The sequence below is a fragment of the Rhodamnia argentea genome, chromosome 4 (genome assembly GCF_020921035.1).
Source record: "Rhodamnia argentea isolate NSW1041297 chromosome 4, ASM2092103v1, whole genome shotgun sequence".
Lineage (NCBI taxonomy): Eukaryota > Viridiplantae > Streptophyta > Magnoliopsida > Myrtales > Myrtaceae > Rhodamnia > Rhodamnia argentea.
Window position 1 is genome coordinate 19,745,748 of NC_063153.1, and position 60,948 is coordinate 19,806,695.

Sequence of the window (60,948 nt, forward strand, 5' to 3'; positions counted from 1 at the left end):
GGAATTTCCTCAACCAATTCGACACCAACCGCAGTTAAGGGTGCGAATTCTAAACCCGCATCCAAGGAAGGGCAAAGTAGTGCTGGAATTAACAGGGGAGGAGCTACAGCCAAGCGATGTTTCAAGTGCCGGAGACTCGGGCATTTTCTTGGCGATTGTCCGAACCGACGCATTGTAACGCTGGTTGATAATCCAACCGTTGATGAAGATCCAGTTTATGACGAAGCCGATGAAGGACAAGAGGATGCGGATCTAGATCGGGATGACATTATCTATGCTGATTCCGGTGAGTCACTAGTTGTTAGACGAATTTTGAATGTTGCTGTGGCGGAAGATGAATTGTGGCTTAGGCATAATATCTTTCATACCAAGTGCACTAGTGGGGGAAAAGTATGTAGCATGATAATAGACGGAGGGAGTTGCGAGAATGTGGTGTCCACTACCATGGTGGAGAAGTTGGGGCTGAAAACAGAAGATCACCCTCAACCATACAAGCCGTCGTGGCTTAGGAAAGGGAACGAGGTAAAGGTGAGCAAGAGGTGTCTTGTGCAATTTTCGATTGGGAAAAGGTATTCTGATGAGATGTGGTGTGATGTAGTCCCGATGGACGCTTGTCATATTCTGTTGGGAAGACCGTGGCGGTTCGACAGGAAGACACAGCATGACGGCTTCGGGAATACCTACACCTTCAAGAAGGATGGTCGGATTATTACCCTAGGTCCTTCAGATTTGAGAAAGGAGGTGAAGAATAATTTGCTGTTCAGGTCAGAGTTCCAAGAAGAGGCGGTGAACGCGCCTGAACTTTTTGCCATTGTGGTGATGGAGCAGAATTTTGATAGTCCTGAAATTCCCACTCAATTTCTGCCTTTGCTTGAGGAGTTTGCTGATATCGTGCCGGGAGAGATGCCACCCGGGTTACCGCCCATGAGAGACATTCAGCATTGTATTGATTTTATTCCGGGAGTTGTTATTCCTAATAAAGCAACTTACGGGATGAGTCCTAAGGAACATGAGGAGCTGCAGAGGCAAGTGCAAGAGCTATTAGAGAAAGGAGCGACCCGAGAGAGCATAAGTCCTTGTGCAGTGCCGGCTTTATTGGTTCCTAAGAAAGATGGATCGTGGAGAATGTGCATAGATAGCAGAGCTGTTAACAAAATCACAATCAAGTATCGATTTCCTATCCCGCGGTTTGATGATTTGATTGATCGGTTGCATGGGGTGACTATCTTTTCGAAAATAGACTTGAGAAGTGGATATCATCAGATTAGGATGCGACTTGGGGATGAGTGGAAAACGGCGTTTAAGACTAGAGATGGTCCGTATGAGTGGATGGTGATGCCTTTCGGATTGTCTAACGCGCCGAGCACTTTCATGAGGCCGATGAATCGGGTTTTTCGTCCTTTTATTGGCCAATTCGTTGTCATTTATTTTGATGATATTTTGGTTTGTAGTGCTTCGATTGAGCAACACTTGCAGCACTTGAGAAAAGTATTTGAGGTCTTGAGAGAGCAGAAATTGTATGCCAACACCAAGAAGTGTCACTTTTTAGCCGATGAAGTGACTTTTTTGGGTTATATTATATCGAAGGAAGGCATTCAGATGGATCCAGTTAAGATCGAGGCCATTACGACTTAGGAGACTTCGAAAAATATCCATGAGGTGCGCAGCTTTCACGGGTTAGCGTCCTTTTATCGTAGGTTTATTCGGGATTTCAGCACCATTATTACCCCTCTTACGGATTGTCTGAAGGGAAGCAGATTTGTGTGGACCAAAGAGGCAGATGCTGCATTTCGCTTATTAAAGAAAAGGGTGACTCAAGCTCCAGTTTTAGTGCTTCCAGATTTTATCGAGGTTTTTGAGGTGCATTGTGATGCCTTAGGCGTTGGTGTTGGGGGTGTCCCGAGCCGGAAGAATAAACCCGTGGCGTTCTTCAGTGAGAAGTTGAACGATGCGAAGAGGAGGTATTCAACTTATGACAAAGAATTTTACGCCATAGTGAGGAGCTTGGAGCATTGGAGGCACTACCTTATTTCGAAGGAATTCATTCTATATTCGGATCATGAGGCCTTGAAGTACATCAATGGGCAGCATAAACTGAATGTTAGGCATGCAAAGTGGGTGGAGTTTCTTCGAGTTTTCAGTTTTGCCATTAAACATAAAGCGGGAGCGCTAAATAAGGTAGCAGATGCATTGAGCAGAAGGCATTCTTTGCTGTCTACAATGCAGGAGGTTGTTAAGTTACATGGAATTCCCAAATCCATAACTTCTGATCGTGACGTGAAGTTTGTGAGTCATTTTTGGCGCACTCTTTGGAGGCACATGGGAACCAAATTGCAATTTAGTTCCTCTCACCATCCCCGCATCGATGGACAGACCGAAGTTGTAAATCGAAGCTTAGGGAACCTTCTGCGCAGTTTGGTTGGGGATAGTCCGCGGCAATGGGACTTGGTGTTACCTCGGGCGGAGTTTGCTTACAACAGATCACGTAATCGCACTACAAATAAGAGTCCTTTCGAGATAGTCTATGGACGGAATCCAATTACTCCTCTGGATCTCACGCCATTGCCGGTTCACAAGAAATTCGGTTCGACGCGAGATGAACATGCAAAACAGATCAAAGAGCTGCATTCGCAGATTCATAACCGGATCAACAAGCAAAACATGAAGTATAAGCAGCGGGTGGATCGGCGCAGGAAGAGAGTCGTCTTCAAAACGGGTGATCTAGTATGGATTCATATCAGAAAAGAGCGTTTTCCAGCAAATAGGTTTGGCAAATTGCAACCTAGAGCCGATGGACCATTCAGAGTTCTTGAGCAAATTAATGACAATGCTTATAAGATTGAATTGCCGGGTGGGTACAATGTATCCGGAACTTTTAATGTAGCAGATTTGTCACCTTACCATGTAGACGAGGAGGAACCTAAGGAGACCGATATTGATGAAGACGAAGCTGATTCGAGGGCGAATCTTTTCCTAGCGAGGGAGGATGATGCAATTAGGACTTGCGAACTCGGAATGGGCCGTTGATCGAAACACACGGCTATGCCGTGACGAATGGTGTTTTTTTTTTTTTAGCGTTTTCAAGTCGTCTTCATGGGTTTTTGAACGTTTTTCTTAGTTTCAGTGGCGTTTTCGTAATTTTATGTTCCTTAATGTAATTAGGGTTAACACCATATAAAATGGTGTTTTAGGGTTTCGAAGACGGCAGACTTTTTGATATTATTCTATCAATTTGATAATCGCATCCGAGAGAACATATTGTTCCTCATTATCAATTCCAATTCTCCTGTTTAGCCAATTTCCGTTTGCGTTTTTGGCATCAAATCCATAGATTAATCCAGACCACCTGATCAATTTATGCTACCATAGAATTCAATCTATGCCATACGACCATATTTATGCTAACGTAGCAATAAATAAATAACGTACGATTAAAATTATACTAACGTGCAATTAATACGCACCATACAATTTAATTATATCAACGTGGGAATTTATCGGGGCCGAACAATTTAAATATTTTAACGTGCAATTAATTCACTACTATAGTACTAAACTATAATAATACCACATTTAATCAATTCCATGGCATAACAACATAATGTCATATAAAAGTAACTATAGTTAAGATATAAACTAACCATGGTTCAAAAATTAACTAGAGTTAATAACTAACCTAACCATAGTTAAATAATTGCATAAAGTAACTAGAGTTAGCAAAAGTAACCATGGTCCAACTTTGACTATGCAAATCTCCTCTTGAATTCACTATTCACTTCAAGAACATGATTTCTCTCTCTCCTCAAAACTTCATTCTCGGCCAAGGCATAAATATGGCTAAAAATAATCAATTTTTCGCCAAAATCTACCAAATCTCAAGTCCATTAGCACCCTAGGTACCTGCTATAAGGTTAGGGACCAACTAACCACTATTTTAGCAAGTTTTTCGGCGAGAAAACGGGAGAAGTTTTGACCTCAAACCGGCGGCTCCGGCAACTCCTCTTGGTCGGCCAAAACTCAAGCTACTCCGGCGATTCTAGGCTGTTCACGGTAGAGAATAGAGCTCCGGCGGTTCAAGGCAACACCGGCGGCGGCTTGAAAAATTTTCGGCAACGGAGGTGGGAGAGAGAGGGAATCTCGGCCAAGAGGGTGAGGTAGAGAGAGAGTGAGCTATAGAGAGAGGGTTTTCTTGAATTTTTTGAGAAGAATGCCAAAATTTATTAGTATAAGGTTAGGATAATAATTGGGCTAGATATTTTTGGGGTTTCCAAGGTCAAGAAGGGCAAAAATAATTTTCCTCCTCACAAAGACTAGTCAATCTCGGCCAAGGGAAGAAATGACCAAAATACCCTTCGGTCGAAGTGAAAAATTGGGTATTCTTCAAGGGCAAATGGGTCTTTTCCCATTTCCAGTCCAAATTTATTTTTTCCGAACCTCTTTGGGGCGAACCGCAAAGGAATTGTACACCGGAGGAGGAAATGTCCAAAATTTAATTATTGAAACTCCCGAAGGTCCGACGTCAAATTCTCAAGCTCGATTCGCGATCAATCTCGATCAATAGAAATTTCAGCGTATCTCAAACTAACGGGCGGCTTTTAGGAATTACGCGTATCGACCCGTGATTAATATCACGTTTAAGAATTTCTCGAGCCATGACAACTTTGGTTGTCATTCAATTGCGAGGGTCAATCATTAGTCCCGATGGACACGATCGTTAAAAAATAATTTAGGGACGTTCGGAACCCATACGAGGTCAAACGGAATCACCCGTGATCCAAGCGTAGGGTATTATCCAAATCATTCCTTAATCATTCTAGGATCGGCCTACATTGGTCCAGAATATTCCCTCGACAATTTTCATGGCCAAAGAGTCAATCTAGGATCAAGTTCTTAGGTCCACGTATTTGATTTTCCTAGCTAGCCATTCCCATTTGGTTAGTCCGCTCGAGAGGGATCAATTCCGAGTGAGATTCGACTGAAATACATCAATGAGACCTTTCATGTATTCAAAGCTTCGAAAGTGGGTCGGAATTCAGGATGTCACAACTAGTGAGCATGTATTCCGGCCATCGGAGTAAGGGTATTTTAGTAAAAAAAAATTCTAAGAATATAATTTTTTAATTTCTTTGATTTTTTTTTACTTTTCTTTTCTTTTTTTATTTTTCTTCTTCTCCTTCTTTGTCTAGCCATAGCCGGCCATCAATGGCCTCAAGCGAGGTCTCTTTTTTGAAGAACTCCTACAGTTGGTTATCATCCATCTCTTCCTACTCCTATTTAAGTGTTTCTGAAGCCACTCAATTTATTCACAACAAAAGACTTAAGACAATATTTTGGAGTAGCTGAGAACTGCAGATGTGCAGAAGGAAGAAAGAGAAGAGAATGGCCACCATAGCAACAAAGACCATGCTTCGGCTGGTCCTAGAAGGAAGCTTGTCAATGAATGATGAGGAGATTGAGCAGAGGCTGTACCATCACAATTGTGGGTGCGCACTTCACAAGTTGAAAGGCGACCAGGCAGCTGCTTGCTCCCGCCATAACAACATGTCATTCCCCAAGAGAGTTTGTTTGAGAAAATCCCTTATGATGTTTTGAAGATGACAAAATAATCAAAGTCTACTAATATGTTTTTTGGTTGAGTAGAACCAGGTGAAAGAAGCACAAATTGCTACGCAGATGGTGTATTGATAGAATGTTAGAAGGTTATGAGTTATTTATCAATGGTGAACAAGACATTGAGCATATAAGTATCTACAAGTTTGAGGTACCTAAGTAGAATGTGAACAAGCCTAGAACGGGAAGTTCAGTAAAGCTTGAAAGGACCTTGGATAGGTAAATAACGAGGTAGAGCCGCAATTGTTAATACGCTTGGAAGGGCCGAAAGATGTAGATCAAGATACAGCTTCTGAATTATGCATTCTCAAGACTGGTTTCGTTTATAAAGATTGTTCAAACACAACGAAATGTTCGGATACGGAAGATTGTTTATGCTTCTGAAGTCCATTTCTGAAGATTGTTCAGAAGCTACGAGATAAATTGATTCCAGATTTTGAAGACCCACGACTGACATATGTCCGTTGTTCTTGAGTTGTTTGTGGAAGTTTGTAATATTTGATTGACAAGATTATTCTGCAATCTATTTAGTGGAATATCTACGATTGGAAATTACCTTCCATTGGACAAGAAAACTTCCATATTTGAAGAACTCCACTTAGTTACCAAGAAGGAAGTGGAGACGAGCTCGAATCCAAAGCAGGTATGCTATCCCCAACTCAGGCTCTCCTGGCTGTTTTCAGGGGACCGCCTGTTAGCTTCTGGATTCAATCTCGAAGCTCAACCTTCATGATCCCAGAAATTTCTGATTCATAGGTTCCACAACAGATGCATCTACATGGGAGGGGATTCCGGGTGAGTTTTACGACCTCCGGTTGGTTGGTGCAAAGTGCAAGTGCGGGGGAAATGCATCAAAGTGGCAAGTGAAGAGCATGCTGAACCACACCGTGCTACCGGATTAACAAGAGGATTCTAGAGCATAGAGACTCTACTTTGGGAGAGAAGAAGGAGAGTGCTTTAGGGTTTCATGACAAACTTCTGATATTTCACAAAGGAGAGTTTCATCCCCGTTTTACATAACAAGCGGGGCCTTTTATAGACGGAAGGCCCGCAGAACAAAACAAAGTCGATCGGATTTACAAATCCGACATTTCTTACCTCATGCTACAATAGTGAACAGATCTGCTACGGTGGTGAACAATAGTGAAAAGTATTGCTACGGTGATTACACACTTAAAACGTTTTTATAGACTCTACATTCCAGCACACTTCTGAGGCCGTAGACCAATTATTCAAACATATATTTTTCACAAGATGACAACATCACAAGATGACAACACGTATGTCTATTATTTACAAATAGGTTCTTCGGTGTTGTTAGGCGAGCTATCCGAGCCGTCACGTCCGTCTTTCTGTCTTACGTAGGCACGAGCAAGTCGTTCTTCTTCTTCGGTGGTCGGGATGTCTTCTAGCGAAACCGTAGAAGTTGACGGAGCATGTGGTGTTGCAGATCGGATATCATCTGATGTGATAGGATCATCGTGGTCGGGCCGATACGGAGGCGGGAAGTAGTTTGGGGGAACATTTACAGGGGGCACGTTCTCGATGGAAATTTGCTGTGATTGTGAACTCGAACTTGGGTCTTGAGAAAGTGCATACGGGTCTTGAGAGAATGGGCCTCCATATGTGTCTTGCTATGGCAGATCCGGGTCTTTGTCCATGGATGATTGGGCTTGGTTCTGACGAAAAATCTCTAGGGCATCTTCAACTATTTCTATCGAATAAGGACTGAAACGATCCCGGGAGACAGTGCCAACTGTGCTTATGGGGCCGACTACTGGAGGAATGGAGCGGTTTTCTTGACATAGAATTCTCTGAATTTCTCTGTACGCACGAGGATTACAATTGAGATTCCCGGGTAAGGTCCGGTATACACGAGCGACTTCCATACTGGGTTGTGGCTTATACGAGCTAGTACCAACAATGTCTGGTTCGGTTCGTATGTTTCCAGAGGGGCTCACAAAGGTCCATGGCCTATGGAAGAGGATAAGTGTGTGTCTTTCCGGTTCTGGTCTTCCAACACGGTTCTGGATTTTAAAGATTTCTCGCCAGGAACTAAGAGGGCTAAACCATAGAAGCATGTCAATCATGTATTTCGGATTGGAATAATCACCTCCGAGTGCTCGGGATAAAACTTTAAACATCTTTTCAGGGGGAAATTTTATGGCAACTGTGTATTTTTTGAACATGTACCAAAACATCAATTTCAAATCTTCGGGAAAATCTTCATCGGGTGACCAAAGAGGAGGATGAATGAAGGGGTAAGTACGATGAAAACCTCTGGGCTTGAGCATTAGACCACCATAGTCTCGAAAGATTTTGGTGTGGTAACGCCAAAAGAGTGACTTAATATCAAGGGGAAATTGACCGGTTCGGATGAGTTCCGGAAGGTCCGGAGGATATTTATGAGTATTCCATTGGGCTTCTCTCATGTTTTGTACACGCCAGGTACCAAGAAGGGGTTGCCTTTGTACAAACATATTGATGGAGGAAACGGGCTGTTTTGGTCTAGACAAAAAGTCTGCAAGAACATTTTTGTTTCCTGAAATGTGTTTGGCTTCAAAAGAGTATTTTGAAAACCATTTCGCCCATCCGAGCAGTTGAGGATGAGGAATTTGCTTTTGCTTGAACTTTAGCATTTGAGGAAAGGAGGACATGTCCATTTCGATCAGAAAATGATGACCAATGAGATGAAATTCGAATTTTTTGATGCCATATTTGATCGCCAAAATTTCTTTGAAAGTGGAATGATAATGGATTTCTGCCCGGGTAAATCTACCACTTTTGTAAGCACAGATGTGACGCTTACTATCGATTTCTTCAAGGAGAATAACATCCCAATACTTATCACTTGCATCCATGCACGGTATTCATTTGCCAGTAGAAGGAATCTGCAGTGGAGGGAGATGCTAGAGAACTTCCTTGAGATAAGCAACAGCTCTTGTTTACTTTGGACCCCAAGGAGGAGCATTCTTCTTCAATATCTACTGCAATGGGTGAAGTACCCTGGAAATCTTTGGAACAAAGTCTCGGAGATAATTGACTATCCCATGAAATGTCCGGACTTGCTTGACAGTGAAATCTTTTTCTGGGAATTTCTGCAATTCTTAAGCAATATGAGAGCCAGGACAATAAGTTCCATCTTTCGGATGCATACCAAGAAACTCTATATCTTTCTGGGCAATGATCATTTTCTTTTGAGAGAGCATGATGCCATGCTTTTGAATTATTTCAACAAACTGTCTCAAGAGTTTACAATGAGATTCTTCGTCGGGACTATAAAGGAGGATATCATCAATGTAAATCCGGGCATTTGCAAGGATGGGTTGAAAGATTCAGCACATAGCTTTTCGGAAAAGGGAAGGAGCTGTTTTGAGGCCAAAAGGAACAACCGTCCACTGGAAATGCTGATTCGGGATGCGGAATCCAGTTTTTGGACGATCATCGGGATGGATCCCTAATTGCCAAAATCCCGCCTTGAGGTCAAACTTAGAATAAATCTTTGCTTGAGTAAGGCTAAGAAAAAGGGAATTCTTGTGGGGTAATGGAAATTTGTCATCCTGGAGGAATTGGTTCAATGGCCGATAATTAATTACCAACCGAAGTTTCCCTCGATTTTGCTCGGCTCGCTTGTTCACATAAAAAGCTTCGCAAGCCCATTGGGAATCAGTAGGTTCAATCGGGCCTTGAGCAAGTAATTCATCACATTCCTTTTGAGCAAGAATAAGATGTTCTGGGTTCATACTAGAATGAGTGACTTTGGTGGGGTTAACATCTTCATTCTTTTTGAAAGGAAGTTTCACAAAGAACTCTGGATTTTTCCATAAGGGATGAGGACAATTTTGAGAAAACTGTGAATGGGAGTCAGAGCAACATGACAAAAGACTTTGCAGAATTGGATCAAGGACTTACGGTTGAATTACAAAAATTCTCTATATATCCACAAACTCTCGGGACTGATTTTTGAACTGTAAACCAGTTGGAACTATTACGAGCTGAGAGAGTTGAGTGAGAATATCCCAACCAATGATGAGGTCTTTGTCGGAAGAATCACAACCAAGAAGTTTTGTTGTAATGGAGCATTGAGGGAAGATTTGGAGTGTTACTGGCTTACTACGGAACTTGGTCGCAAAAGTTTCCCAAGCAGCTGCAGTGAAATACCTTGTATAAGGTTTCCAGTATTCTTTTGGGAGGACTTTTGTATCCATAAGAGATGCAGAGGCGCCAGTATCTATGAGGGCAATAACCTGGATAGGCTTGGAGTATTTGGAAGGAAATATCTGGATGGGAACATATGGATGGAATATGGATTTTTGAATGTGGAAAGAGTCCGAGAGTGAATGGAAGTGGAAAATATCATTTTCCGGGGGAAATGGATCATCATCGGGATTAGAGGAATATGTGCGAATGGCACAAATAGTTTCGGGAGAAGGTTCATCTTCAATGGATAGAAGCGATTCAAGATCTTCATCACTCAAATAGATTCCAGTTGTTTGAGCCACTTTCTGAATCATATGGCTCCCTTGTCGTTTGGCTAAAGGGCAATCTTTAGCAAAATGTCCCTTTTTATTACAGACATAGCATCCGTCCGATTTGGTCCTCTTCTTGAAAGGGCGGTGTTGCTTTTTTCGAAGGAATTTCCACTTGCCTCTGTGCTTCTTCTTTACGAAGGAGAATTTCTTGAAGTATTTCCTCTTTTTGTGATCCGAACAAGATGGATCATTGCAATCCTTTGAGCACTTGATCTTTCAATCGGGTTTGACACAGCCTTTGTCAAGTACCCGATTTTCTCGGAGATAATTCTTGAAAAGTTCCTTTTTGAGGCACAAATCATCGAGTGCTATATGGATTGCTCGCTGAAGTTCGCCAAGGGTGGTATACGGTAAAGACATTCGTCTGGTTTGCAGAAGTCTTTCTCCGACTTGGCTGATTTCTTTAGGAATAGAGGCTAAAAGGACGGGTTTGAGGTTTGGATCTCCTCCAAGGAAATAGAAGAGCTTGGCCATTGCTTTGAAATGACGATCAAGGTCTTTCCCGGCCATCGAACAACACCTTCGTTCGAAGAATTCTTTTCTTTTGAGTTCAACAACATCAGCTGGTCGGCCAATGAAAAATAGATGAATGAGCCGAATGGCCTCATCTAAAGTCATAGTAAGAAACATGATTTAATCACGTTCAAGGGCTGCCTTCCACCGGTGTTTAAAAGATCCAATAAAACGATTGGTGAACTCAAGGAGGATTTCATAAGTCTTGGGTTCGGTGAGATGCCTAGCTGTTAGCCAGGTATGGAATTCTTGAAGACGATCGGGCCACTTATGATAAGGAATATCATCTAGAGTGAAATATGACTTAAGTGAACAAGAGACGGATGGATGAGTATGATGCTCAGGTGGATGTGTGATTTCTAGTTCGGACTCCATTTCAACATCCGGTTCGGGAGATACATTTGGCGGATCGGCCATCATAATGAAATCCGGTTTGGACTCTTCCGAGTGTACCGATCGAGATTTCTCGGTGTTTGAAGAATCGGAGAGTTCTTCTTCAGATGTCTCTAGGGAATCGGGAGATTTTATGGCAGAAATACTTGGGAGCTGGGCTTGTTTTCTGAGGAAATTTTCCAAAGGATTTGATACCATGTAGGATGAAGGAGGATCTTTGGGTGAGGATAGAAGTGGTGGTGATGATGGGACTGTTTCCTTTGCTCTAGCTATTTTGTCTCTCTCAAGTTGTTTGAGACGTTCTCGAAGAACCAAAGGACTTGTTTGTGTGGCTAGAGGTTTAGAAGAACTTAAAAGATCTGCAAATGAGGAAGAGGAAGGAGCAAGAGATGCTGGTCGCAGAACTGGAATAGCAGAAGGGAATAGAAGAGATTCAGACAAAAGGGGTTGTTGATCTTGAAGAATCTGGATTTGCCTTCCGAGCTTTTCGATCACAGGAGCTTGGTCTTCCGGATAATGACCGGTGGGAATCTGCTTGGTTTCTTGCAGATAAAGCCTTTTCTGGAAATCTTCTAACATCTTCTTGGACACAGCGGTTGTGTTATCGACTCGTTCAAGTCGAGTGTCTATCCTTCCAAGGACCACGTTCTGAGCCGCAGAATTTTCTGTTTGCCGATTCGGGACGGTTTCAGAAGGGGTCGGTCCTCTTCGTCGTCCTTGAGCATCCACATCATTGGAGGCTGTAATCTTTGGAGCATGATAATATCTTTGTGATGGATCCGAGAATTTCTCGGTGGGAGGGAATTTAACACTCTTGGATTCAAGGTTCGAAACTCGGAGAGGAGGAAAATCTTCAGGTTGAAACACACGGATAGCGGGGAGAACTGGAGGCGGTTTTGGTTTGGGAACACAAACAGATGGCTTGGGAAGATCAATGGGATAAGAATGCTTCTTTACCCATTTTTGGATTGGTTTATAAAAGGGTGAGGTAACAGATTGGCTTGAGGATGGAGGTGCGGGAGGTGAAGGTTGTTTTTCCGAACAAGAATGAAGTGGAGCAGTGATATGAGGAGATTTATGGGTGCCATAACCGACCATGAACTGCCATCTTCCATCATCTTCACCTAACGGTCCGACAGTGGAATCTCCATCAAGATATCTCCGGTAGAGGGAATCTTTTTTCTTCTTCCTCTTGGAGGAGGAAGTACTACTATCATCATCTTCTCGTTTCTGGCAAGAAGAGCGGGAACAATCAATATCCCAAAAGCGGTGGCCATCGGGATCCTTGAAGTATTGGATCGGTCGTCCTTCCGTATCAAACGAGTGAACGAACTTCTTAGGATCCGGATCTTCGCTATTGATTGGATCAGTAGTACATGGAGTGAAACACAAGATGGTAGGGAGTGAAGGGAAAATGGAAGTAGAATCTTCCTTTTCCTTTGCAAACTTAATAGTAACAGTACCATCTTTCCTTTTGGTAAACCGGGGTTCAAAAGATTGAAGCGGCCTGGTGTTTTCATGCGGTTTCTTGTAATTAGTGACCCAACCGTCGGGGAGGAGTTTGACTAGCTGGTCTCTAGGGATCCGACGAGGAACATACGTGCATGAAGTTTGGTCGTGATCAACAGAGATAAGCAAAGCATCTTCCGAGGTGGGAAGATTAAGGTCTATGGCATGGTTTTGAACTACGTAGATCATCCGGTAATGAAGAGTAGCGGCTATAGCACCGGGAGCTTGAGGTGCTCCTATAATTTGTAGCTGAACCTTAAGGGCGGAAAGTAAGTTCGGATCAGCAAGGGCCATGTTAAAATTTGGGAAAAGGGTGACAAAAACAGTGCCGGCTTTCAAGGTAGTCCGAATGGTTCCGATGCGGACATGTTGATAGTCAAGGAATCGAGTGTAAAGAAGAGCAACTCGAGCAACCACCGGTAGCCCTTTTCGACCATGAAAGGAAAGAGCAAGATGAATAGCCCCAAAATGAAGATGAGTGTATCCCTGTTGTGCCCACTGGAGAGGGAATTCGGGAGGGATCTGAAGAGTGACAAACTGTTCTTGCTGGGTAGACAGTATATGGTGCTGATCAAACTTGGAAGACCGAACATACTCCTTAACTGTACGAGGGGTATGTTTGATGAGATGTTTTATGGAACGGATGGGAGAAAAGGAGGAAGGCCTGGAAAAGGCAGAGTAAGGGTTCATGAGAGGGAGTTGAGTTTCGGAAATCTTACTGTCTTCGTTGAGGTAGGAAACTTCATAGAGGTAATCCATACGAGAAGCGGTAGATTTTCTCAATTCAAGCGAAGGAGAAAGAGACACGGGAGATTGAAGTTGAACGGGTGCAATTTCTGAAGGAGATGCCATGAGGTTTGCGGGTTTCTTCTCTCCTTCCAGCAAGCTCTAACTCGGAATCATAATCTTAATCTGGTCTTGACGGTAATGGCTACGATACCAAGAAGGAAGCGGAGACGAGCTTGAATCCAAAGCAGGTATGGGTGACCGAATCTGAATGGTTCGGATTCTGCACCAATGGTCATCAAATCTCCCTAGTTACGGTCTCGTTCAATCAAGATTGATGGCGTCCAATCGGTGATTGAATAGTGATCCTTTGAAGACCCGTCCAACGGCCAATTTGGGGGTGAATGAGTATAAAAGGAGATTCATGGTGCTTCTACGGTGTAGGATTAGAATAATAAATTTCAAGGTGCTAGAGTTATTTAGATTCATACTTATCCTCGTGAGCTTTACATGATAATCATTGAGAGGTTTTGTAAGAGTGATTGAGAAATGATAGTGTGATATATCAAAGAGAGTATCATCACTTGTTGTAAACCTCCATTGATTCATCTAGTGGAATCCAGTCAATTGGCTGTCGGCGTGGGAGAGTAGACATAGGCTCGATCTAAGCCGAACCACTATAATCGTCGTGTGCAATATTATCTATCTCTAAACTCTTATCATTGTGTTTGATTGAATATTGCGTGCTGATGTTCATTTTCTGAATCTGTATACCCGGATATCGCATACTCGTGTTCAGAATCAAAACTGCACATATTCAGATTCGGATTCGGATTATATGTACATTTTGACTTGATTCTTTTAATTTCGCATTTTCTAGTCAAAATTGTTTAAAATCACCTATTCACCCCCTCTAGATGATATTGCTAGATTCAACATAGTTAATAGTAATTGCTCCTTTTCCATGGCGGCTTCAAATTCTCTTCTCATTCTTCCCTTTTGAAGCGTTCTTCCATCAGTAGCAAGGACATCACACGACATTGAATTAGCTTCGATGAGTAGATGATAGGCATGCATTGGAGGCATTATACAGCTGGAATAGAACAGGAACGTCGGAAATAGAGGATTTGCACATTCTGGTTTTGACCCTTAAAGTGCTCCTCGTGGCAAAAAAAACCTCAGAGGATGGATAGCACCTGCTCCTTCTCCATCTCCCTCCTGTAAATTCAAGACTTTTACATGTATACGCATTCTTATAGTAGCATTTTATTTCTCAACGGCGGTGAGCAAGGGTGCTTAACACTAGTGACACTAGACAACTATTTTCTTGACTCTAGGGAACAGCCCCGTCCAAACTACCTAAGTTAAAAGCAAGCCAAATGGAAGATCTACCAGAAATGCATTAAGTCGCTTGGTTTGATATTTATTTTGCGATTCCTTAAACTAATCCTTAGGATCCCCAGTCGCGACCCAATATCCTAAGTTAAGTTTTGAAGGCCTAAGAAGCGAGATCTGAGCTTTGCTTATTATTATTTTTTTTTTTGCATTCCAATACTAGGAAAGGGAAATTGGGTTAACTAGGCGACAATTTGCTTGTTTTTAAGTACATAACAACAAGGCGAACAAATCCAATGCGAAGTTCCCGTGGAGCTTTATTTATGGTGGATGTGAATCCATCATGTAGCTATATCATCCGATTAAAAGAAAACATAAGATCTAAACTTGCAGCATCTGTTAAATTATGGCCCAATATCCTTCGCTGCAGTCATATGACGAAAGAACGCGGAACGACTGTCAGAAAGGACAAGAACGTAGCCTAGAATCCTACAAATACATACCAACATTCACCAGTTTCCCCCAAAACAAATTGCAGAGATTCGCTTAGCTAACGAACTAGCGTAGAAAGGGACATCATTGAAGAATACATCCTACGTATTATTACTCCTTGAAGTTCGCTTGAGTCAATCTCCCTCTCTCTCATGCAATTAGGAATAACAGCGTTCCTTGTTTGGACCGATCCTCTCTCGCTTCCTTTCGTTTTATTACTCTCAATAACAAAGGCGGTGTCTTTTTCCCTCTTTTTTTCTAATAATCCTTTTTTTACTCTTTGACCTTGACTGGTCAACACTCTTACATTACACAAGATGCCCTTCGGAATAGTTTCAACATTCTCTTGAAATCAACCGGGACCGGTATCACGCTCTATGGAACTCCTATGACCCATTAGCATGCACCAATTCCATATCCTACATAAATGCTTCACAAGGCTCGGGAAAGATTCACAAACTACCAGCCATTCTCAAACGAACCAACACATACAAAACCAAACAAGAAGATCTAGAACAATAGCTGAGGGAGAAGTGAATGGCCACCATAGCAGCTGCAATGATGCTTCGGTGCATCTTTCACGGAAGCTTGTTAGTAAATGATGTGGAGATTGAGCGGAGGCCATACCACCGCAATTGCGGTTGTGCGTTGCACAAGGTGAAAGGAAATCATTCGACTGCTTGCACCCATCATAACAAGATATCATTCCCCTGGAAGGAGTTTTCGACCAACTGCTCTTTGTACGCAGCAGCTCCCAAGTTCTCTTCTCAGTCTTGCTTTCTCAGAGGTTCTTCTGACAGCAGCAAGGACAACAGTTGACAATGAACTAGCATGGTCAAGCAGATGATAGGTATATAGTGGAGGGATTGGATAGGAAACAAGAAAAAAGGTAGAAACAAGGAAGCTATTCTTTTGTTCTTTTTTGTTTCTTGTGTCTATACCTGCTCCTCAAGGTACAGAATCTCCGGAGGACAAACAGCACAAGCTTCTTTGCTAGATTCCTACTGTAAATTTCTGCCGGTGTTCTTTTGCAGGCGATTTCTTCTCTTCATATAATTACATGGGATGAAGAGTTAAATCTATTTACTTGACATATAAGTTAGCCGATTTGTAAACTTCCTTACCAGTTTGGGACACTACTAAATAGCTAGTTTGATCTAATAAAGAGAAACATTTCTATGGAAGGTGACCTTAAAAATATGGCAATGCTAGAATATGTCAGTGAATTTCAACAGGAAATAGACAAATAGAGAAAACACCAGAGAAGGGCATTGAAATAACTTCCCCGTTTGTCTCACTAATATTTTAAGATTGTCCCGTTTAACTAGTAAACATTTCTCGGTAAGCCTCTTCTCCACATCATTTGGTTTCCTTATAAATTGCATTATCATGTGGTTCTCCCAAAGGAGTGACAGGCGACCATTTAATTTCTTAGTAAAGCATCAAAACAAAGAAAAAAAAAGTCATTGACAAAAAAAAAAAACCACATTACAGATGGATTTTAAAAGTTCGTAGGAAATTTGTTCCGGCATAAATACCCAAATAATTGAAGAAGCAAGTTTTTTTCACTTAACCAAGTTCATCCTGTCTGATAAAGGACACGAGAAGTAACTGGAAAAAAAAAAAATCAACACTTGAGATGTGGTTCGACAAGAGAATACTCTTGACGTTTGTAAGCATTCACTTCAATAAGAAATTGTTCAAAGAAAGAGAAATCCCTTTGGCCAAATCTTGCTTGTTGCAAATAATTCTTGGATTTTGGCGTCTACTGGTCAATGCCATACAAGCGACGCGGAGAAAACATTCAAGTTCAAAAGAGTGTCTGCTTCTTGGGGACCAGTCAGCCTCCAAAGTCAGCTAATGGCCAGCCAAGCCAAGCTACTCAAGTTTCTTAAACTTCAAAGTTAGCCATACCAAAAGTCACAGGATTATTAAGAAGCAAGGCATCATTGCAATTTCAGCTGACAAACTGGCCAAGAACACTTGAGAGAATAGTTTCTAACTCCTCAGAAATTCCACCTGCATCATTTTCTTTCTCTCGAGAACTCCTAATCCTAACGACCAAACATCAAGCTCTGCTTTATCACAATGCATCCAAAACCATGCGAATTGTTTTGAGAATTTAAAGGAAAAATGTTGAGATATCGAACATCGTTTGACAATGGTATGCTCTTTCTATACACGTGGTCTTCTTTTACCTATTAACTTAATTTTTTGGATTGAACTTTCTAACAAAACAAACCAGATATTCATCTGTGAGTAACCATCACACAGCACAACCAGACAAGGAACTAAGAAAGAGAGAAAGCAAAAGACTCAAATTTAGGACAAGTTTTTACTCTTCTCTAACTGCATTCGCCGGATACATAGTGAATAGGATACCTTCTCTGAATTTCAAGACATATAGAAGCCAATTCAGATAAATAGAATTCCATCTGAATTTTTTGTTCGTGAAACTAGAGTGTGATTACTATTACGGGGCAGTACAGTGCACACAAAAAGTACCTAGTAGTGAACTATTGCTGCTCAAAGATATCAAACACTTAGGATCCCATGTTTTGATACAGTTCATTACCAATTATTTCTTATTTACCTTTTAATAATTTGAATTAGCCCTTTCATTATGCTCTTGCAACGGACAGCAATGCCTATACTTCAGGGTTTTGAAGCAAATATCAGGTGCGCATTTGAAGTTCAAGGAATTACAACTTACTACGAGGATCACTTTTGGCATCATTTTCGTTCTTATCAAGTTCATCAAGTTCGCAGGTCAAAACATGATCGTCACACTATCCTTCAATAAGGAAACATTTTCTAGGAGTCATTTAGGAACAAATTCATAGGCCAGGCAATATTTGGGATTTGATAACGCAAGAGATCCATGACAAGGAAATGATTCAATTACTCAGAACAGTTGCTCCCAAGCAGAAACTTTCTGTCATACTTTTGCAAGAAGAATTCACACATTGCATCAGCTAGCCATTCATCACAAGCAAGTAGTACAGAGGATACCTAGGCCTAGAGAGATCACCAAGAGGGAGCACAAATCTGAGCCCATTAACATATCCAATTAAAACCACATTTACTCAAAAATTTAAGCTAATGAGTTATGGGCCGACATAGATATATTAACTACTCTACACCATTTTGATTCTCCGGTATGAGATTTCTTTAACACAACTTACCACACATGTTTCCTAACAATCTCCCCCTCATGTATGAGTTCGGTGTTAGATCCGTTCCTCCTTAATTCGGGTATCCTTCCACATCAACTTATCTCAAATCGAATCTCCACCGAAGCCAACTTCATAACAATGAAATCTACCTTTGGGCCCGCTCAGTAACCGCATGGGACACCAATCATCGGCTTTGATACCATTTGATGGGAGTGAGCAACAAAAGCCCGATACCTTCGCCTGGAGAAATTACCAAGAGGGAGCCCAAGTTTGAGCCCATTAACATATGCAGTCAAACTAACGTTCACTAAAAAGCTTAAATTAATGAGTTATGGGCCGACATTGATATATTAACTGCGCTACACCATTTCGATTACCGATATGGGATTTCTTTAACGCAACTCACTCTCACACGTGTTTTCTAACAGATAAATGAGCGAAAAATTCCATGGCAATGAAAAGTAATTGATACTAAACTAAGGGAAATAACTCAACCATCTACTCTGTGTGTGGCATAAATATTCATACCTTATTAATTCATCCCAAAACACATATGCCGACATTAATTCAGGTGAATTTGTATAGGTGGTGAAATTGGGTGAATGGGTATGGATGCGGACTAAACAAGTTCTTCATAAAATGCACCCAATTACAAAGGAAAAATACTAACCAAAACTGAATGGCTACTACAAGATGACAAAGATGCAAACTCAACATGCATACAAAAGTAGGCAATTTAAATACATACGGTAACAACATTCCTATGGAATCACTTGGCTTAGACTTCTCTGCCACTATCAGAATCAGCATATTGAAATGAACTCCAAAAGCCACGTACCAGCCAAGTGAAGTTGACATTTGAAGCCATAATAGCGGAGCTCTCTAGACTTGTTGATGTCGGGTCTTTTAGTCATCAAGAATCCTGTGAATATTAATTGAAACATAAATTTTACTTGCATTACCAAAAGATTGATAAACTATGGATAGTTTTATCAACTTCAAAATATATTAGGAGGCTTTCTCAACAATCTCCCCTTTTGATGGTGATAAAACCTTCGATGCAGATAATGAAATAATTGATTTACAATGATTTGCTTGCAAAAATTTAAGCTTACGACAGAGTATAAACAAACAATATTACAAAATATTGTATACAATTAGCTAAGCGCATGACTATGGCTATAAGAAGAACTTTAGTGAGAATTTGCAACCAAGTGGCTTCTTAGAGGCTTTAAAAGAATGGGTACTAATATATGAGAGTAAAAAACCGTTAGAAAATCATAATCTGATTATATTTAATATATCCTGTATTCAAGATTTGTATCCTTACAGCGTTCATATCTCCTCAGTTCTTCAAAGAATATATGTATATCTGCAATTTCTCCCCATTTTTGCAAGCATCACACAAAATATGAAAAGTACTAATCTAATTGACAGAAAAACTTAGCATAACCAAAGTGCAGATATTGGCTTAAGTACATTACAAGTGTCAAAACTTGTATACAACGCTCATTTTAGTACCAAAACTTTAAAAACGATCACTTAAGTGCCAAATATTTTGAAAAACAATCACTTCAGTGTCAACTTCGGCGAGTTATATCAGCTCAAATATTAATAAAAAATTGGTCATGTCGGATTTTCGGTGAGCCACGTCAGCTCAAATCGGAGTTGGCACTAAAGTGAGTGTTTAAGAAAAAATTGGCATTTTAGTGATCGTTTTGAAATTTTAGTGACACTAAAGTGGATGCCGTACACAAGTTTTGGCACTTGTAGTATACTTTAGCCTGCAAATATCCATTACAATCACAGAAACACACACTTGCTGAGACTTCTTGTGAGTGACAAGATTCATGAGCACATTCAACATGCTGAGTAAGTTCAGGTCGTTGAGTAACACTGATCGTCTGAGTGCATTCATGGTGTTGAGTATCACCAGTTGCCTGAGCTTGCTTGTGTACTTGAGTTTGACTGGTAGCTTGATTATATCCAGCTTCATATTCTTAAGTATTACCATTTTCAGCAAAATTCACATTCATTGAGCCTTCCCCAATGTGAGAGTTTTGTTGAAGATTTTAGAAGGTTTGCTTGTTGTGGATAACCAAGGAAAATTCCTTCATCTGATTTTTCATTGAATTTGCCAGGACAATCATTAGCATATTCAATAATAAAGCATTTGTATTCAAATACTCAAACATATGAGATGTTTGTGTTCAATCCATAATTTTGTCTCTCCCAAAATCTCAACAATATCACTTCATCTTCTCATTTTCGCCGGAATTTCGAGAAATAAAGCCACCTTTGTCATTACCTCCAAGAGCGCATCAGCAGCTCCAGCTCATTTTCTCCGTCTGACGGGCAAAGATCAGCTGGAGGTAGGGTTTTCCTCCTCTCTCGCGCTTATGTTCGTGAGTCTCAACCAATGTTCATGGGACAAGAAACAATTCTTAAAAGGCATGACTATAGAATGTGGAACAATTGTAAGAGGACAAAGAATTTAACCTGGAATCCTACAAAACACATTCACACATTCACCAGTTTCGCCCAAAACAAATTGCAAAGATTCGCTTAGCCAACAAACTAGCCTAGAAAGAGACATTAATTGGAGAATGCAACCTAAGCGTTATTACTCCTTGAAATTCACTTCTTAATGCCCTGTTTTGAACGATCTTCTCTCTCGTCCTTTCTTTTTATAACTCTCAATTGACAGAGGCTTCTTCTCTCTCTTTTTTAATCCTTTTTGACTCTTTGACCTTTGACTTGACAATACCCTTATATTACAAAAAACGCTCTTTGGAACACCTTCAAGATTCTCTTTGAAATCAACCAAGTCTAATATCACTCTCTAGGGAACTCCTATGACCCACTAGCATATACCAATTCCGTATCCTATATAAATGCTTCACAGGGCTCGGGAATGATTCACAAATTACCAGCTACATTCCCAAACGAACCAACACACATAAAACCAAAAAGAAAGGGTATCTAGAAGAACCGCTGAGAGAGAAGCAAATGGCCACCATGGCAGCTAATGCGATGCTTAGGTGCATCTTTGATGGAGGCTTGTTAGTAAATGATGTGAAGATTGAGCGGAGGCCATACCACCGCAATTGCAGCTGTGCGCTGCACAAGGTGAAAGGAAGTCGTTCGACTGCTTGCACCGGTCTTAAAAACATATCATTCCCCTGGAAGGAGTTATCAACCAACTGCTCTCTGTACACAGCACCTTCCAAGTTCTCTTCTTGGTCTTGCTTTGTCATTGGTTTTTCTGTCAGCAGCAAGGACAACAGTTGACAATAAACTAACATGGTCAAGTAGATTATAGGTTTATAGTAGAGGGATCGGATAGGAAAGAAGAAAAAAGGTTAGAAACAGAGAAGCTGTTCTTTTGTTCTTTCTTATTTCTTGTGTCTTTACGTGCTCTTCAAGGTACAAAGTTCTTGCTAGATCCCTCCTGTAAACTTTTGCCGATTTCTATTGCAAAACAATTCTTTTCTTTATATGATTACATGGAATAGAGAGTTAAATCTATTTACTTGACACATAAGATTTCCAATTTGTAAACTTCCTGCCAGTTTGTGGCAACAAGGTCAACAATGACAGTGGGACACCGTACAAAAGAGAAACATTTCAATGGAAGGTGACCTTAAAAATATGGTTACCCTAGAATTTGTTAGTGAATCTCAACAGGAAATAGACAAATAAAGAAGACACTAGAGAGGTCCGTTGAAATAACTTCCCTGTTTGTCTCACTAATATTTCCAGATTGTCCTGTTTAACTAATAAACATTTCTCGGTAAGTCTCTTCTCCGCATCACTTTGCTTCCTTATAAATTGCATAATCATGTGGTTCTCCTAAAGGAGAGATAGGTGACCATTTAATTTCTCAGTGAAGCATCAAATGAAACAACAAATATTCATTGAGACAAAAAAGCAACATTTCAGATGCATTTTAGAAGTTCGTAGAAATTTGTTCCTAGATAAATACTTAAATATTGGATGAAGCAAGATTTTTCACTTAACCAAGTTCAACCTGTCTGATAAAGGACAGGAGAAGTTACTGGAAAAAAATCAATATTTGAGATGTGGCTTGACGAGAAAATACTGTAGCCGCGTTCTTGCTGATATTTACAAGCTCTTAGAACAAGAGAATATTATCGGAAAGTGGTTTCCCAAGTAAGTAAAAATGCAAAAAATTATTTCGCCGGAATTTCTCCCACGACGAAATATTTTTCGTTCAAAAGTGGTTCTTTGGCTCTTAATTAAGGAGGATAGGGTCTCAGGGCCATCTTCGGACATGGAAGTATCATTGGCAGACGAACAACTTTGATTAGAACAAGAGCGTACTAACGCAAATTGTTCCGGAATTTAATCGATGATGGGATTTAGTAATACAAACTCGACAAAGTAGCCAGATGTTAACAAATTATGCCGGATTTTAATCGAAGACACAACTAGAGGATGCAGAAGTATTATGGTTGAACTTAATCAGCCCAAGATAGAGGTACATGCCAGAATTTAATTGACGATGCGAATCTGGAAGCTATAAGCTACCAAAGCTAAAATACGATAAAAGTAAAGATAATGATTTGTGCGGTGGCTTCCTAATGGATCACTGGCGGTAATTGCATTGGTCTTATAGTAACTGCCCTCTGACGGTTTCTAGTGGTTGCAATTCTTTGAGTAACTTCCATCGATTGCCTCCATGTTCCTATATTTCTGCAAGTCTCATGTCCATGTTTTCAAATGGTCGCGCTTGCCATAAGTGAACTGCTCAATGATCTGCTTTCTCGTAATAATGGTTGTCTCACTAACTTTCTTTCAAGTGGTAATTGTTCCCTCCAAAAACGTATGCCCCTGACCTCAACTATCTTGCCAAATTTAACTTTCAAAAAACGACGTTTCATTGTCTCTCAAATAAATGTTCATTACGGATGCTTATATCCGTGGCTACCAATCATCCATCGTCATATTTCGATTATTGAATATGTTGTATTGATGAATACCAATGTCAATTAACATATCTTAATCTCTATGTTGGTTGATAAGCTGGCATACGTGTGGTGAAAATCATGTGCATGGCACATGATTGTCCATTATCACGTGCCATTCTCGCATTTGTTCTCATTCATGTGCTAGACATTTGTTTATATCTACACAAGTACAAACAAAGATCAGCATAGAGTCCTAGTTGTTCATACAACTTAAAGACCATCAGTTTCGCCATAACTAACAATTTTAAGCATTCACTTCGCCAACAAATTGCAAAGATTCGCTTAGCTAACGAGCTAGCCTAGAAATAGACTCATTATTGGAGAATACGTACTACGCGTCATTACTCCTTGAAGTTCACTTCTTAGTACTCTAAGTCAGAGCCAACCTTCTCTCTCTCATGCAATTAACAATAACAGCATACGTCAGGAAGAACAAATTTAGTCAACTAACGGCCCAAAAGGCTCTTTGGCGATATTCAATTTTCCTTGTTTTGAGTGATCTTCTCTCTCTTGCTTTCTTCTATAACTCTCAATTAACGGGGGCTTTTTCTCTCTCTTTTTTATACTCTTTTTTGGCACTTTGACCTTTGACTGGTCAACACCCTTATATTACACAAAATACTCTTGGAACAGCTTCAAGATTCTCTTTGAAATCAACCAAGACCAATACTCTCTAGGGAACTCCTGACCTACTGCATATACCAATTTCATATCCTATATAAATGCTTCACAGAGCTCGGGAAAGATTCACAAATTACCAGCTACATTCCCAAACGAACCAATACACGTAAAACCAAACAAAAAGATCTAGAATAACCGCTGAGAGGGAAGCGAATGGCCACCATAGCAGCTGAAATGATGCTTCGGCGCATCTTTGATGAAAGCTTGTTAGTAAATCACGTGGAGATTGAGCGGAGGCCATACCACCGCAACTGTGGCTGTGCACTGCACAAGGTGAAAGGAAGTCATTCGATTGCTTGCACCCATCATAACAACATATGGTTCCCCCGGAAGGAGTTTTCAACCAACTGCTCTTTGTACGCAGCAGCATCCAAGTTCTCTTCTCAATCTTGCTTTGTCAGCATACTTCTGTAAGCAGCAGGGACAGAAGTTGACAGTGAATTAGCATGGTCAAGTAGATGATAGGTCTAATGTGGAGGGATTGATAGGAAAGAAGAAAACAAGGTTAGGAACAAGGAAGCTGTTCTTTTTATTCTTTCATATTTCTTGTGTCTTTAAGTGCTCCTCAAGGTACAGAATCTCCGGAGGATAAATAGCACAAGCTTCATTGCTAGATTCCTCCTGTAAATTTCTGCCAGAGTTCTTTTGCGGACGAATTCTTTCCTTCATGTAATTACATGAGATAGGGAGTTCCATCTATTTACGTGACATCCGAGTGAGCTGATTTGTAAACTTCCTTGCCAGTTTGTGGCAACAATGACAGTGGGACACTGTACTAAATAGCTAGTTTGATCTCACAAAGACAAACAATTCTATTCAAGGCGACCTTAAAAATATGGTAACACTAGAATATGCCATTGAATTTCAACAGGAAATAGACAAATAGAGAAAACACTAGAAAGGTCCATTGAAATAACTTCCCCGATTGTGTCACTTATGTTTCCAGATTGTCCCGTTTAACTAAAAAACATTTCTCGGTGACCCTCTTGTCCACATTGTTTTATTTCCTTCGCATTATCATGTGGTTCTCTGAAAGGAGTGATAGGCGACCATTAATTATTTAGTAAAGTATCAAATAAAAGAAAAAGTCATTGAGAAAAATAAAAACCACATCACGGACGAATTTTTAAAAGTTCGTAGGAAAGTTGTTCCAGCATACACCACATGAAGAAGCACGATTTTTTCTTAACCAAGTTCATCCTGTCAGAAAAAGGACGCGAGAAGCCACCGAAAAAAAAAAATCAACATTTGAGATGTTGTTCGACAAGAGAATACTCTTAACATTTGTAAGCATTCACTTCAAAAACAAATTGGTCAAAGAAGGAGACATCCCTTTGGACAAATCTTTCCTGTTGCAAATAATTCTTGGATTTTGGCTTTTGCTGGCCAATGGCATACAAGCGAAGCAGAGAAAACATTCAAGCTCAAAATTGTTTGTGTTTCTTGGGGACTAGTCTGAGCATCCAAAGTCAGCTCATGGCCAGCCAAGCCATGCTGCTCAAGTTTCATATACTTCCAAGTTAGCCCTACAAAAAGTCACAGGACGACTAGGAATCAAAACATCATTGCAATTTCAGTTAACAAACTGACCAAGAACACTTGAGAGAATAGCTTCTAACTACTCAGAAATTCCACCAGCAACATTTTCTTTTTCTCAAGAACTCCTAATCGCAGCAACCAAACATCAAGCTTAGCATGTAATCGGAGGAAATCCATTACAAAACAATGAGGCAATGGCTTAGCATGGTTGCTCCCAAGCAGAAACTTCTTGTAAAAATACTCGTCTGGCGATTTGGTCTAAATTTCACAAGCACTTTATTTTTCATGGAACAAGAAACAATTCTTAAAAGGCATAACGAAAGAACGTGGAATAATTGTCAGAAAGGACAAGAATTCAACCTGGAATTCTACAAATCCATACAAACAATCACCGGTTTCACCAAAACAAACTGGAAAGATTCGCTTCGCTAACGAACTAGCCTAGAAAGAGACATATTATTGGAGAATACATCCTAAGCGTTATTACTCTTTGAAGTTCACTTCTTAGTGCTCTAAGCCAGCCAAGCCCACCTGAGCCAACACCTCTCTCTCTCTCTCTCTCTCTCTCTCTCTCTCTCTCTCAAAAAGAACAAATTTAGTTAACCAAAGGCCTAAAAAGCTCTTTGGAAAAGCTTCAAAATTCTCTTTGAAATTAACCAAGACCCATATCACTCTCTAGGGAACTCCTATGACCCAGTAGCAGACACCATCCATATCCTACATAAATCTTTCACAGGGCTTGGGAAAGATTCACAAATTACCTGATATATTCTCAAACGAACCAACATACACAAAACCAAACAAGAAGATCTAGAAGAACCGCTGAGAGAGAAGCGAATGGCCACCATAGCAGCTGAAATGATGCTTCGGTGTGTCTTTGATGGAAGCTTGTTAGTAAATGATGCAAAGATTCAGCGGAGGCCATACCACCGCAAGTGCGGTTGTGCACTGCACAAGGAGAAAAGAAGTCATTTGACTGCTTGCACCCATCACTACAACATATCCTTCCCCCGGAAGGAGTTATCAACCAACTGCTCTTTGCATGCAGCTATCACGCCATGACTCTCGAGTACGTGGCATCTCTACCAAAACGTCTCAGGTCGTAAAAGATAACGTTCTAGGTATGCTATTGACCAACAATACCATAGCGCGGATGCGGAAACACGAACTCTCCCAACTCAACAAAACAGTAGGGATAGAAATAAGATCAACAACATCAATCATATACAAGATCAACTGTCAATACAATACCAAAAGCAGATGATTATTAATCCTACTGAGCTACGGTCAAATACAACTCCATTCTTCAGGGCGGCTCTCTAAGACCAATAAAAAGGGTATGAGGGTCAAGTAGGGTTAAGTTCTCATCTACCCCCAAAAATCCACTTCAATACCTATCAAAAGACTACGAAACCTCGAAATCATGGTGAAGGGTCGCAATCGGAAGCCAACAAACGCTCCGAAGAAGGCTCAACAATATCTTCCTCAATCGGGTCGGGGTCGGGGTCGGAGTCATGCTCGGGGTCTATGATCTCACCATTCGACGTATCGAGTTCCATCCGAACCCAAGACGGAACAGGTGGAATCGTGTCGGGCAGCCTCTCAAGTCCACAGAGTGGGCCCCAAGTTTCCACCCCATCATCCAAGAACCAGGCTTTAAAGACATGCGCCACTTAATGTGGCAAGCCTTCATCCACCCGGACCGTGGTGATGTGCAGTTCCCAAGTCCTGTTCGTGCCCGGTTCCGGACGATACACAATGTCGTAGGACTAGTCGATCGGGACCCCAAACTTGATGGGTCGTTGCATCCTTGTGGACCTGAAATGGTTAACACGGTGTGAGATAAAAATCTCCGTGAGTTAATGTCTAAGCCCGGCTAGGGTGTTGATTCGTCTAGAGGGTTCTATCGCCCAAGCACATATTAACATAAATATCTCAATCACATGGAACTCACTTACTAAAAACCACACGGTATGCAATACTTGGCTTGATATGCCAAACATAACCATCAACGTACATCACATCGATCGCATACACATGACACCACACGAGGTTCAATTATTAACGGCCATCCGGCCCAATTGCACACGACTAGTGTGACTTTACACTACGACCGACATGTCTATTGGCGGGACCAGGCTTTGTTCCTTACTTCCGGCGACGGCATCTAATACCGATCGACACGACACGGAACTACCGGGAATTCCTAAAAGGGTTTTGGTCCGTCATTAGCTGCGATCGGCATCCGCTCAATCCGATAACACGTAAAAGTGTGCATTTAACAAGTCGTGGAATCCCCGATCGACACGGCACGGCACGACGTTGTCGGGAAAAGTCCCATCGTGTGACCACTCAATCACAATCAGCAATCAACCTATTTTATCTTTGTGTTTAGCCAAATGTCATACAAGCATGCTCAAGACCGGGCCACAACCTCTTTTATGCAAACCATGCAACCCATGCCCACATATGATCACATAGATATACACGTTATCCACTAGACTCTACATCTATAGATAGGGTGGTCAACCTTCAACCAATCAATCAATTCAATCCACCATCCATTGAAGTATTTAATCAAATAATATAGATGAACCATAAATCAAGCGTAGACAAATAATCCGGCGATGAACATACAATTCAACCACACAAGATTAAGTCCAAATAACCAATCAATCATGTAACTTAGTCCTAACTAGCTATAGTCGAACTAACCTAATTAATTAGGGTCATTTAACCTAAACCATGTCTCTAACCTAACCTGGCCCTAATTAATCTATCTAAACACCTTAATAATCTAATTAAACTAACTCCGAAGGCAATTAACAATCAAGGGGTTAGAGGTCAACTCATAGTCAATCGGGTGAGGCGAATGCGGCAGCGGTCCTTGAAAACCTTCGGTGTGAACGTCGGGCTCAAACGGATTGCGAACCAAAACCCTCAAACCATGGACCCAAACTTTTGGCTTAATGGGTCCACGGGCCTAGTACAAGGCCCAACTTCACAGCCCCTAACAGATTGGGCCTCGGCCCAAAACGTAGGCCCACGAAACAGGCCTCAACAAAACCAGCCCAGCCCACAAAAACAGAGCACAGTTAGAATAGGGCAAGTGCAGGCTGGCTCTTCGAGGCTATTCTGGCTGCTACAGCTGGTGGTGAGCGGCGGGAGTGAGTTGGGAGGATTCTAGGGTAGCTGAGGATGATCAGTGGTGGCGGCTGGTGGCTCGTGGTGGCCAGAGTAGGCGCCAGCAGCAACTAACAAAAGCTGCAGCAGGCGGAACAAAGCAGGGGAGCAGAAACAAGGCAAGCTGGTTGGGGCTGCTTCGGAGCTCTAGTGGCGTCGGAGCTTCGTGGGGTTGTTGCCAAAGGTCCGAGGGGGTGTAGGGGAGTGTGTGGTGGCCAGAGGTGGTTGAAGAAGATGGCGGAATAGCGGCAGCAGCAACAATAGGCAGTGTAGGGCAAGGCAGCAAAAAACATGGCAGATAGTGCCAGAACAGGGCTGTTCGTAGCTGTTCCGGCGTGATATGGCTGCGGTTTGACATGGTGGTGGCTGGACGGCGTTGGGGGAGGTCTGTGGTGGTCGGGGGACGGCGGAGCTGGGCTGAGGATGGCTGAACAGAACGGAGAAGCAGCAGCGGCAAATCCGGCGGAAACAGAGCAGGCTGCTGAAGCTTCTTCTAGCCGACTTTCCAGCGACTCCGGTGGTGCGGTGGTGGTCCGATGGTGACGGTAGAGTTCTGTGGTGATCGTAGTATGAGATGGTGGCTCGGTAAGGGGGTGTTGTTGCCAGAAAAATGAAGAAAGAAGGACAAGAAGAGAAGAGGAAAGTCGATTTTTTGGGGGGGGGTTGTGTACGAGAGAGAGAGAGAGAGAGAATCTAGAAATTTTGACTAGGGGGCTGAAGTGATAAAGTGGGCCCACAACATCCATTGCTTTGTCTTGACCTTCATAAAACCTTTGGGGTATTTTCGTAATTTCCAATTTTGGCCTGGGTAATTTGGTAATTTTACATCTAAGGGTAATTCAGGCGTCCGAAAATCTGACGAAGGGTAATTTAATCCAAACTCGAGCCGATTTAGTCGGAATGAGACCCGGTACAAAAATTTCTAGTTCTAGAACGCGACTACTCAATTAATTGAAACCTAATCCAATCCGATCAACGATCCGGGAAATTTCCAATTTCCGATTTCTAATTCCTTAATATCCAATCTTGAGTAACAAACTGGAATACACAGTCATTCCATAGACTGGATTTTACTATTAAACAGAGGTCGAATTTTCGGGATGTCACAAAGACGCCTTCCAAGTTATCTTCTCGGTCTTGCTTTTTCGGCGTTTCTTCTTTCAGAACAAGGACAAGTAGTTGACAGTAAATTAGAATGGTCTAGTAGATTAAGGTATATATTGGAGGGACTGGATAGGGAAGAAGGGAAAAATTACACTAGAAGTGCCATAACTTGTATACGACATTCACTTGATCGCCATAATTTTCAAAACGTTCATTTAAGTGCCATAACTTTCAAAAATAATTTACTTGAGTGCTATGTCGGAGTAAAATCGTTCACTTGAGTGCTACAATAACTTTTCTAGTGTGCCACGTTAGCTTTCCGGCATTCTACAGTAACTTTCCGGTATGCCACGTCGGCTTTTTCGGCGTTCACGTCAACATAACACTCAAGTGAACGATTTTTGAAAGTTATGGCACTTAAGTGAACGTTTTGAAAATTATGGCACTTAAGTGAATGCCGTACAAAAGTTATGGCACTTATAGTGTACTTTTCTTGGAAAGAAGAAAAAGGTTTGAAACAGGGAAGCTGTTCTTTTTGTTCTTTCTTATTTCTCGTGTCTTTATGTGCTCCTCAAGGTACAGAATGTCTAGAGGATAGACAGCACAGGCTTCATTGCAAGATTCCTCCTGTAAATTCTGTCAGGCTCTATTGTAAACGAATTCTTCTTTTTATATTATTACATGGTATAGAGATTTAAATCTATTTACTTGACACATAAGTTAGCCAATTAGTGAACTTCCTTGCCAATTTGTGGCAACAATGGCAACAAAGACAGTGGGACACCATACTAAATAGCTAGCTTGATCTCATAAAGAAAAACAATTCAACAGAGAGGACCGTTTTCTTAAAATATGGTAACACTAGAATTTGTCAGTTAACTTCAACAGGAGATGGACAAATAAAGAGAACACCAGAGAGGTCCATTGAAATAACTTCCCTGTTTGTCTCACTAAAATTTCCAGATTGTCCTGTTTAACTAACAAACAGTTCCCAGTAAGCCTCTTCTCTACATTGTTTTATTTCCTTATAAGTTGCATTATCATGTGTTTCTCCAAAACGCGAGATGGGTGATCATTTAAATTATTAGTAAAGCATCAACTTAAAGATAAAAAAAAGTGACTGAGGAAAAAAAAAAGCCACATTACATAAGGATTTTAAAAATTGAAGAAGCAAGATTTTTCACTTAACCAACTTCTTCCTGTCTGATAAAGGACACAAGAAATTACTGAAGAAGATCAACATTGGTGATGTGGTTTGACAGGAGAATACTGTAGCGGCAGTTTTGCTGATATCTACAAGGCATTGTTCCTAGAACAAGAGAATAGTATCCGAAGGTGGTTTACGAAGGAAGTAAAATGCATCGAATACAGACAAAGAGTCAACATAGAGTCCTCGACACAAAAGATCATCAGTTTCACCATAACTAACATTTGTAAGCATTCACTTTGCCAACAAATTGGTAAAAAAAAAAAAAACAAAAGGAGACATCGCTTTGGACAAATCTTGCTTCTACCATATAATTCTTCGATTTTGGCATTTATTGGCTAATGGCATACAGCCAAGCGGAGAAAACATTCAAGCTTACCAGTGTTTTGGTTCATACCAAACATTGGCTAGCCAAACCAAGCTGCTCATATTTGCTAAACTCCAAAGGTTGCCCCACCAAGAGGAACAGGACAATTAGGTTTCAAGGCATCATTGCAATTTCAGCTAACAAACTGGCCAAGAACGCTAGAATAGCTTCCAAGTTCCAACTCCTCAGAAATTCCACCAGCATCATTTTCTTGCTCTTCAGAACTCCTAATCCCAACGTCCAAACATCAAGTTCTACTACTATCAAACTGCATGCAAAACCATGCAAATTTTTTTAAAATTTAAAGATATATGTTTAAATGTCCAAAATTGCTTGACAATGGAGTTATATACATGTAGTCTTCCTCCACCTATTAGCTTAATCACTTTCGTTTAGTGGATAACAAAATAGAAAACTTCCAACTTCCAAGGATAGCGTTCCAAGATCGATAGCCCTATATTTAGTTGATACCATCTTACCAGAACTAGGAACAGTTGTTTTCGAATAACCTAATTCATAGAATTTTCTTTCTCGTCAAGCGAAAACATCAAAGCCTAGATCCTCTTTTTCATACTAAAGGTTGTCCTTCAAGCATAAACAAACAGTTGTTGAGATCCCATGTTTAACTACTTAGAATATCCACTTTGGAAAAATCTATGCTAGCTATGACGTGAACTACAAATAGAAATTTCAAAACCAGAAGCCAAGCCGAGAGATCTTGCTCGCTCTCTGCAAGAAATCAAAGCATCCCTAGGAAATTCCAAACTAGTTAACTAACTTGACAAGAACACCACATAACAAGAATCTTGGCAATTTTAAAATCACAAAGCTCTCTCGAGAACATCGATTCTCTCTAAGTTATGCTCTTTCCAGCTCTATATAAATGTTCCCTGGTACAAGACTTTCAAAACGTCCAAGTTACTACAACTTTATGTCAAACACATACGCGCTACAACCTAAGACAAAAGGGAGATCGAGAAGATAATGGATACTTAGTTGCTGAGATGATGATTCAGTGTGTGCTGGAAGGAAGCTTATCACTGACTGACATGGAGATTGAGTGCTGGCCATATTGCCGCAGTTGTGGCTGTGACTGCACAGGTTGAAAGGCACTTGTCGAAGTGCTTGTGATAGACATGGCTGTTGAGAATAAAGGGGTCAAGCGAGTCAGTAAAATGGTCACAACAAAAGAAAGGAAATCGAACACTGGATTTACGGGGTTCGGTCCGAATATCAGAACCTACGTCCTCAGGGAGAGTAGCACGGGATTCCATTATAGAAACAAGCGATACAACGAGATTACAATCACTAGAGCACTCATACACACTCTCGGTGTTTTCCTACCCTCAATTACACCCAATAACTCACACAGTGTTTAGCCGTTCACAATTCCTAGTAAAATCTTACTCGAAGAATTATACAAGCTCTACTCACAAGAATTGTCACCCAGGTGTAATTACAACGAGAAATCTCCCTTTTCCGAGAGGTCCTACGTTTTGCTTCAGGAGAGTTCTGCCTTTCTCGTTTCCAAGAGCTTCATTTATACAAGTTCTGTCATCATCGCACTTCTTCTCTTTTCCGCCAAAAAGCTGTGGCATTTAATGATGAAGACCCACCAACTTTGACATTGCAAGGAGCTGCCTTCAATTTCCTTCATTGGCAGCTATATTATTTAATGAAGAGGGGCTATATTTATAATAACAATAATGTGAACACCTTGAACGAGAATGAACCTCACTATGTTCTTTCCTTATCTTTTGAGAAGCAAGCCCATCCTCACATTGTTTCTTTCGTCTATACGTGTAAGAGTCCAAAGACACAGAGAACAACTCTCTGTCCATTTCACATGAAGTGGTCTTTTTGGAAGAAATGCTTTGAGGCTTTCTCCTTTTGGCGGCTGCACGCTTTACTCGAGCTGCATTCCCCATTCTCCAGCGGCGCTTTCACAAAGTAATTAATGCCCGAACAAACAAGTCAAAGATAAAGCTTGGACGTTCGCGAGAGTACTCGCTTTAACTTAGATCGTGTTAATTTGATAAGCTCAAACTGGAGACATGATTTTAACAATGACAATATTTTATACCCCAGAAAAGAACCATGGAGGGATAATTGTCTATCAATGGTAGTTTCCAATTGCTCTTCTCAGTCTTCCCTGCTAGTAACAGCTTGTTAGTTAGTATAAAAGACCCCTGCGAAGCAGCTTCAGCAGAGCAATGAAGTGGACTTTTGGAGCAGGATATGCGGTGAATACAGCGATGAATAGGTGGTTTCAAAGAACTTGATAAGATAATGCAGAATGAAGATGTCAAGTTAGATATAAGGATGGCCAGGTAAAACAGAGTGTTGATAGAAGCAAATTTAATTTTGATTATATCAAGCAAGATAGTGCTTCTATCAGACAGTAAATGAATATGAGCAAAGTTGGGGCCTTGATCTTCTTTTATACTACTCAGCATCCAAACTTCTTGTTGGACAATCTTCAAGAGGATCAATGTCCAAACTAGCCATTGGACAATTGTTGAGAAGATTAGAGTAGACGTTGAGTTCGGTCAATTAGAATTCCCATATATTTGATCATCCATACAATCAAATCTTGGTTTTCGAAAGTGAAGTACTTCAATTATGGAACGTATCTTGCCTTCGAGATAATTACAAATCGATCAAAGGTACCACGCATAATTGAATGTCTTACCTAGATAATCTTTAAAATTGATAGTCAATCAAACTGTTCTAAGATAGGAATCCAAATCAGATCGCAACTTGTCAACGAATGAGATAAAATATCTCAAAAAATAATAATCTTCAAGTTCATGACAAGATTGTTGTGGTAGGTCGTACAAGTGCTCCGCTTATATCGATATTTCAAAGCTTCTGCTTATATTCAGGCTTCAGTACTCTGCAAATATCCAAGAAGTACACTTCTGATATTCACGCAGGACACTTCCTATATCCACGCAATTCGCTCCTGATATCCCCGCAGTACTTTGCTTTTATCCACGTAGTATGTTTGATCTACTCAAGACACTTCGAATTTAATAGTGATGTAGTTCCTGTAGACTAAACTCCATGGTATAAGCTCCATATAGGTCTTTCCTAGTCAATTGGAATATTTTCACTAAACATGTCAAAGGTCCTCAAAACGCAGATATTCCCTGAAATATAAACAACTCTTGCATTTATCAAGATTGATATAAACCATTGATAGTTTTGTCAACTTTAAAATATATTCAAAGATTTCGTCAATACATAGGAGAGGAAAGGTTAGGAATCAGGAAGAATTTCTTTCTCTTTCCATTCTGTTTTTTGTCCTTTCATAGCCGTCCATGGCTCCTCAAGGACAAATACCCATTTAGAGAATAAGTAATGTCAATTCACCCATTGTAAAACACAGTGCCTACTTTAGAAAATTTATGGAAGCATCTTCTTTGTTCCTCCTTTTTCTTCAAATTTAAGACGAACATGGAAAAATTAGATATGCTCAGTTCAATGGTCTTTTATACTCAAAATCTATGGAATGACTAAGTTCTTTGGATGCTCTAACTCATCTCTAGGTCGTTTAAACGAAGCGCATTGTTGCTGGGTTTTCTTGATGACCAGCTAAGATGAACTGAGAAGTCAAACAGTAATATTCATCTTCTTTCTCAGACCATCATAAATAATTCTTCTTCTAATAAGTCTAGGTTAACCTCATGTATGTACAGCCTTGATACTTCCTTGTTTGTCAGTAAAAACAATTATCGACTTGAGAGATTTCACCCTTCATCAGCTTAGTATTGGCATGGATCACCATCACTTAATCTAATAATCAATGTTGGCTATTTTAGATAAGAGTTAATACCACAGAAAAACCCAAATTGGTACACTTAAGACAATTTACCTCAAACTATTTTTTTAACCACAAAAGCTCCAAATTGGTACACCTGTGACAAATTTATCCGTCGTTAGTTTTCGTTAAATCTAACCGTTAAAGTGTTAAATTGTATGACATGTGGCAATTGATGGGTGTATCGGTTTGGGATTTTTATCCTCTGTTTGTCACATGTATATAGGTGTGGAATTTTCGTGAGGCTAACACAATTTAATGGAGGATAAATTTGTTACATGTATATCATTTTGGGATTTTCTGTGGTAAAAAAAATTAGTTTAGGATAAATCAATCACGGGTGTAACAGTTTAGGATTTTTTCTAGTCAAAAAAATAGTTTGGGGTAAATTTATCACAACTGTACCAATTTAGGGTTTTTCGTGATCAAAAAATAAATTAGAGTAAGTTTGTTACAAGTGTACCGGTTTGAGTTTTTTCGTGATATTAACCCACAGATAAAAAGAAGTAAATACCCGATAAAATCTGACAGGTATGCCCTCCTGGTCTTCATTGTCGATGCCTTACACTTGAGGCGGTGTTATTTATTGATGAGTTTGTCTGCAGAAGAAAACAGATATTTACCAATTCATATAACGAAAAAGGAAAAAATGATAATAAAAGGAAATCATACGATTGAAGAAACAATTTAGCGGAAACGCTAAAGAGGGATAACTCAACCATCTACTGTGTGTTCGGCATAATAATTTGCATCAAAACATATATGCTGACATGAATTCAGGTGAATGAGTATAAGCGCTGATTGAACAAGTTTTTCATAAGATACCCTTATGAGAAAGTAAAATTTAACCCACATAATTGGTTGGCTGCTAGAAATTGACAAAGATGTAATACCAATATACATACAAAACTCGGGCATTGTAATACATACCATAATAACGCTTTTATGGATTCACTTGGCTAACGAAATAATCAAAGCAGACGCTGCTCCTCGGAGAAGTCTAAGCCAATATGACATTTGAAGCCATATTACCAGAGTTCTGTCTCTGCCTCTCCTAGTTAGGAATCAAGAAAACCCTCGAAGACTCCGTTCTTAGTTAACTAACCAGACAAGAATACTTGAAGCAAAATTATTACATTTCTTGAATTCTACCAAAAACCAAGGTCTCTTTCCTAGGGAACTCCGACAATTCGTTATCGTCCATCTCTTCCTACTCTATTTAAATGTTCCATAAGGAACTCAACTGATTCACAATTAAAATTTTGGACACAAATAGTCTTGATCTCAAATTGCCTACGCATAAGAGGAAACACAGTGAAAGTTTCAAAGGGAGAAAGAGAAGAGAATGGCCACTGTAGCAGCTGAGACTGTGCTTTGGTGTGTCGTAGATGGAAGCCTGTCAATGAATGATGTGGAGATCAAGAGGAGGCCGTACCATCGCAATTGCGGGTGTGCATTTCACAAGTTAAAAGGCAACCGGCCGACTGCTTGCTCTCATCATGAAAACATGTCATTCCCCAAGAGAGAGTTATCCGGTAATTGCTCTTTGTCCATGGCAGCTTCCAAGTTCTCTTCTCATTCTTCCCTCTTGAATGGTTCTTCTATTAGTAGCAAGGACAGCACACGACAGTGAATTAGCTTCGCCGACTAGATGATAGGCATGCATTGGAGGCATTATACAGCTGGAATGGAACAGGAAAATCAGAAACAGAGGATCTGTACATTCTTGTCGTGACCCTTAAAGTGCTCCTTGTGGCAACAAAACCTCAGAGGATGGATAGCACCGGCTCCTTCTCCATCTTCCTCCTGTAAAGTCGAGATTTTTATATGTATGCGCATTCTTCTCCTTGTTTTGTTTCACATGGGACAACGGAATTCAAATTTATCAATTGAAAGAATCAAGTTAGTAGCCCTTCCTGCTTAGTTGAGTATCATTCTCATAACTAGCATCTTATTACTCAATGACCGTGAGGGTCCTTAACACAAGCCTACTGGAAGATCGACCAGAAGATGTGCATTAAACATATCGTTGATCCACTATTCTCATTTAACCGCTTGATTGACTATTCACTTTCCAATCGCCAAAACTAATCCTGACAAAAAAATTTAGGCCTAGGGACTGAAAGTTTAAGCTAAATGTTGAGTTTCTAGGAAGCAAGAGCCAGAGCTTTGCTTGTTTTGGTATCCCATAGGGGAATTGGGTTAACAAGGGGAAGCTGCATCCAATGACTAGTATTCTTTTTTTCTTTTCTCACTCTCCATACTCAAACCAAGTATTTCTTTATGTTTAGTAATTAGTGTACTATCTTGTCTTATTTCTTTTTCCTCAATTGGTATTACTTTTATTTTATTTATTTTTAGGTTCATCGATCGCCAATCTCAACTAGTTTAGGATAAAAGTGTTGTCGATGTTGATGTTGAGTGTACTATCTTGTCTTTACCGTTTTTCTGGCATTTAGTACGAAGCAGCGAATAATCATATGAGTTACCTTTGTTTCCTCGTTAACAACTACCCATTCTCCTTGAAACCTCCCGCATACAGAATACTGAAGGTCACCGAGACAGGTCTATCATGTCCTCGGGGGAAAGAGGGAAAGAAAAATCGTTGATTTCTAGAAAAGTTTTGCAGTTGGTAAGAAAAGTGACCTGGGTTCCGTCTCTTCCCCTAATCCACCGCCCAACTCTCCTGTAGTGATATCGGGGAGAGAGGGACTTTTCTCTCTCCCTCTCCCTCCTCCTCTCCCTCTCTGTCTTCGCATCTCCCTATCTCCTCATCTTCAAAACTTCTTTGTTGATTTCGCGGACAAGGCTGTCAACTTACGTCACGGAAGCGGAGTGTTTTGTCCTCTCAGCTAAAAAGTTCATAGCGCGAGCACCTTGAAAAAATCTGCTTGCTCACTCTGACTCGGTGCTTGCTGCATATAGTCGAGCGCTTCGCACATCTATGAGGCCATTCAAAGTTTCACTTATCTGAACGTGATTTTGTGATCAAATGAAATCTTTTTTGCAGATTTCTCTCTTGATCTTGAGTTAGATCTAGATTTGGGTGCTCTTATATTCCGATTACAAGTAGATCTGAGATTTATGACGTGTTTCTATGTTCATTCAACCTGTTGGTGGTGGTGCTGTCGCTACTCGGTGAGGTATTGGGAACAACAAACCCAGACGCACAGTGCTTTAGTGCTGGAGAAGAAAATCTTGGCATGTGCTCATCACTAGATTCGTGCTTGGAGCCATGACACGCCGTCTTTGTGGAATGAGCAAACTTCTACAGACTGTACCAAGTCAATTTATTTTTCAGAGTTTCTTGCTTTGTTAGATTGGCATTTTTATCTTAATATTATGTACCTCTCTTACATATGAAATGAAAATATTCTTTCTGATCCCAAAAAAATTACTTATCTGGTATTTTGTTAGTAAGGAATAAACACTTATATTCAAGTACCAACATTAATTTGATTGTTTACAATTTACCACTAGTTCCAGAGAGAGGTAATATCGTTTCACCGACCAAGTTGCCATCTATTTTGTTTTGTTTGATTGATTTCGAATGGCAATACCAACTTTTCCAGTAGTTATCGACTTTTGTATTAAATTGCAACTTTATTGGAGTTACTTACCAACTTTCTTTTTCCGATGAGTAGTTGGTATTCATCGGAAATTTATTTGATTTATTTTAATTCATCAACTTTTGTTGAAGATTGCACCCTTATGTGTCTGTGAAACTAATAAAGGACATGTGCGTGAGACTATATTGGGTAGATGTTGGTGTTGATATGAATTTTCTCAAAAAGAAGAAGAAGTAAAATGTAGAGAATTGTACCAAAATTATTAACAGCAACCAAATCTTTTGAGTTTACATGGAGTTTTTTTTTTTTTTTTTGGTGGATTTGAATCCATGGTGTAGGTGTATTATGCGATTAGAGGAAAATATGAGACATAAAGTTACAATGTCTAACAAATTTTTAAGATAAGTAGATGCCATGTTTTGAGCACTTCAACTAAAATGGTTCAATAAGAAATATGCAAGCATAAAATAAGTATGTTGAGTCCTTATCTTAATAGCTTTGTCCATTTTTCAGAATCTTTCAAGAATTGTTGGTTATTTTATGGAAATATACAAATATTCCATTTGCATTCTTAAAAGAAATTCCCAACTCTTTTTTTTTTGTTGTGGAAAACTGCATACCGAGAATTACCTTTATTTATTTTCACAATGGGGAATATTCACGCATTTCTTCCTTTTCTTGTGAAAATTTCTGGCCGACACTTAATTATTGATGTACTTTGCATTAATTAATGCCTAAAGTTAATTACTTTTCCCATTCTGTAAAATTTAGTTTGGTTATATCATGATTATCCACTAATTATTTAACTGGAGGGTACCATACTAGTATGTTATAGAGACGTTCATGTTCACAGTAGTGGAATATTGGCGGCTACATACTTTTAAAATTTCTTTGAGAAAATTGATATTGAATTAATAGGAGAATGAAAATATGGTTTAGAAGTTACAATAAAATTTAAGTAAGATATACCTATAGTGTAATGCAGACCATCCTTTCAAAGTGTTGCTGCTGATTAAAAATTTGCTTTGGAATTAAACCAAAAATATTGAAAATACCCACAAAGAAGCAAAGCTCTAGTAGACTGTTATGACTAATGTGGAAGAAATAATGAAATTTAAACTTAGAAGAAAAAACGAACACAAAGATTTACATGGAAACCCTCGTCGGAAAAACCACGAGGAGAGGAGAAGAAAAATCCACTATAGAACCAAGAATTACAAAAGGTGGCTCTAAAAATCAAATGATTAATACCACGAAGAATCCCAAAGTGGTACATCTGTGATAATTTTACTTCAAATTATTTTTTTGACTACGAAAAATCTCATACTAGTACATCCGTGATAGATTTATCCCAAATTAGTTTTTTTACCATAAAAAAATTCAAAACCGGTACATCCGTGATAAATTTTCCTTAACTAATTGTTTTTGCAACGAAGAACTCCAAACTAGTATACTTGTGACAAATTTACCCTCAATTAAATTGGATTAATACCGCGAAAAATCCCAAATTAATAACATGTGACAAACATATGGTTAAAATCTCAAATTGGTACATCCGTGAGCTGACACATGTCATCCAAGTCAGCAATTTGACGGTTAGATTTAACAAAAATTAATGAAGGGTAAATTTATCAATAGTGTATCGGTTTGGGATAAATTTTTCACAAGTGTACTAGTTTAGGATTTTTCATGGAAAAAAAATAATTTGAGATAAATTTATCATAAGTGTACCAGTTTGAAATTTTTTGTGGTATTAACCCAAAAACATGAGACTCTTTTTGTCTTTGCTTCTTAACATAATAGCTTGAGAAAGTAATATTTATACTACTACCCCAAACACTAACGTTGACCCAAGCCTATAAAGAACTGAAGACATAGTCAACATAGAGAACAAAAACATTTAGTGTGTTGACGTACTTCGTGTTGTCCATATTGTCTTCATAGCTTTATGAGGTTGAATTCGCCGTACAAATAAATTTATGAGTGGCCAGCTTCCATAGTGTGACGGGCGGTGTGTGCAAGGTCCGAGAATGAATTCACTGTCGTTTGGCTGACTGGACGAACTTTTGCCATTCATATAAGTCCCGTATGGATTGAAAAGTGGGGCTTAGTGGCATCGGGGTTCTCTGCGAGACATACGGAAGGGTTGATACAATTTGCTCGTGAGGGAAGCGTCAGAACTACGGATGTGATGATTATCATCTTTAAGGATCGCGCACAAACTGGTCGAGAGCATAAGCAGCTAATGCGCCTCTCCTGATAATGGCCATGTTAGGTCAAAAGCATTTGTTATGCTGAAGTAATCCGTATGCTTTGCTCGAGCGGCCAGATGCTTGAGCTAAATTAGGCATGGGACAATCATTTATCAAGATAAGACCGACCCAATATTTGGGCTCATCAGGCGCTATCCCTTGACAATTCCGTGCCATGTAATAACACTTTAAAATTGGCAAAAGGATATCTCAAGTGTCAATATTTGTGTACGACGCTTACTTTAGTGTCAATATTTTTTTTCTATATCACTTAAGTGCCAATTTTTTGAAGAACGAATATTTTAAGTGCCAATTCCGGTGAGGTCGCTGTAATTTCTCGCCGTTGCACTAAAGTGGCATTTTTTTTTCCTATTTGAAATTAAAATGATCGTTTTTTCTCCGATTTGACACTAAAGTAATAATTTTTTGGATCACGTAAGTGCTAATTTTTTTGAAAAATGATTATTTTTTCTCTAATTTGACACTTAAGTGATAAAAAAAAAATATTGACACTAAAATGAGCGCCGTATATAAATATTGATACTTGAGGTGTACTTATACCCTTTAAAATCTGCTAAGCAAAAGTTCCAAACCCATAACTTTACACCTTTTGTTATTTAAAGAACTAGAAAAAAAGTAAGGGGCTTAAGTACATTACAAGTGTCAAAACTTGTGTACGGCGCTTACTTTAATGTCAAAACTTTCAAAACGATCACTTAAGTGCCAAATTTTTTTAAAAATGATCATTTCAGTGCCAAAACTTTCAAAACGATCACTTAAGTGCCAAATTTTTTTAAAAACGATCATTTAAGTGCCAATTTTTTTAAAAACGATCACTTCAGTGTCAACTCCACCAAGCCACGTGAACTCAAATATTAATAAAAAATAACACGCGTCGGATTTTCGGTAAGCCACGTCAGCTCAAATTGGAGTTGGCACTAAAGTGATCGTTTTTAAAAGAAGTTGGCACTTAAGTGATCGTTTTGAAAGTTTTGGCATTAAAGTGAGCGTCGTACACAAGTTTTGGCACTTCTAGTGTTCTTTAGCCAAAAGTAAGGTATCTTCAACTTTTTTTCTTTTTTCCTTTGGGTCACAGGTATCTTCAACTTAACATGCTAGTTGAACACATGAAAAATCCTATGTTTTAACCCAAACTCGCCAATATGATGCCATAAGTTCAGTTGGAAAAGCAAAGTAGCTGATGTAAACTAGATTTTAATGACTAGCATAGAACAAGAAACAGTTAAACCAAAGCAAGGGAAGCATATACCTGCAGACAAAACAGAGCCAGTTGCGCATATAAGGACATTTCTAGGGATTCACTTGGCTAACAGATTCCTCAGAAAAGTCCTTTGGAGAAATCTACGTCAATCTTTGAACATTTGTGCCATAAACTTCAGAAGCCCTAGTCGCAACGCGCCGACTCTTTAACCCATTTTACCTAGGACTCTCTGTCTGTCTACATAGCTAGGAATCAGGAAATCTCTTGGAAAAAACTGTAACGTGAGTTTTAGAAAAGTGATGGCCCTGGAAAGTACCCACTCTCTCTAATTCAACCGTGTTCTCCAATGAAAGAGCCAATGTCTACAATGTAACGTAAATGAATTCATCACGAGGATCTCAATACACTGCAAATCGATTCATCCGGATGTATATCGTTAGGACGATCCGACAGCAGATCGCATTACTCCCATCATCCAAGTTAACACAAAAAGGCAGTGGACTGACTTTTAAATTGGCTTAAGTACACTATAAGTGTCAAAATTTGTGTACGTCGCTCACTTTAGTGTCAAAACTTTCAAAACGATCAATTAAGTGCCAAATTTTTTGAAAAACGATCACTTAAGTGCCAATTTTTTTTAAAAAAACGATCATTTAAGTATCAATTTAAAAAAAAAACGATCACTTCAGTGTCAACTCTACGGAGACATGTCAGCTCAAATATTAATAACAAAAATAGCATGTGTCGGATTTCTGACAAGCCATGTCAGCTCAAAACTTGTATACGGCGCTCACTTTAGTGTCAAAACTTTCAAAACGATCACTTAAGTGCCAATTTTTTTGAAAAACAATCACTAAAGTGCCAATTTTTTTAAAAAAACGATCATTTAAGTATTAATTTTTTTAAAAAACGATCACTTCAGTATCAACTCTACCGAGACACATCAGCTCAAATATTAATAAAAAAATAACACATGTCGGATTTCTGACAAGCCATGTCGGCTCAAATTAGAATTGACACTAAAATGATTGTTTTTAGAAGAAGTTGTCACTTAAGTGATCGTTTTTTGAAAGAATTGGCACTAAAGTGAGCGCCGTACACAAGTTTTGACACTTTAAGTGTACTTTAATCCTTTTAAATCATTTGGAAAAGAGGAACTTTGCTTTAGTTGGCAAAAGTGTTGAAAATATGTCTCAAGTTTAAGCTCAAAGCGAAACTATGAATATTTAGAAACGAATATTTTATGGACATCTGAAATTGAGCCATAACCGAAGAAGGTGGAAAATTTGTCAGAAAAGACAAGAATCAAAATCCTACTATACATAAAGACAATCACCAGATTCACATAAAACAGAACTGTAAAGATTTGCTCTAACGGGCCAGCCTGGAAAAAGATCTATTATTGGCGAAATATATGCAAGGCGCTATTACGTCCTTGGAGTTCATTTTTTAGTTCCTTAAATCAGCCATGCCAACCCGAGCCTACTGTTCTCTCTCTCATGAAACTAGGAACAATGGCATTCCTCGAGAAGAACAACTTTAGTTAACTAACGGCCCAAAAAGCTCTTTGGAACAGCTTCAGCATTCTCTCGAAATCAACCAAGACCAATATCTCTCTCTAGGGAACTCCACTATCCAACTAGCACACGCCAATTCCAAATGCTATATAAATGCTTCCCACGACATGCGGAAGATTCACAAATTACCACCTGCATTCTCAAACAAGCCAAGGCACAAAACCAAGCAAAAAGATCTAGAAGAACCACTGGGAGAGAAGCGAATGGCCACCATAGCAGCTGAAACGATGCTTCGGTGTGTCTTTGATGGAAGCTTGTTAGTAAATGATGTGGAGATTGAGCGTAGGCCATACCACCGCCATTGCAGTTGTGCGTTGCACAAGTTGAAAGGAAGTCGTTCGACTGCTTGCCCCAATCATAACAACATATCATTCCCCTGGAAGGAGTTGTCAACCACCTGCTCTTTGTCCACAGCAGCGTCCAAGTTCTCTTGTCGGCCTTGCTTTGTCAGTGGTTCTTCTGTCAGCAGCAGTACAGCAGCTGAGAGTAAATTAGCATGTTCAAGTAGATAAGAAGTACATTTTGAAGGGATTGGGCAGGAAAGGAGGAAAAAAGGTTAGAAACAGGGAAGCTGCTCTTCTTGTTCTTTTGTGTTTCTTGCGTCTTTACGTGCTCCTCAACGCACAAAATTCCGGAGGATAAACAGAACAGGCTTCATTGGTAGATTCCTCCTGTAAATTCTGCCGAGTTCCATTGCTACTCGTTCTTCTCCTTTATGTAATCACATGGGATAAAGAGTTAAAATTTGTCATGTTGACATATATACTTGCCAGTTAGTAAACTTCCTTGCTCTGTTCTCTCTTGAATACTCGTGAGTTGGCACTACGAACTCTAACAATGTAGGATTTAATCAATTTCTCGACAATGGCCAGCAAGGGTACTTACAACTGGCTAGGGTATGTAACAGAATTCTAATACCATATTATAGCCGCTCACAAGAGGAAGCCAAAACATATTCTCCTAAATTTACCTCGTTGGAGTCAATTTTACTCGAAAGGTTGGGCCAATTTAGTTACTTCCATCTTGTACTTTAATCTCTGGAGGATAATCAGTACAAGCTTCTTGCTAGATATCTCCTGTAAATTCTGCCGAGTTCTATTGCAAGCGCGTTCTTCTTCTTACATAATTTCATGGGATATAGAGTTGAATCTATCCACTTGACATATATATTAGCCACTCAGTAAACTTCCTTGCTCTGTTTTCTCTTGATTACTCATGAGTTGAGACTACGAGTTTACTCAGTTTCTCAACATTGACCAGCAAGGGCATGCAAAACCTTTTGGGAATCACAACAAAAGTTTAATACCACGTAGTAAGGGCTCAAAAAAGGAAGCCAAACATAATCTCTCAAAATACCTAATTGGACTGAATTTCACTCAAAAGCTTAGGCGGATTAGTTATGGCCACACCAGATTTTGATTGCTCTACTTTAATCAATCTGATTTGAGATTCTTTAGTGCACTTGCATAACACATGAAACCAAACTGGACAACAACAATATCTTCGACACAAATTCTCACCAAGTCGACCCAAGATGAATTATGAATTTACAGATGAGGAGTATTTAGTATCTGCCCTTGGACTGCGACATGGATTAGAAGACTATGAGTGTGCAATAACAAAAGAATGGTTCAATTAATCTTTCAACTGTAGAAACTTGGACACAGAAAAGACCATGAACTTATGGTTCCAATCCCATAATTATGCACGATAGAGAAGGCTGTGCACATATCATGATATAAAAGAGGCAGACATGTACCAAGGCGACGACCATATGGAAACAGATAATATACAGATATGGACATATAGGCGATCCGGACTATATTTTGCATGCGACTACTAGAACAAGAAGCAACTCTTGCAAGGCGACTCTGAAATTAGTGGACCAAACATTTCCATAAATGACAAAGTTAACATAGATTACTAGACATGTCAACAGTTTCCCAATAACAGAAATTTGTAAGTATTCGCTAAGCTAGCGAATTAGGAAGGGACATTTTACAGGAGAAATCAATGCTGGCTGCTAATAGCTTATTGAATTTGACTTCTAGTACTATAAACCAGCCGAGCCGAGCCGAGCCGAGCGACTTGTCACCCCTAGATCTCTCTTATTTCTAGTCCTTACTCACTCCTCATGGAACAAAAGCTCCAGAGGATGAGTGGCAAAAACTTCTTGGCCAGCTTCTTCCTGCAATTCGAACTGAGTTCTAATGTAAATGCGTCCTTCTCCTCATTTTCTTTCTTGGAAACGAGGGATAAAGTTATCAATATTAGAGATATCACATGGTCCCATACTTCGTTGCTCTGTTTTTACTTGGATACTTGTAAATATGACTGGCAAATTTCAAAAATGTCAGATTGATTCAGTTTCTCAACAATGAGAAGCAAGCGCACCTCAAAATATATTGCGGCATTTCACAAGCGGTCCATTGAAATAACTCCCCCCTTTGTCTCAGTAATATTTCCAGATTTTCCTGTTTAGCTAAAAAAATCATCACTTGAGGTGTGGTTAGACAAGAGAATACTCTGGTGTTTTGTTTTCCTGATATTAACAAGGTGTTGATTCTTAGAACAAGAGGAGAAGTATCCGAAGGTGCTTTCAGTGGAAGTATGATGCTACAAATACAGACAAATAGTTAGCATAGTCTTAGATGTTTCATAGAAGAGACCATTAGTTTCACCATAACGAACATCTGGAAGCATTCACTTTTCTAACAAACTGGTTAAGAAAAAGACATCCCTTGGGTCAAATCTTTAGCAAATAATTCTTGGATATCACGACCAATGTGTTTTTGTTTGTTTGATAATTTAAAGATGTTAGAATAAGGGTAAAATAGTCATTCATTTGATGTTGAGAGTCTTTTATATATAAGTGCAATCCTTTGTTAATGGAATAATAATCATCTTTTCCCTAAATCCGAACATGGTATTAGAGCTCTAAACACCTTACCACACCTATTACCGTAAATCACCATTGCCAATCACTGACGACACCCAAAATCTGACTTCACCTTAACTCTGAGAAGCCAAATCAGCCATCGCCTTGAACAGGCAACCAAGAGTTGGTATAGCCCGACATCGTCTAGGCTGATGAGCCTAGATTCGAGGTTGCCCGACCTCGTCTAGCCGTCAGACGACCAGATCCGACATCGCCTAGGCTGGTGAGCCCAGATTCGAGGTCGCCCCACCTCTTCTAGCCGTTGGACGACCAGATCCGACGTCACCCAGGCTGGTGATCCTAGATTCGAGGTTGCCCGACATCATCTAGCCGTCGAACGACCACATCCGACATCGCCTTGACCTCCACTAGCCCTCGTCTGACGCAGTCTAGGCCTCGCCTTCCTTGCCTGACGTCATCTATATAAATAATCCTAAACATGGACGTCATCTAATCCTCATTTGTCTCGCTCAACGTCATCCTTGTGGGTAAGCCCTGGAATCAAAGTCTTCCGCTACAATGGTCCTCCAGAGGTTTGTTGTTTCTATGTACAATGGTCTGGGATTTTTGGGTTCTGTGATGATGAAATCTGAAGCGTGGTCTGAAGTTGAGGAATTCTTTGTTGCGGATTGTTTGTGGCAATGAGTTCTTGAGGTATGATATGACCTGTGGGAATGTGGTTTGTTGTTCTTGAGTTAGATGACTGTTGGTGTGAGATAGTGTGGTAATTGCTGGTTATAAGCAAATGATTGTTCTGCTTTGTGGATGTTTTTAGCCCTGGAGTTAAGCAATTGATTGTTGATACATTGTGACATTGTTCTTGGGTTTAATCGTGTTCTTGATTCACTGATGGCTACATTTGGAACTTCAAATAGTACACTTGCAATTAACCTCTATAAAATTTGATGGAACTAATTATCCATCTTGGTCCACTCCTATTAAAGTTTATCTTATTGCCACTAAACAAAGTGATTATCTTAAATTTATAGCTTTTTCAGATCGGAGTAAGGTACCTAATTGGATTACTGGAGATGCAATGATCCGTACCCTTTTATGGAATAGTATGGACCAAAAAATTAGTCCTCACTTCATTTAGTGCAAGTCTGCTAAGGAAGTCTGGGAAAAAAGTGCCTTACTTTATTTTGGAGAGAATGACATGACTCGAGTATGTGACACTTGGGAGGCTCTTTTTGATCTTCACCATGGGAATCAATCATTATCAGAGCATTATGCTCGTTTCACGACGCTTTGTAGGTAATTGGATACTTACCTTCTAGCTTCGAACGATCCGGCTGTCCTCATTAAACGACAAGAGGATCTTCGAGTTATACTATATCTTAAGGCATTAGGGCCGGAATATTCCTCACTTCACTAGCAGGTTACCTCTCAGAGTTCCCTTCCTACAATGGATGAGATTTTCTCTTGAGCTCTTCGGTCGACCCCCGCTGAAAAGATCTCTACTCCATCTTTGGAGACAAGTGCTATGGTTTCTCATGGCACTAATGCACATGGAGCTCGTGGTCGTGGTTACAAGGGTCGTGGACGTGGCTTTGCTCAGAGTGGAGGTTGTCGAGGTCGTGATGGTAGTATTGGTGCTCATAGTACCTCTATTTCTGGTGGTGGTCGTGGCTCCCGCCACTGTAATCATTGTCAAAGAGCTGGACATATAGAGGCTAATTGCTATGTACTTCCTTCGGAACTTCGACCTACCTTTATAGCGTATGCAGAGGCTAAACAGACTCCACAAGACTCTACTTTACCCCCCACCAAACTCCACCAGACTCTACTAGTGTGCGAAACACGAGTGGTTCAGTTATGTTGACAGGTACTGAGTACGATGCATGGATTCGCTCCCAACAGGTGACAAGTCCTTCAGCTCCTGTTGCAACTCCGGCACAAACATCCAAAGGTAGTTCATCCTATTTACTCTCAGCAGTGTCCGGCTCCTGGGACATAGACTTTGGAGCTACTCATCAGTTGCTGTCTTCACTTTGTTCTAAATCTCCTGGGTTGTCAAACTTTGTTACATTAGCTGATGGCTCACAATCTCAGGTTACTGGTACTTGAATTGCTCATTTGAGTCCATCTCTTTCTTTGTCATCTGTCCTCCATCTCAAATCTTCATCTAATTTAATTTTTGTTAGTTCATTGACTAAAGAACTTCATTGTTCCGTAGCCTTCTTCTCTTCTCATTGTATCTTTTAGGATCTGAGGATTCGTTCCCTCGGTTGTTTGCTGGATCTCATAGTTGTTCTTCGCAAGACGAAGTTGTTGCCATCACGGAAAACAGGCATCGCATGAGGCACCGAGACGGACGCCACATAGAATGAGTCCCATCTGTTTTTTGTAATTGATCAAAACTAATCCGCGTGGATTTAGGGGTGAAAATTCAAGCGGTGGGCAAATGTGGAAAAGCGTGAGATCCTGGGAGGCTGTAATCCAAAAAGTCAGAGGAGGAAAGACCAAATATTGTCCATGCGCCTCTATGTTCTACTCTCCCTTTTGTTGGCATTAATGGTTACCCATGTGTCTCTGGTCAGTGGTGAATCAATTGCAAGTCAAACCTGTTCCTGTTCTTGTTTTCTATTGCGGGCTTTCCTCAGAAAATTCTCATAGCCGAACCTGAGCTACCACGAATCTGCCATTTCAAAATCGAAACGATTTGATATCGGTTCAAATTCGGAAAGGTAATCTTTGGATAAGGTAAAAAAAAATTTATCCTAAGTAGATCAAAATATTTACTTGCCAGTTTGGGAATATTGCTTATTTTGAGGATTTGGTTGCATGATTGAGATGTTCAATTATTTCAATTAGAAGATTGCACATTAATTTTGAAAATACACAAAAATTAAAAAAATCATAAAAAGAAAAACTAAAAAAAAGCTCCCCTTTTGAACTTCAAGCAAAATCCATCAAAATTACAAAATCAGACATTCTTCATGAAAATGGTACCGAAAGGGTATTAACTAAAAAATTAATGTAACCAAGTCCCCGGACTCAAAATCTACGGTTCGTAGAAATAAAATAGTTTTGTCCCGTTATTTTATTAGGTTCCTAATCAATCTTTCTAAAATGGTTAGTGACGACTCTATTTTCTAAATCATCTTAATAAACCAAAAGTTGCGAATTGATAAGTCTTGTGAGAGTCCGTATTAGGCTAGTTCCTAATTAACCTGATAATCCATTAGCCTAATTTTTTTAGGGTCGCGACAGTAAGCTCCGCATCTTCTGTTTCCTATGGAGTCCATTAGTCATGATTTCTCAGCTTTATGCGTTCCGGGACCACCTTCTTTGGATTTCAGATAAATTTGAGAGGGTTAGATGGATTCAGGGCCCCTTATACGTGGGTACCGGGTGCATTTTCAATAGGCGAGCTCTTTATGGTTATGAGGCTCCGGGCAAGATCAGGCAGAGAGAACAAGGAATTCTCTCAATGTGCTTTGGAGGATCATGTAGAGAGGGTTCTACAGCGAAAAAGAGAACCGACGAGAGAATGAAAATTTCAAGCAAGAATGCGGAACCTGATGCTCCGATGGTCGATCTAGAACGTTCTCAAGAAGGGATAGAAGGTAGTTTTATGCAGTTCCTGTTAGAGTTTATATTAAAGTACTCTCGCTTGCTATTGTGAAAACTTCATTTTTAACCCCGAGTTGTAAATTCAACGTTCAGACTAGGGTTCTTTCTTGTCGATTTTGTTCTCCTTTTGGGTCGTACTTTCTCATGGATGCAGTTTAATTTGAAACTTCTGAGGCTTGCGTATTCAGATTTCCCCCAAATTCGGGTGGAGGCTCTCGTCAATTAAACAATGATCATCCCTGAAATTGTGAATGCAAATTGACTTGAAGATGAATGCTGAGGTTGTCTCTGACTAGTGAGGCTAGACATTGATCATCCGTGAAATACTTTGTGTAGGTGACGGATACGAGGATGAGAAGTTGCATCTCATGTCACACTTGAGCCTGGAGAAATGGTATGGTCAATCGTATGGCTTCATCGAGTCGATACTACTTGAAACAGGGGACGTTTCTCAATTTGCATCTCTGGAAACTCTCCTTAAAGAAGCCATTCAAGTTATTAGCTGCGGATATGAAGACAACACCAAATGGGGAAGCGAAGTAGGCCTCTATCACCCACTTCTATGGCGACTTTCAGACACTTTAAGATGAAATGAGCTTTTGGTTCAGTACAGACAAAATCAAAATATTCCTATGTGGCAAAGGATGCTTGGAATCTACCGCCGTTGCGACTAAGTCTTAACTTTTGCGTTATTTTTGCAGATAGGATGGATCTACAGTTCTGCATCGGAGGAGTTTGTGACAGGACTAAAGATGCACGCCCGTGGTTGGAGATCAATCTATTGCATGCCGAAACGTGCTGCTTTTAAAGGGTCTGCTCCCACTAACCTGTCGGATCGTCTCAATCAAGTTCTTTGTTGGGCTCAAGGTTCCGTTCAAGTGCTCCTCAGCCGGCATTGCCCCATTTGGTACGGCTTCGGTGTGAGGCTGAAATTGCTTCAAAGGCTCGCATATATCAATGCCACAGTTTATCCATTCACGGCGATCCCACTGCTTGCATATTGCACATTGCCAGCTGTCAGTCTATTCACTGGAAAATTCATAATCCCACGGGTACACTTGATATATATCGGACCGTGATTCCTCCCGACTCTCATAAGACGTTACCTTTGGTAAATATCAAGTATTGAATCCACACTAATTGTGATACGTTCAAACGACGAACTGTCTATCATATGCTTCCAATGGATCATGAAACTTAGCGTAAATAGAGACTTAACGCTCCTGATCTGTAGCTTATTGTTTCTTTTCTCTAGCTGCAGATCAGCATCATAGGCATTATCTCTTTTATCTCACTTTCTTTATCTATCATCGCCACCAACATACTAGAAATGAGATGGAGCGGGGTCAGGATTGACGTGTGGTGGAGTACTGAACAGTTCTGGGTAATAGGAGGTGTCTCGGGGCACCTGTTCGCTATTTTCCAGGGCCTGCTCAAAGTCCTCACCAGAATAGACACCAGTATCCACACACCTTCCAAAGAATCCAATGAGCAGACCGTGTTCTCCGAGCTGAAAATATTCAAATGGACCAGCCTGCTTATTCCACTAACGACCCTCCTCCTCATAAACCTGATCGGACTGGTTACCGGAGTGTCTAGCGCCATTAGCAGCGGGCATCATATTTGGAGCGTGCTGTTCCGCAAGCTGTTCTTCGCTTTCTGGGTGATAATTCATCTCTGTCCCTTCCTTAAAGGACTACCAAGCAACCAGAGCAGAGTGCCGACGATCGTCATCGTGTTGTCGATTCTGCTGGCCTCTATCTTTTCCTTGCTCTGGGTGCACATCCATCCTTTTACAACCGCGGTGGTTGGCCCAAGTATTGAGCAGTGTGGAATCAACTGCTAGATACCATGAAATCTTGCACAAATCCGAGCGTGGTCAGGGGTTTTTCGTCACACATGTTTAGTTCGGCAAACAGTATATACGAGTAAATTTTAACTACCTACAGTTTAGTGAATCAATTGATTTGTTGATCTTATACGTAAACGTGTACCTAGCTTTATACAGTTGAATTGCTGACAAGTTTCTGGTGTTGATCTTCGGTAAAGTTTGGTTTCGTTCGACAATAACTCAGACATAAAAGCATTGCAGTGATGCAAAACGTACAGCCATCGGTTATGCGAGAGGATGTTGTTCTGTGTTTCTGCTAGAAAAACATTCTTTTTATTCGCGCGGTTCTGACATCTTCTTCATTCAGGAGGTAGAAATGATGAGCCATGAAACCCCTTTTCTCTGTTTCTGCTAGCAAAAGAAGCAACGGTCATAAGAAAGTTTTTACAGTGCACGTAGCTTTTGGAAAAGCTAACATGATTAGATATTACGAGAATTATGGACTTGGAGGCTTTAGTATTACTTTCCTTCCCATCAAAGAAAGGAAGCAAATAAAATACCCTTCATTAGCCAAAACCCGACTTTGATTCGATGTTGTAAAGGCCAATCTAAAATCTTGAATCGATGAATGGAGGGTGATCACGGGTATATAAAAAATAAATATTCATTCTCTTGGTAAAGTGGATTCGAATATCTGTTTGAAGTTTCGAACATTGAATTGTACCGGAAGACTCAAGCGCCCGAAGTAAATTCGCTAGATGATCAATCACAAGTCGACATAAGGATCTCCATTTCTCGCCTTTGTTCGGTTGATTTATTTTTGCGAAATTTTTTCATAAAATAAAAACACATGGAGCATTGAATCAAGACTGCACCAAATGCAGTTAGTATTTCTCAAAGTAAAATAAAGTTCTTTTTTCATATGTTTTTTTGACACGTTAGAACCTCTAATTGAATAAGCAAGCTGAAGTTGGAACAAACCCTGCAACCCCATTCATATATATTTTCAAACCCTAATACTAATTACCAGTACTACCTACCCTCTTCTTTTACCCCTTCTATCTCCTTGAGCAAAGAAAGCAAGAACACGACAGAAAAGAAAATGACCAAGACTCACCGTCTCCCAGCAGTCCCCACTTCACTTCTTCTCCGCTTGCTCCGGCGCCGGCGCCGGCTTCGATGTAGCTCTTGCGCCGCCTCTCGACCCCGGCCTCGATACCGTTCTCTCCTCTCCCTCCGAAATGCTTCCCTCTGCACAGGCGAGCTATGATCCCCACGACCATGCTGATGATCGTGATCGCTGCCAGCACCACCACCAACGTCTCGATGGAACCGGGCGCATATCGGACCGGCTCCTCCACCAGGGGCTGCGGAAAATTGTACAAATAAATTTTAAGGATTAATTTGCCAAAAAATCATTTTTTCATCATAAAAAATCTCAAATTAATACATCTATGATAAGTTTACCTCAGAATATTTTTTTACCACAAGAAATCCCAAACTAATATACCTATAATAAATTTACTCCAAATTTTTTTTACGAACACTTTATTGGTTTAATATGTAGTGTTTCAATTTAAGAAGTTATCATTGGTACATACGTTCCTGTCGGACGTCAAGGTCGTTGCTTTATAAGTTATGTTTAGTCCCAAGGGATGAAAAGAATGCTAAACCGATAAATAATAATAATAATTTTCCATGTCCGAATCATGTCACATCGCTATTCATCGATATGTCTATTCTTACGACTATCATTTTTTGTCTTTTTAAATTCGTATCTCATTTAAAATAACGAAGACAAAAAAAAAAAAAAAAAGTGAAGAAAATTCGTATTTGTTAGATGATTTTTGCAATTAGATGGAACATGGCTAGAAAATTGCGAAGAGTTATGCATCGTTGTAGGTATAAATAACCAAACCTGTGTTCTGCGTCTAAATCACACAAACACATCTCTATTCCTCAAATCACTGAGTCAATCCCATTGTTGTTATGGGAAATCAATCTTGTGTCGTGTCTAAATTAGACATGCGCATCTTCATTGCTCGTAACAAATCATATGATTGCGCCGGAAATACTCACATCTCAAAGCTGTAATCTCATCCACAGGACCAACTATATAGTGAGAATTTCACTCTATCTGGTTGCTAAAGCGCTCTCTCTCTCTCTCTCTCTCTCTGGTTGCTAGCAACGAACTTAGGAGATCTACCATCAGCAGGAGAAAAATTTTTGAACAAAGCATGAATTCCAACTGTTTATGTAAAGCTTTACAATAGCATGATGTAAACACTCATCTGGCATATTTACCAACGACAAAATCATCAATTGTTGACGGTAAGATGGACAGACCACGTCCATAAACAACTAACAATCTTACCCAGAACACCGCATCGCAAAACAAAGCTCAGAGGTTGCATCCCCCCACGTTCAACCCACAAATCGAGATTAATCAGACAAAAAACACACCCCAAGCAGCGAATCAAGACCGTGCAGAGAATAACCCGATCAACTTGTCAATCACGTCCCCAACCACCTGCTTCACGGTCCCCTCGGAGAGCACGTCGGCGCTCCTGGAGATGGAACCTCGGGTCCCCGTATGATTCTCCGAGGTATCACGGTTTTTATAGATTGTCCAAATGTGCCGAAGGGACGTGGTTTGTTAATGAGAAGTGATCAAATTAGTGAATTTCAGTCAACTTTTTTTTTTTAAAATTCGGCACAACCGTCAGTTATTGGACGAGTGGATCGCTGAGTGTCTAAAAACTTCTTTAGAATTTGGGGCCTGGATTGGATCGCTCCGATCCATGGAACGCTCCGATCCAGCCAAGGCCCAAAATGGGGCACGACCCGTGACCTAATGGGCCGTTTCAGTCCCGATTCGATGTGACTTGTTGCCCTACCCTAACTCCGAACCAAAAGAATTGGAGTTATTGAAACGAGTTCTTTTGCTTCAAAGGAAACAATCAAAATTCTCAGTCAATAATTTCGAGGGAATTGGTTTGTTTGCACGCAGTGAAAAATAAATGGTGAGTATTTTTGTCTTCTAAGTAAAAATTAATACACAAAGATATTTTTATCTTACATATATAAGTTCGAGAATTTTTTTTTTTTTTTTTTTTTGGGGCATTTGTCCCTTCTTTTCCTAATCCTTACACTCTCAACTGAGGGTATTCTTGTCACTTTCTAGAATTAACTGTGGAAGCAGCATTGTACACAGGTCGCACGGTGAAAGCCGAAGGCCCGTCAAGCCCGTAAAGCTTGAATTTCGGGCTAATAAGCCCATGTCCTTCATCCTGGGCAGGCCCGGCCCGGCCCAATATTCATTACTAGTCATCACTGTACAAAACCCTAGCAGAAGCACCACCTATAAATTCTTCCTTAACTGTGCGTTTCTGTTTCTTAGACGTTAGGCCCTATCCAACCCTCATCCCTCGCACTCGACAAAGAGGAAAAACCATGGCGGAGAGAGGTGGGGGCGATCGTGGCGGTTTCGGCCGTGGATTCGGCGGCCGCGGAGGCCGGGGCGACCGTGGGGGTCGTGGCGGTCGCCGCCGCGCGCCGCGCCAGGAGGAGGAGAAGTGGGTCCCCGTCACCAAGCTCGGCCGCCTCGTGAAGGACGGCAAGATCCACTCGCTCGAGCAAATCTACCTCCACTCGCTCCCGATCAAGGAGCACCAGATCATCGACACCCTGGTCGGGCCCTCGCTCAAGGACGAGGTGATGAAGATCATGCCGGTCCAGAAGCAGACCCGGGCCGGCCAGAGGACCCGGTTCAAGGCCTTCGTGGTCGTCGGCGACGGCAATGGCCACGTCGGGCTGGGGGTCAAGTGCAGCAAGGAGGTGGCCACCGCGATCCGCGGCGCAATCATCCTCGCGAAGCTTTCGGTGATCCCGGTGAGGAGGGGCTACTGGGGGAACAAGATTGGGAAGCCGCACACCGTGCCGTGCAAGGTCACAGGCAAGTGCGGGTCGGTCACGGTCAGGATGGTGCCGGCGCCGCGGGGGGCCGGGATCGTCGCTGCCCGCGTGCCGAAGAAGGTGCTCCAGTTCGCGGGGATCGAGGATGTGTTCACGTCGTCTAGGGGATCCACGAAGACTCTCGGGAACTTCGTGAAGGTATTTCCTTTTCTTGAGCTTGGTTTGTTCTGTTTTGTTGTTTAGTTGAATCCTTAGACAATGATTTAATGATGCACCGGATGTTTTTGTCTTGTGAAGTGACAGTGGGAAAATGGTATTTGAAGGCTTTTTATGTGCTTGAATACCTCAATTCTCAATGTCTAGCATGCTGTGTGTAGTTTGCGTAAGTTCCACCCAATGGTGTTGTTGATGGTCGTAAAGTTTGGTCCTTTAGCTTATCACTGACATGAATCTGTGTTCAGACTCCATGTTAAACATGCACTCCTTGTCATGACAATCCATTGCTTATGCGGTATAGTATTTGGAGATGAAGTTGCCGCCCTAACTAATCATTCCTCTAGAGTCAGAGATTGAAGCAGAACTAGAGTGGATATTTTCTTGCTTTTTGATCAATCTCTAATTTTAATCTTCCTTCCCAAACTGATATTAGGCCGCTAGTAGTTATGATGTTTGATTGATCACGGTTCTGTGTATTCCATTTACAAAGGAAGTTCCCAGTGAAATCATTGACAGAATGTTTCTTATATAGAGTATTTGTTCTTTCATATCCTGATTGAATTAATGAATTCATTGACATAATGTTGCCTATGAAAAGTATTTCTTTCATATCCTTATTGAATTAATGGGCAGATTCATATAATTCAGAAGAATACGTGAGTGATTAATTATACGGCATCTCTTTCTTTCATCAAATGTTCTACCAGTTGTCTCTTTTGTAGAATGGCTGTTGCGTTGTTTGTGAATCCACTGCGGTCTCTATTCTCAAATGTGTAGTTTTAGACTTAAAGAATCAAGAATAAGCATAGAATTTGACCAAGATGGTTTGTTAAAGGCAAGGCTCTGGACAAATTTTGCTTTTTGGAGTTAATAGACCTCCATCTGAAATTTGCCTGCTCTGCTTCCTCATTGATGGTGACGAAATTTATGTGATGACATGGTGTTGAAGTTTTTATTACTCGGTCATGGAATTGTGCCTCCCACTTTTTTCTTACTTTTATTTCCGGCAATTTTCCTCAACATCCTTGGTCAAATGTTCTCTCTAATTTGGAGATGTCGTGTGTGCATTATGACTCTGCAAGTTCTTCTAGTGGTTAGTACCATGCATAATCTTGGTGTTCTATATAAATCTTGCTCGTCCACAGGCAACCTTCGACTGTCTACTGAAGACTTATGGCTTCCTTACCCCTGACTTCTGGAGGGAAACACGATTCACGAAGTCTCCCTTCCAAGAGTACACTGATCTGTTGGCGAAGCCCACCGGGAAGCCGCTCATTTTGGACGACACCGAGAGGATTGATGCCTGAGGTAGCTCTTTGGCGGCTAAGAGTTATGTAGTTCGCGTCAGCAACTTTACTTTAGGTTGGTTGTGTTGTTTGTCTTCACATCTTTGTGACATTCAGTGCCTTTTGTTACAATTTGGATTGAGGATTTGGATATTTGGTCCATACTGAAACAAAATTCAGAGCTGCTTATCGAGTATCTGGTCGGGCCTTAGATTGTCCGAGGGCGTTTGCTCATTTGGGATTGGCGAAAAACAAATAATGATGGAAGGGAACTCTTTTTTGGATGAAGTGCTAATTTCGATTTGGATCATCAGAAACCTGATGATTTGAGTTGTCAGAGGGCATGTTGTAATAATATCTTTGATCAAATGTTTTGCTCCAAATATAAATATTAAATCGTCAATTCAACGGAATTTTCAATCTATAAATCCTAAATCAATAGATTACAATTTGAAGCGATTGAATTGATCCTCAATCCATTGGGATCGTCAACACCAGCATTTCCCTCGCTAGCGACCATCTTTGATCAGAGCATACCGATACGCTCTTTTTCTCACTTTCAAAGATTCAGGTCATAGGTGCATGAAGGACACGCATATACGAATCGCTCATCAAATTTGGAATCCTCGCGATTCTCTCTTGCCCCCACCTCCATTTCCATCGATTCGTGGTTTGCTGGAGGTGAATCATTGTCGATTCTAATCTTCTGCCAGCTCACATCCATCCCTAAGCTCTTGTATTTCGACGTCATTTTTGTTCCTTTTGTGAACCATCTAGAATTTCCTCAAGGCGAGATAAATACGATGTCGTTCTTTTGCTCTTGGGTGTTGTGCGACATTGTTTAGGATGTCACATCGGCTCGTGCGACATTGTTTAGGATGCCCACGCAGATGGGTTTTAGTAAAGGGAAAAAAAATCAATCTTTCCTACTCTTTTCATTGTAAAGGTGACATTTTTTGCTGAAATTTCTCGCCGAAGGTACTTAGGTAACATGTTTTTCTCTGATTTTGCACGCAACAGTGCCGATGAAAATTTTTGACACTAAAGTGAGCGTCATACGAAACTTTCGACAATTTTAATGTCCTTATGCTTGGGGGAAATGTGTTTAGATAGGGGGAAGGCTCAGGCAAAAATGCATACATGGTTTAGTTGGGGACTTTCTGTTCGGTTCTTAATTGGATCAATTTTAAAGGCCGAAGGCGGCAAGATTTTATGCTCTTTGTACAAACTCTACAAGGAGCAGTCAACCTCTGCTGCAATGAATCGACCACGCGGTTTGAGATTAAGAAGCAAACTAATTGAATTGTGCCAATCGTTTTGCCCACAAGGAAAGTAACATTCCACGTGCTTATTGCTTAGGTTGTCGAGCACTCTTGACTTTGACTCCAAGAGGTGCGAAAATGTTTTATGGGTGTCCTACGTCAGAGTTAGCAAGTGTGCACAGAGCCTTGATAGTGGGTCGTTTCGAAATTCCCTTGGCCCAAGTTTTCTTTAATTGGCATACGACAACGGCAGTAACTAAGCCTCTTATTGAGCCCAATAGGCTGGATGGATCCTTGGAACCATCCTACTTTTCATTCCATCATATTTGAAGGGAAAATAATATAAATAATTCCTAAACTTTGACTCAATATGTAATGTGGTTTTAAAATTTTTATTTTGACTAATATGATACCTGAACTTTAGCTCAATATGCAATGTGATCCTTGAACTTTCAATTTGTTCAATATGATCTCCGAATTTTTGGAACTTGTTCGACATAGTTCTTGAACTATAAAAAAATTTCCAATGTCATTCCCGAATTTGAATTAAGGGAAAGACTGCACCGACCATCTTTTTATAATTCACGGACTAAGTTGAGCATGCTTCAAAAGTTTGGTGGTCATATTGGTCAAATTAAAAATTCAAGGACCACATTGCACATGGTACTAAAGTTCATAGATCATATTGATCAAATTGAAAGTTCATGGACCATATTGCAAATTGAGTCAAAAGTTCAAGATTCATTTTTGTTACTATCCCTCACCAAAATCCATGCATCTTTGGTTCCCTAGTTCAGCGAAATAAGCAGTTTTTCTCTTAAAGAAACGGTGTAAAACTACCGGATTCGATCCCGATTCAAAATCCTAAACTGGATCGATTCTAGTGAACCAAATGGATTACCTTTTCAAAATCGGTACTAGACCAATCCCCATGTAAATTAGCTTTGAACGGACCAATAAGGTTGTAATTAACTTGTTTCCGAATTGAACCGACCCAATTGCGTAGGGGCTACCGGGGGAACAAGATCGGGAAGCTTCACACTGTGCTGTGCAAGGTCACCGGAAAAGTGCGGGTTGGTCACGATGAGGATGGTTGTTGACACATAATTTTTGATTAGTCGTTTTTTAGTTTATTTTTGAAAAATTCATAAAAAGTAAAAAAAAAACATTTGCAAAATCAACTTTGGTGCCCTTGGCCACGCCTAGGTAATCATTTTTTAACAACAAATTTTTTTTCATATTTTTCGCATTCTTTAATATTTTCTGAAAATAGAAAAATACATGAAAATTCATGAAAAATAGCATTTGAGGTCAGAAAAATATACAAAAGTAGTCTATATTTTTCTTTTAATTCCCTTTTCATTTGGACCTCTTAAAAGTTCAAAAATCAAGTTCAATTCTAAGTGTTCATTCGTTACACATAGAGTTGAATTTGGCCAAAAATTACAATTTGGGTCATTTCTTTTGCAATCTTTGCATTTTTAGAATCGTGACATTCAATTTTAGTACCACGTACTTCAATTTTATTCAATTGCTTCCTTAATTGCGTGAATTGCATGGATTGAGCAAAATTGCCAAAGTTTCTTGCAATCTAGTCCCTAGGTTTCGGATAAAATGAAATTCATCAAAATTTAGAGACTGTCATGCAAAAATAGGACCACTACCCTATAGTTTTCAACATTCTGAATCGATTGATGGGGGTGGTTTGGTTCGATTTGGCCATTAGGGATTTGAAATTGAAAATTTTCATGATCGGATCATAGAACAAATTTAGAGTTTTTGATCAATTCGCACTGAACTTTTGGACGAAATCACATTTTCAAATAATATCCACGCCCTTAAATCCCATTTTGAAGTTTAATTTTGAAAATTCCCCACAATGTTTCATTAATTTCAAAAATTAAGACGACCGTGTCTAAGGGTCGGACCGGATTCGGCCCACAGACTCGGCCTACACGGTTCGTCTTCAACCTCGAACTAGAGCCATTTTTGAATTTTGCAAACCGAGATTGAACCATGAAATTGACACCTCAATTGGACATAATTGAAAAAGCTTGTGCGGGCGTTTTGATCCCTATGTCAAGATCTATCAATCGGGACCGGTGGCAACACCCGAGATCACC

General features: G+C 40.3%; 4 protein-coding genes across 4 annotated transcripts; all 4 read left to right on the forward strand.

The window, feature by feature from the left end:
- Positions 1-36,526: 36,526 nt before the first annotated feature.
- LOC125314841 lies at positions 36,527-36,993 on the forward strand. The gene is made up of 2 exons (XM_048278076.1): positions 36,527-36,776; positions 36,878-36,993. The coding sequence occupies exons 1-2, from the start codon at positions 36,527-36,529 to the stop codon at positions 36,991-36,993; spliced, it is 366 nt and encodes a 121-aa protein (XP_048134033.1).
- Positions 36,994-43,908: 6,915 nt separating this feature from the next.
- Positions 43,909-44,313, forward strand: LOC125314842. The gene has a single exon (XM_048278077.1). It carries the CDS (start codon positions 43,909-43,911, stop codon positions 44,311-44,313), a length of 405 nt encoding a protein of 134 aa, XP_048134034.1.
- A 5,679-nt stretch (positions 44,314-49,992) lies between these two features.
- On the forward strand, positions 49,993-52,549 carry LOC115752578 (cellulose synthase A catalytic subunit 3 [UDP-forming]-like). Its single transcript, XM_048278078.1, has 4 exons — positions 49,993-50,308; positions 50,652-50,854; positions 51,017-51,331; positions 51,571-52,549. The coding sequence occupies exons 1-4, from the start codon at positions 49,993-49,995 to the stop codon at positions 52,159-52,161; spliced, it is 1,425 nt and encodes a 474-aa protein (XP_048134035.1). The 3' UTR covers positions 52,162-52,549.
- Positions 52,550-55,537: 2,988 nt separating this feature from the next.
- Positions 55,538-57,756, forward strand: LOC115752584 (40S ribosomal protein S2-3-like). Its single transcript, XM_030690831.2, has 2 exons — positions 55,538-56,259; positions 57,423-57,756. The coding sequence occupies exons 1-2, from the start codon at positions 55,600-55,602 to the stop codon at positions 57,582-57,584; spliced, it is 822 nt and encodes a 273-aa protein (XP_030546691.1). The 5' UTR covers positions 55,538-55,599; the 3' UTR covers positions 57,585-57,756.
- Positions 57,757-60,948: the final 3,192 nt, after the last annotated feature.

Coding starts and splice junctions, on each gene's coding strand:
- LOC115752584 (XM_030690831.2), top strand. CDS start 55,600: ATGGCGGAGAGAGGTGGGGGCGATCGTGGCGGTTTCGGCCGTGGATTC. Junction 56,260..57,422: donor CTCTCGGGAACTTCGTGAAG/GTATTTCCTTTT, acceptor GCTCGTCCACAG/GCAACCTTCGACTGTCTACT.
- LOC125314841 (XM_048278076.1), top strand. CDS start 36,527: ATGGCCACTGTAGCAGCTGAGACTGTGCTTTGGTGTGTCGTAGATGGA. Junction 36,777..36,877: donor TCATTCTTCCCTCTTGAATG/GTTCTTCTATTA, acceptor GGAATGGAACAG/GAAAATCAGAAACAGAGGAT.
- LOC125314842 (XM_048278077.1), top strand. CDS start 43,909: ATGCGGAAGATTCACAAATTACCACCTGCATTCTCAAACAAGCCAAGG.
- LOC115752578 (XM_048278078.1), top strand. CDS start 49,993: ATGATTTCTCAGCTTTATGCGTTCCGGGACCACCTTCTTTGGATTTCA. Junction 50,855..51,016: donor ACACCAAATGGGGAAGCGAA/GTAGGCCTCTAT, acceptor TTATTTTTGCAG/ATAGGATGGATCTACAGTTC. Junction 51,332..51,570: donor CATATTGCACATTGCCAGCT/GTCAGTCTATTC, acceptor TCTTTTCTCTAG/CTGCAGATCAGCATCATAGG.